Here is a 72,089-nt window from a genome sequence, read left to right on the forward strand (position 1 = left end):
AGCTCTTAATAGCACTACATAGATCACCTTTAACAATCTCCCAGTAATGTTGATAAAATTTTGCAATGAATCCATCATCTCCTGGGACTGAGAAAGGATTAATGGAGAATGTAGATTTCTTGATCTCTTCCTCCAAAACACTTCTAGTAAGTATTTGATTAGTATCATCATCAGTTTTTCTCTCCAAAGATTGCAGTTTTGCCGAGGCAGTACAATGGTTAGAGGAAGTGAACAACTCCTTAAAGTACTCAGTGGCAATTCGGGCAATGCTTCCAGGATCTGTGCTGAAATTACCTGAGCTGTCTTGCAGTCTAAAAATCTTGTTTTTTCGATTTCTACTTTGGAATTTAGCATGAAAGAATTTTATGTTTTGGTCACCCCATTTCAACCATTGAATTCTAGCTTTTTCCTTCCAATACCTCTCCTCCTGTAAGTAGGCTTCAGCTAATTCTTCCTCCAGCTGTAAAATAGTTGATCTTGTTGCCTCTGTTTCCCTTTAATTTATCCAGCTTCAATTGATTTTTCATATCAGAGATTAGCTTTTGCAAATTGCTAGAGCCGGACTTCTGCCATTCTACCAAAACATGCCTGCATTTTTTCAGTTTAGAGAACAACTTGAACATTGGAGAGACATTAAATTCAGTCATCCATGTTTCTTTCACCATATTAAGAACTTTCTCATTGTCACACCATCTTTTCTGAAATCGGAATCTTCTTTTTACCTTATGCTCCTCCCTGTCCACCAGTACCATCAAAGGGAAACGGTTAGAGCTTGTATAATCTAAATGTAGGATTGTTGCTTGTGGGTATTTTGCTCTGAAATGATGTGTAGAGAGGCATCTATCCAGTCGTTCCATAATTAGGTTGTCACCGTATTGTCTATTGCACCAAGTGAATTTTCTTCCTTTGAATCCCAAGTCTACCAGATCACCATCACTAATGAAGTTATTAAAAGCCTCTATTGATAAGGCCGACTTCATTCTTCCTCCCTCTTTCTCATGATAGGCGGAGATGGCATTAAAGTCGCCTATCACAAGAAAATAGGGGCTGGCTATCATTGAGCTCAATAATTCTTCGATATTGATTACACTGATTATTGTCATCAAAATGTAAATGAACAGCAACTAATTCCCATTTCCTTTGTTTGGTAGGATCTGTCCACTCAAAGAAAATAAAGAATTCATCGCTAGAAAAAATTGAGACAACTGCATTATCCTTCCATGCTAGCACTAACTCACCAGATTGACCCCTAAGATCCACACAATATACCTGTTAAAAACCTGCTTTGTTGCATTGAGTTGTAACATTCATGGTAATATTCTTAGTTTCACATAAAAACATTACATCGGGAGAATGAGATCTAGAGATCCCTTGTATGTTGTGAACTGTCAGGAGATTCTCCATACCCCGACAGTTCCACATCATCATCTTCATGGGTCACTGGGTGCCTATTGTAGGGTGGCACCCTCTCCCTCTTTCGCTTTCACCTTTTTCTCTGAGCATAATTTCTTCTTATTGAGTGGGATCCTTTCTCCTTATGAACTCCTCTTAACTCCTGACACTGTGATAGTTTTTCTCGCTAGTTGCTTTAAGTTTTGTCTCTTGTTGGTAGATTGTGTAAGTTGTTGCCCTTGTTCTCCAAACACAAAGCATGTTGTTACTTCAATCCCCTTCGAATATTCCTTTTCGTCTCTTTCTTCAGCATTGTTTCTTTCTATTTCAAAGCCGGTACTAATTTGTGGAAAATAGTTTGCTGCTTGTGGCTTCTTTTGAACAATAGCATTGCTCATAACTTCTTCTTCCTCACTACTCCCTCTCTTCCCCGAGACTGCATTGATAGATTGGTCAGTCCCTTAATTAAGTTGATTGGAGTTGGCTTTTTGACCATGTTGTGTGAGTTGTCTTTCCCTTTAGGCAGATTAGTATTAGGATTATCCTTCGTAGCACCCTCTCTTCTTCTCGTTTGGTCAACTTTCAACCAATCCCCCCACTTTTCTTCTTCCACCTTTCCCTTCAATGAATCTTCGATTTAAAAACTGCAAGCTCTTGTCTCATGTCCAAAGAATCCACAATAATTGCAAAAGGTGCCGATCCATTCATACTTAGTGTAACTTCAAGTTGTTTGTTTTTAGGACCAACAAGCTTGACGTATCTTCTGAGTGATTTTGTTACATCCAAGTTTACCTAGATTTTAACAATGCTATGCTCCTTGCCTCGAAAGTGAAAGATATCAACATCTAGCACCTTTCCAAATGAGCCTCCTATCTTCCTTCCTAATTCTTTAGTCTTGAATTGTTTTGGCAAATCCCAAATTTGTATCCATATTAGCACGTGGGCAAAATATATTTTTGCATTATTCTCATCCTCCTTTTATCTCCTAAGATTTAGGATGTAGTTTTTGAATAGTCAAGGAGCACCCCTCTCAATGCGAAGCATATCTTTCTCATCTCTAAAAAAGAATTGAAATATATTTCCTCCATGATCTACCACTTTAAAACCCTCCGGTTGCCTCCATATAGAATACATAGCAGCCTCCACAATACCACTTGAAAATGGTTTATCCATCAAAAGTCTCCCAACTAAACTTTTTGCACAACGTTCAGTCCCAACCTGCACGTCTTTCTCATCAAAACTGATTATTGTGTTTTCTTCCTCAGGTTGCAGTCTCGGATTGCTAGCAGTGGTAGCAGCGTGTGCTGCCATGGTGATCAAGTTGATACAATGACGCTAGATTACTCGAACAAATCGATTGATCACAGAAAAATTATATATAGTAGGTTTTCTCTACTAAACTCTAGCAGAGCACGTTAAATTTCAAGGGCACTTTCGATTTTAGAAGTTCTTCCCAACACATTAAAATTGCAAATAGAAAATATTCGTATGGTTACTTAGGAATAGCGTCTAATTAATTTTTAATTTTTTAAACTATGAATACAATAATACAAGTACATTTATTTGTATTAGATTGAATTACATCATTAATTTAAATTATATTCATCTAAATTTTGAATTAAAAATTTTGTAATTTTAAATTTTAAATTATTTGAATAAAATTAGATGAAATAGAAAAATAAAATCAAACCAACACAACACTATTCAAACTATTATATCGACATATCAAGTCATGAGTTAATTTTGTACATATCTTGAATGCATTTAAAATTTTAAATGGTTAATTTTTAATTTAAAAACTTTAAATCATTTTTTTAAATCTAATAGATAAACATAATTAACCATTAGAGTATGATAATATGAGTACTTTATTTGTGTTGAATTAAATTAAATTATATTCATCAAAATTTTAAACTAAAATGTTTATAATTTTAAAATTTTAAATTATTTGAATAAAATTAGATAAAATAAAAAAATAAAAATCAAATCAACATAACACTATCCAAATTATTATATGGACATATCAAGTTTTGAGTTGGTTTTGCACATATTTTATGCATTTGAAATTTTAAATTGTTAATTTTTTAATTAAAAAATTTTAAATTATTAAACTTTTTTTAAAATTGAATATATAAACATAATTAATTGTACGAGTATAATAATAGCAGTGACTTTATTTGTATTGAATTAAACTAAATTATTAATTTAAAATAAAAAAAAATAAAACCAAATAAGATCATAATATATCTCGGATACACTAGATATGTATATTTATACAGATGTAAGATATTACAGGTGTACAATACTCAAATTTTATGTTTAATTTTTTCTGTATATTTAAAATGTGTAATAACATTATAAAAATGTAAATACATTCAATAATATGCATATTAATAAATAAAATATTTGTTTTATTTATAAATAAAAAAATCTAATTTTAGTATTATAAAGTATTATTAAAATTAAAATAATATTTTTTATATTTTAGTTATATTTTTTTAGTAATAATTTTTAAAAAATATTATTAAATACTAAAAAAACATTACTTTAATTTTCACAATATTTTTTAAAATATCATAATTACTGATAATATAGACGAATTAGAATGACCGTAATTATATATCTTCCGCCATATACTTTTCCTCTTAATTTATACTTGTATAATGATCATCACTTCTATGTTTTACACTTGACAACAATTATGTAAGCATAATAAGCAATGACGCAATAGGAGTCTTGTCCAGAGAAACTCTAGGTACTCTTAAAGAATTTATTAATGTTAAAATATAATAATTTAAAAAACAACAACTTATAAAATGTAAACACGAGATTAGTTGTAATATGCAGAATGTAGGGTTGTCAAACGGATTAGCCCGTCCCATTAAATTCGTGTATTAAATGGGTTAGACTGTTTAATTTCATTTTATTTATGGGCCATAATTTTTCAGTTCGGATCATTTATGATCAGTCCGATGGATTAAACGGGTCCGTCCGTTTATTCTTTTATTTTATTTTTTAAAAAATATTTTGACAAAAAAGATCACTTTTAGGTCAAAAACTTTAAACAAACAATATTTTTTGTTGATGGATCAGATTTTCGGATCACATAGGAGAAATATCAGCTAAAAAGTGCAATTTTTTTTGAAAAAAATATAAAAAAATTAAACGGGCCACCAATTTAGCCCGCGGGCTAGCCCGTTTAACCCGTCATTTTTTTCGGATTAATCGGACTCAGCCCGAAAATTAAACGGGTTTAATTTTAGAGACAAAATCCGCCCATTTAAATGGGTAAACAGGCTGGTCCGATGGATTTGGCCCATTTTGACGGCCCTTGAATGCATGGAATTTATATCGAAAATGTTTAATAACAAAAAAATATTAGCCAAAAACAGCCATAACTTTTCTTATTTAGCATTCATTACTTATCGCGACAATTAATAAATACTAAATAAAGCAAGTTTCAGCTAATTTTTTTGTCTCTCTAACATTACCCTATGATATTTTTCTCTATCTATTACAAATTGACAATATATACCATAAATGATCTCTTTGTTCTACTATTCAAATTTCAGCTTAGATGTGAAACAAAAGCTAGGTTTAGATTTAACTGAAAAAACAAAGTTTGGTTTTGATGATGATGACTTCAATCCTCATGGCACCAAGGCATATAGAATAATGTTATACATCCAAATTTTTTTATAAATTAAATTCAATCAAGTTAAATAATAAAATTTAAAATAATATTAATTATAATTAATTTTTGTTATATTAGACTAATTTAATTGAACTTAATTAATAAAAAAAGTTTCAATATATAATATTATTCTGTAACAAGATCCTACTCTAACTGATGCTAATGACTTTCACTTATTCTAGCTATTTATTATTAGCCTTTAGCTAATGTGAAAAACGAAGAAAAAAAAAAAAAACTAAGAGATAATTTAGCTTTACGTCATTTATCATTGTCACACATAATAATATCTATTGTTGAGCCATGATAAAAAGCACTCGATTACTAAAAATTTTGAGAAAGAACGAATACAAAATAAGAAAATACTATATTTAAGTAAAAATCGTATAGTATTAAATTAATAAGCTTCATCTTATAAATTCCATTTTTTTTTAACTTTTTTTTTATACGACACTAATTTATTACGATCCTAATACTTACTACTTATTAACGTCGGATATGTCTAAAACGAGCACAACAATTATGTGTTTATTGGATGTACCACATTTATATAGATCATTAAATTTGATTAGATGAAAATTAAAAGCTAATATAAAAGAACGAAGAGCATTGATGGACTCTAATAAATATAGAATATCCTAATACATAAATAAATATTTTAAATGGTAATATTTTAATACACAATACTTTAAAGGGTAACAGAATCTTTTATTTTTAAATAATTAAATATAAAACATATAAATACAAAAATATGAGTATTCTTTATTCAATAAGATTAATTATTATGCAAAAAATTTTTGTGATATTAAAAAATTATATTAAAATAAAATTTTAAACTGTAACATAAAAATATAAAATAATTAAAATTTTATTTTATATTACTTGACAAATAATTAAATTATTATATTTAAAAATTATTAACTAACTAATTTTATTAAAAATATTATTATACAATATAATTTTTCATCAAAATATTTTAAAAATATAATTTATTTAAAATATTATATATAATACATAAAAATATTAATTTTTTTATTTTTCTCAATTTTTTTTAAAATAGAATAAATAATATAAATCTAAAAATATGTCTATCATATTACATATTTATTTATATTAATAAGACCTAAACTAATCAAACTTACGTAATTAAAAATATAAGTACATAATTGTTGTGCACACCATATTCACTTGTTTGCGCAAAAGGTCAAAGAAGTGATTATCTTATATTAACACGCATATATCTTGGCTGACTTTGAGTATTTTGCCTTTTTTGCTAATTGATTACAGGTATGTACAATTTTTTTAAAGGTGAAATTTTGTTGACTATGGATATTGTCCGGTAAGCAATGGTCATGATTTGTTAGAATTGGTTGACATAATTTGAAATTGGGGTATCTATTTGTTTTTATGGGGCAACAGTTTCAAACTTTTGTCACATTATTAACTGTAAGTTCAACTCTTGAAATATTATATATGAAATAATGACACAATTAATCAGTCAAACCTATAATTAAAATCTGGATAATAATATATATAGCTATAGCACCTATTAAATACGCTTAAAGATTACATAAATATTTTTCAAACTTTATATATATTATTATAAGAAGAAAAGTGATATGATAAATTAATTATTAATGTTTAATTCAAACATAAAATAACTCGTATTTAAATAATAAAACATGTGACAGAATTTATTTTATGTGTTAAATATATACAGAATTAAATTTGTTATATAGTAATGCAAGATAGATGATAATTTATATTTCATAATTTTTAGTTTTATAGAAAGTATGGAAGTAATTTAATTGGCTAAAATTTTTTATAATTTTAAGTGTATAAACCATTTTTTTATATATTTATATTTTATCCAACCAACAATGCTACCTAGACAGTAAATATTATCATTTTTAGTCTGTATTTGACAGCAATAATTTGCATCTGAATTTATAAAAATTTTGCACATAAGAAACATATAATTTGCACTTCTATTTATCAGAATTTTATACACATAAATTAAGAATAAAGTATTATTTTTGTCCCTAGCATTTGGAGTAAGTTTTAAAATTATCTCTAACGTTTAAATCGTCATATTTAAGTCCCTAATGTTTCAAAATTGTCTCAATGTTGTCCTGCCATTAGTGATCTGTTAACAGAATTAACAGTGGGACAAAATTGAGATGATTTTAAAACGTTAAAAACTTAAAGATGATGAAAACGTTTAGGATGAAAATGATACATTACTCTTAAAAGAATTACCAAATGAAGTAAAATTATAATAAATTTTAACAGAATGAATTACATTACGAATTCAAAATTTTTATTCATACTTGTAAAATGACTAATATATAAACTTTTAGAAAAAGAAAAAAAGAGCATGTACGTATATAATAATATATCTTTTTGTAATATACCGAACTTCTTTAATATTTAATTTAATTAAATTTTATTTTTAATTTTTTAATAAATTTTAATTTTTTTTCAATAATTTTAAATTTTTACAATAGCTAATTATTTAATTTTACTCCCAATTAAAAATAAAATTACTTAGGATAAAAGTAATATGATTAGGAGTAAAATTAAAAACAAACTTATTTAGAATGAAAATAATGTGATTAAGAGTAATTTACTTAGATGCAATTAAAAAAATAATTAAATAATTATTTACCGTAAAAATTACTATTTGAAGGATAAAATTAGAATTTATTTTAAAATTAAAAATAAAGTTTAACTAAATTAAATATTAAAGAATTTCGGTATATTAGAGGCAAAATGTATAATTTATACTTTATTATATATGTATCATATTCTTTTTTTTTTTCCCGAAAGTTTATCTACTAGTCATTCTAAAAATATTCTATAATGAGTAAAAATCTTAAATTCGTAATGCAATTCATTTTGTTAAAATTTACTTTCATTTTACTTAATTTGATAATTTTTCTAAGAGTAATATATCGTTTATATTCTCAACGTTTTCGTCCTATTTAAGTTCCTAATATTTTAAATTCGTCTTAATTTTATCTTCTGTCAATTCTATTAACAGATCCCTACTGGCAAGACAACATTGAGACTATTTTAAAATATTAACGATTTAAATATTAAGAGTAATTTTAAAACTTACTCTAAATATTAAAAATAAAAAATAATATTTTACTCCATAAATCAATACAATTTAAACTCATATTTTTAGAATTTATACACACCACTACAACAATATTTGTATAGATTGCACAGATATATTGTCTCTTCGTTTTCTGGTTTTATTGTTGTAGCAGGAAACCTTTTGTAGTGATCGGTTTTCATAAACTTAATCCCGATTAATTAATGGGACACTCTATTGTACAGATTGGAGTGGTATAGAGAGAATATAATTCTTTTTATAGTTTTTTTTATTATTTTATTATTATTTAAAATATGGATCCTACTTTTATTAATCTCTCTTTCATTCTATTAAAAGAAAAATCTGTAAACTTACATTTTTACCATATAATTCACCATAATTAATTCATGATATGCTTCATTCTAATAATTGATCTATTAATAATATGCACGCACAATCTGTTTAATCGGCAACTTAACTATAAATTAGTTAAACACGTCATAGCTACAAAAATCGAAGCACGCCACAGACCATAAACAACAAACGTTTCTGAAACGCATGGTTAATATTAAGTAATTCATACTCATGCAATTAGCTATATATGTAAGAAAAATAAAGTTCATAATACGAATAATTTCGCTCTGTAAAGTAAAAGGGAATATCCCAAAGGCAGAAAAAACACGAGAGAACAATTCTACAACATAAAACAAGGATTTAAATACTTGACTTGTGAATCAGCCATTCTTACTTTACAGAAATATAATAATTACTAATTAATTAATAAGCACCAAAACAAAAACAAATTGGCACAGATCCGTGACAAAGGCCCTATAGGCAGGGGCATGCCCTTAACAGTGACAAGAGCCAAACGACGATTTCTCTTACCGCAATTCATTGTATAATATCAAGTCCCATTCTTTGTGGATTCTCTGATCCTAAGCGAATTTAATCCGTCTGATATAATTAAATCGAATTTTGGAATTGCATTTGTTTATGCAATGATAACGACACTCACTAACCTGAAAATTTCTCAAAATTCAATCCCGCCTTAGGACCTGACAACATGTTTTATTCGCTAATTGCATTTCTATATTGATTCATAAGTACTGCACACACTTTTTAATTCATGTTGGTTTGTTTTCAAGAACTAGAAGATAGCCGACCTTGGCCCACTCTGTGTTGAGAGTCAAAGTTACCAAAGATAATGTATTTATATCTTTCAATAGTGTTTTGTGTACAATTTAGGTCTTTAATCATGTATACCATAAGAAAATCACTTTCATAAAGACACTAAAAATATTTTTTTTTTTAAAGACGTTTACATGTGTCATGATATTATTGGACATATTTATTAAATCGGTTAATAATTTATTTTTTAATAAACCAAAATAAAATCAGTTTATTATAGCAACATTATAAACCTAATTGTCCACACTATAATTATTAAACCCAATTTGATTTACATAATCTAAACCGAATTATATTTAAATTTTTTGATTAAAAAACAAATATATTCCTGATTTTTATTTAAAAAAAAAATCATAATCCAGTGGATTATGTTCATCAGTTCGACCGGATCTGATAACAATTGGGTTTATTGTTATTGTTATAAAAAAATTGATTTTATTCTAGTTTGTTAAGAAATTCAAAAATAATACATAAGTGTCTTTATAAAAAGACGTTTTAAGCATCTTTATAGGAGCATCCTCCATATCATAATACCCTAGCTATTTTTTTTTTTTAAAGGAGCATTGGGCCCAAATGGTGGGCTTGATAGATAAGTATTTTAATGTATTTAAAAGTTTAGATGGATTCATTCAGCTCACCTGTCACCGGTACCTAAAAAAAAGAAAATAATTGAGGAGAGGGAATGAATAATCTTGCGGCTAACCCAGAAGAAAAATCTTGACCAAAAAAACAAGAAAATTCCAAGAGAAAATGTTGAAATATATATATAAAAAAATGTCGACGTTAATAAATATATATGCTTTTTTTAAAAAAAAAGTGAAAACAACAATTCCTATTTTAAAAATATAAATAAAACAATTATTAAAAGGGACAAGATGACCTCTGCAGCGTGTGTGGTAGCTCCTCCGAGTTTGTGCTTCACGTTTTGCGAGACTAAAGAGTTGCACATCAAACATGGAAGAGCATAGATGTCAGTTTGGAATGAAGCAAACGGTTTTTTCACCAAGCCCTTCCTTCCCTTGCTCATGGAAAATTTGTCTTCCGATTCTCACCTTAAAGGTTTTTTTTTTTTTTTTCCTCCTCTTCTCCAATACAATGAGTACTCTATGATATCGTAGGAACAAGTTCATTTTTAAAAAGAACATAGCTGTTGATGAAGATAAAATGTATGAAGTAGTTCTCTTTTTAGTCAAGTATTACAAGAAAAATGTTGAGTATCATCGGATTTAGCTTCGCACATTATCGTTAATTTTACTGATAGATTTATGGATGATTTTTATGTGAAATTTGACCATTCAAATAGTTACCGACAGATTTTCAATTCCAACATTAAATTCATTAGGAATAGTTGGAGGAAAAACAGGAAAAAGCAGGCGGAAAATGTATCGTAAGATTTACCGGCGAAAAATCCGCCGATAAACCCATTTTAGTGGAACGCTGCGTTTTGGTGACCGCAATGCGTTATAGTAGGATTTATCCGCAGGTAAATCTGACAGTAACAAGCCCTAAAATTAAAAGTGCGAACCCTCTTCCCCTTCATTTCGAAATCTCCTCTCTCTCTCTCTCTCTCTCTCTCTCTAACCTCTCTTCTACCTCTCTCTCTAACCCTCTTCTCTCCCAGCCGCTCCGTCAGCCCCACCGCCACCTATTCCTCCTGTCACCGCCTCCTATCCCCCTCACTGAAACTAGACCGTTCCTTCCTCCTCTCCCCTTCATTAGTCGTTCTCTCTCTCTCTCTCTCTCTCTCTCTCTCTCTCTCTCTGTTTGTGTGCCGTCCAACACTGCCAGTGCATCTCCCTTTCCTGAGTTCTTTTTTCTCTGTTTGCTCCTCAGGTTCTATGGTTACTCTTTTTTTTTGTTTAAGTTAATTTAGAATTTAGTTATATGTTAATTTAGGATTTAGAATCTGATTATTATATGCTAATTTAGGATTTAGGGTTAAGTTAATGGTTAATTTAGGATTTAGAATTTGATTATTATATGATAATTTAGAATTTAAGGTTATGTTAATTGTTAATTTAGGATTTAGTTATGTGTTAATTTAGAATTTAGGATTGGATTATTATATGCTAATTTAAGATTTAGGGTTAAGTTAATTGTTAATTTAGGATTTAACTATATATTAATTTAGGATTTAGTTATCATATGCTACTTTAGCATTTAGGAGTAAGTTAAGTTTAATATCAATAATTAAGATGCACTTTCAAGTAAACTTACATGAGTATTAATCGAACTTCAAATTTAACACTATAGTTTCAAATAGAGATAGATATATGTATATGCTAAGTAAAAGTGCGTGCTATATTGTATACTCTTATTTATATGTAATAACTTCTATGAATTAATGAGAATGTTGCCTTTTCAATGTATAAACAAGTTATTATATTCTGGTAGATATGTTGTGAATTTAATTGAGTTTTGTTGAGTGATGTTGTCGATTGAGATTGGTTGGATTTGTGATAACCGTAAAGGTGAATACATATCCAATTTTAGGGGAGGTTATGTCAAATTTTTTTTTTGAAATAATGTAAATGTTGAAGGATTTGTGTAGTATATATATTGATTAGTGCTAATAATATATTTTTTTTTGCAGACATGACGACAGATAGCAGAAGTCGATCGAGTGTGTCTCGTGGTCATGGTAGAGGGAGAGTTTCTACCAAATTTCCAAGGATTGCTCAGTCACCGTCCTTTACTCCGACTACCCCGTCGACTCCTGTGACGTCACAAGCGGATCCAGCGGGCTAGTAGTTCATCATGGTCCTGAACCCGAACTACGTGCCTCCTTCTGCTACGCCCCTATAAATCCAGCGACAGATCCCGCAGTGGGTGATTCATTTAATACGTCCCAGCAGGATACCCCTCCACCACCGCTCGTCATACGGGTTCGGATTTGATCTGATGGCATGTAGATGTGAGTTATTAATATTTTAATGTCTTTTATACGGATAAGGTTTATGTGTTTTTATGTGTTTATTAATCTTAAGTTTTTCTTTGATAGGTTTGCATCAAACAACAATGCTTGTACACAGGAGATCTCTGAAGTGATTAAGTCAATGTACGACCACCTGTGGCCGACCTACACGAAGATCCCTGTTGACAATAGAGAGCGATGATTTTCAGAAGTGGGTGGTAAGAATCCAATGTCGTTGAATTAACTGTATTTGAACTGTATTTATTTCGACTAACTAACGTTGTTGAATCACTTTATGCAGTTGAAATTCATATGAGATACAAAACATAATCTCGTGATTTGGAAGATCTATGACCACCGGGCAACTAAACGACTTCAGCAAATGATGAGCGACATTCGTCAAGGGCGCGACCATCTAACGACCTGGATCTGTCCATCTATCAAGAAGGAACTAGAGACCCATTTTAGAACTGATGGGGGGTTCAAGCGTCGCCATCTGACGAACGTCGCTAACAGAGCTTCGTCAAGGTCGTCAAAGTATACAGGTAGGTCAGCGACTTTCATAAAGACAAAGAGCAGGTTGGTAAGTACTTCACATGTTTGTTAATTATTACTTGAATTAGTTGTTTCTTGACTTATTTACTTAGTTGATTTCGATATGTGCAGTTTAAGTCGTTCGATTATGAGGCGACACTGGCGGAACCTTCAAGTATACCCATACTTTGAAGGCCAACAAGAAGAAATTTGCTGATGAGCGGTCTGTGACTCATTATGTGAGTTTCAATTAATTCTAAATTTGAAATGTATTCAGTTTAAAGTCAATTAATTGTTATCCTAATCACAACGTGTGTTACACAGGAGGTCTACACATATAGATTGGAGGCCCCAACCCAGCAACATCAATCGCCTAGTGAAAACGACGACCCCGATATCTCAGTGGTAGATCCTGATAGGGTTTGGCGCGAGACCGCCTCTGAGCCCCACAAGAATTGCGTCTTCGAGTTGGGGTCGTTATTTGCTAATGGTCTCCGCACCTCTGCATTGGCGGCTTCATCTGCGTCTGCCTCTGCCACCAGCCCTGTCGATCCCGCGGAAGTTGTCGACTTGAGGGAGGAGGTGTAGAAGATCACACAGGAGGTTCACCAACAAGCTCAACAGTCTAAGCAGAGGTACAACGAGCTTCTTGCACGCATGGGAGACACTGCAGCCATCAACTCGCAGATGACGGCGAAGCTGGAGCGGCTAGAGCGTTTGCGGGAGTAGATTGAGGTGTACAACGAGCATATGCGCATTGGAGGTAGCGACGCTACTGGTAAGGCACCGACATCAGCACCTACTCCACCGCCTCAGTAGGGGAAAGACGACGATGACGATGGCGACAATTACCAGGATCAGTAGGATTTAGGGATTTAATTTATTTTATGCCTATTTCATTGTATTTTACTTCTATGACATTTTACTATATTCAGACAATTGATATTTAATAAAATTATTAGTTGATTTCTGATAATTTTGAATTTCTACCCTAATTATGTTAACAAGAATTTTAATTTAACTACTAATTGTGGAAAAAAATACTACTGTCAGATTTATCGGTTGACATAGTAATTAGATACCAAAAACATATAATATGGTGCCAAAATTACCGTCAGAATAATCCAACAATAATTAGCAACTTAGTCTTGACAAATTTATTATAAAACCGACGAAATAATCTACCAATAAATAATTTTTGGCACTGTTTATACCATCAAATTTAATTATACGATAAATTTGACAATATTTAATGTTTTTCTTGTAGCGAAGATCGTCACCTTATCCAAGTTGAATTCTTTCGAACTAGAAAGAAAATTAGTATCTTTGAGGAAAGATAGATCGGTTGGCATCTCCCGGTGCAAAATTTTGTCAAACTAAAATCGGATGGGAAAGCAACCTATGGTGGAATTATAAGGGAATGTGCAAGCAGATTTATTACTTGTTTCAGTGCCAAGTACCAAAATTGGTTTATGCACTATCACTCAAGTCGAGCATTAGGATATTCGTCTTACTTTAAATTTTGGCTTTGTAAATATTGAAATAGAGGCTGATTTTAAAATTGTGGTGGATCTCTACCTCCAAGTAAGAGGGATTTACACTCTTCTAGACCTTTGGTCTCTTGCCATCAAATTGTGGAGTGATCAATTTAGCAGTTGGTCTCTCCACCAATTTTCTTTTAGGGCGTCTTCCCTGTTGTTTATAAAAAAAAATATTTATTTACTTTTTATATTTTAAAATAACTGTCACTTTTTATTTTTTAAATTTATTAAAAAATTAATGTATCTAAATAATAGAATTATGTGTTAATATATTTTATATTTATTAAATTTTATTAATATTTTTTTAAACAATTTTTAATATTTACTTAATAAAATTCAATAATTCATAAAACTAACATATTTAATAATTATAAAATTATTTGTACTCATTTTAAACGCATTCAGATATAAATAGAAAAGTCTAGAGGGCCAGCAACTTTGTTAAATTCTGGCCAACATGTAACCATTAAAGAAAAGTGAGCCATTGGATGAAATTTCACACCAATTTCACACCATTAAAACCATCATTAATGGATATTTGACGCAGGGGCAGAGATAGGTACAAGAAAAGGGGGGCAATGATCCCCCTAATTTTAATTTTTTACATGTAAATTATATATAAATTTCAGTTTAGCCCCCTCTTAAAATTTTATTTTAGTCTTATTTTATTGTGTAAATATTTTTTGCCTCCCTCTAATATTTCATCTAGCTCCGCCCCTGATTTGATGACTACAAATCACAAAAATTACTAGCCCCTAGCATTCCTCGGTATAAATTGTTATAGCGGGATGTACGTTTACATTGCACAACGATAAAAATGCACATTTAACTACTTTCCATATCCAACTATTTTCTTCTTGGCTTGTACTCATTTTAATCTTTAACTATCTTCATCCACCATTAATCTCAGTATCTCACAAGTCATATCTACAACCCTAATTCTAATTAAGAACTCCGTCGCTTGCCGCCAAAGCAAGTACTAAACTAGATCACCAAGTGGCCATGCCATGTCTCTCTGTCTTTGGATATTAATATCAATGCCCTTGTTGTCTGAAGATAAAAGCATAAGAGAAAGCATAGGGAGCCAATGGCTTAAGCGTATAATGTGTACAATGGAGGTTTAGAAAGTATTAGAGATATGACCATTAGTGTTACATTGTCCTATCAAGTTATGTTTTTGGGATAAGTGGTTTCATGACATGGTATTAGAGTTCTAAATCCGAAAGGTCAAGAGTTTGATTCTTGGTGAACTCCAAAATCAACTTAAGCTTTTAGGATAAGTGATTTTATGACATGAGATGTTTATTATCTTGTATCCAGATGGTTATATATATATATATAGTCATGTTATTAATTAGTAATATATTAATACTGCTTGAGATTGAAAACAATAACTTAAAAGCTAAGGAAATAAGAATAATGTTTGGAGGTATAATTTGGAACTATAGGAAGTCATAACTTACTGTTTTTTTTTTTATTTTTTTAATGTATTAATTTTTGTTATTTTATATTTTCAAATTATTGTTAAAATAAATAACAAATTTCAAATGTAATTATAAGTGTTACATATATAAAATTATGAATGTTAAATTAAAGAAGATAATTTTGTATTATTGTCTCTCTAGCATTACGCGGAAATAAACCTGCATCCAGAGTTTCTGGAGCGGGCGAAACATGGTCTGAGGTCATCCCTCGATAGCTTCCGGCGGATCGTTCAGAACTAGAAGCAGATCGAGTGGGAAACTGGCAATAGAATGAATGCACTTGTTCATAGATCTCTTCCATCTTTCCTAAGTGCTGATCTCTACGGTCCATGTCAATAAGAACCTAAGACATACATAATAAAAACATGTTGTAACTAACACGTGCGCATGCATAATGCATTATGCCTGAGTGAGAGAAACAGAGGCTTTACCTGTGTTGCAAGGTTCTTGAATGCAGGATGAAATCTCTGATTACAATATATGTGAAATAGAATGGTACCGATCAAAAGTGGAATGATAAACCCAGATGAAACTGTTGATCGCTTTAGTCCAAACACACCGAGTGCAATAATTTGAGACACGATTAATGAAAATATCACTGAGTTGTGAGCAATGGGCCATAGCTTTCCCCCACCATCATATTTTGTAACATACACATTCAGAATCTAAAAATAAAAAACAAACAAGTTTAATTAGCTATCAAATAATTAAGAGAAGGGTAGGTTGAAGTTTGAAGCTAAGTAATTAACCTGGTTGCGGTAAACGAGGTATGCAAGGGAAAAGTAGAAGAGTAAGAAGGGCAATATTAATGGAGCAAGAATAGAGCAGGTGAAGCCAAGGAATCCGAAGAGTAAGACCCTTGGAACTTCGGTATGATATGGAAAAGTGAGAGTGCCTTCTTCTGAATCATCCTTACTCCTCAGAATGTATCTCCGGAACAGGTTGTAGAAAAGAGGACACACCTGCATGATTTCACATGCCAGACTTGCCCATCCAGATGATAATACATATGTTGTGAAGTAAGTAGCCTGCAACATGCATGCTGGTTAATTAAGGTGCCTATTTAACAAGACAAAGTCTTAAGAGCCAATTTTACACTACTAATATTGCAACCAATGTTTTTTTTTTTTGTTGTCTAAACATGCAAAGAAACAAAGCAAACACTATCTTATATTCCAGCGAATGATTTACTGGAGATCAACACAAGGCTCAGAGTTAGAGTTACTCTTGGCACCATATCTAGTCATCCACTTCGCAGCTCTATTTACTTTTCGAGACACCCACTCAACGTGAACAAGCCAAAGACGAGATAAAAGTTCGTGAATCTTGTAAACCAAATCTGTTACTTCAGATGAATATCCATTTGAAAGATTATGCACGACGGGCAAAATGTCAAAGCAATCCGTTTCACATATAATATCTCTTAAACCTAATCCCAAACTAAAATCAACCCCTTCAAATAGCAAATAATTCACATATGATGATAGACCAGGGGAATGCTTCCAGAACATCTCTAATAATACACCTAAACTCCGCTAAATTTGAATTCGAATACAAGCTTGCATTACAATTAACTTTAACAAACTCAATTAGAAAAAGTATCCGAAATCCAAACTCAACAAAAATTTATATTTAGTGGGCTTTGTATTGGACTTGTTTATAACGTTGGCTGAAATTAGCTGCTATAATGTTGGTTCCCTAGCATTACTAGTTTAATCATAGAACAGTTAGAAGCAAATTAAAGTAATCACCTGCACCGGGACTGCCTTGGCAAGTTGGGCAGGTAATTCTGATACACTGGCAAACACTGAGAGCTGGCTGATAACAGAGCCAGCAAAAACATTAACAAAAAACACATTCCAGATTGTAAAAAACAAAACTTTGAGGCATGCACTCTTCTTCCTTATACTGCGTGAAATATGCCCCTCCATTGTTGACAATAGCATCATCACCGGTGGAACAGCCAACAAAAACAAAACCAAAATAACACTTGGTAGGTAACCGGTCACCAGTTGATTCATAAATTTCCTAGGAAACAAAAGAAAAAGGGAGTGTTAGGTAAACAATAATTTTTTGAACAACATGAACAACCACCAATCAAATAAGAATACACTACACTCTAATTTAATGCTACTAATTAAATTTAAGATTAATTTACTCTTTTAACCCTATTAATTCACATTGTTCACACATTGTTCAAAAATATTGTTGGTTACCTATACTTTTCCAAAAGAAAAAAGAAGCATGAATAGTGGTCCAATTTATAGTGAACTTAACAAACTGTATTTTCATTTTTGTTAATATGCAACTACTCTGTCTATCTATATCTTACTGTGTTAGTACTCTTGTTAGAAAAGGGAACATTTTCTCAAGCTTGTCTAGTTGAGTCAAGCCTTGTGCGAAGGTGACAGGTATAATGAAGACAATCATGAAAGTGACAGCAGCACCGAATGTGGATATCCTACGGAGCCAGATTTGCCTATATGGTATGCAAAGGTTGGACCAATAAACATCGTTTGGTTCGGGGGCTAAGTCTGTCACCCATAACATAGGATGTGACGTTTGAAGATTTTGGGCAGCAATATAAGCAGCATACCGAGTCTTAAAATATACAAAAGCAGTCCCTGATTCCTGTATTAATTAGTTATCATATGTGGCATCAGAATGAATAAAACATTAAACAAGAGGCTAAGCTTAAATGCTTTCATAAGAACATTGAATTCATTTCAAAACCTTTCTTGAATCTGTTTCTATGTCATTGTAGCGCATCGCAAAATCAATAGAATTTTTAAATCCTCCACAGAAGCAGCAATGGCTGAACCCGTGCCCACAACGAGTCATCGAACGACTAAGCACCTTACACATATGTTTTGCGTTATCCTGGAGAAAGATGATGATTAAGAGAGAGAGAAGGGGAGAAAAAAAAATGTTTAAAAAGTAGTAGTTTATTATGTGGACAAATTAAAGAGAAAACAGAGTAAATATCCTCTCAATTTGCTATTTGTTCAAAAAACAAAGTGTTTTTTTACAATTCGAAAAATTTTAATTGGTTTTTATCCTTTTAAATAATTGGTCTAAGCGACTCCGTTTACGCGATTTCTGATATGTTAGGAATCGCTTAATTAGACCAATTATTTGAATGATTAGGAACTGGTTAAGAAATTTTTGAATTAAATAGCCTACAAAAGTGAAAAGCATGCAAGACCTTCAATTTCTGAACTACACCAGAGTTGTACACCATTTGATGAGACAAATATGTTGATTCATAATAATATGAAAAAAACTTTTTCACTGTGTCACAATATGTGCTTTCTTGAGACCAGGGTATTCCTCGAACCAGAATTGCAAATTGACTTGGATTTGGAGCTGACCCAATAATATGTATTAACCGCAAGTCAGTAAGGTGCCTATATTCCTGATGAACACAAATAAATCCTGATATCAACAAAATAGTTTCTCTTTATACTATTGCAGACAAGTAAATGATGCAGGTAATTAATTAAGTCCTTACAAAGTATAGAAGAGTACAGGCTGTTATAGTTATAATGTATAATGCGAGACAATGAGCCCAAAGCCTGAAATGAAATAAAAGAATAAGAAATGTTTTTCTCAGTGGCAGATTCAATTCTTTCTTTGGAAGTGAAAAAGGTGATACCATCTGGATCCTTGCTTGACATTCTCAATGGTAAATGCTTCCAATGACTCCAAAGGTATATTCTTATAGAGTCTCTCCCGACCGTGGTAGTTAACTGGTAGCACCAGAACAAAGCAGATGACAGTAGCAACAGAAAACATTCGAATACTGTAGAAGAAGATGAAAAATAACAGTTAATTAAGGGAGATTGTGAATATATAAGATTTTTGAATTTGGTTAAGGAAAAATATAGGGTATCAATATATTATCTGCTAACTTATTGTCAACAATAATTAATTATTATATTTTAAACACATGAATAAGGAGACACATTCAGAAAAATACATACATAAATATACTTCTATTAGACACAATTATAAAAAAGACATTCTTATTAGACACATCCATAAAGATACTTCCATTAAACACAGTCATAAATAAGAGTTGGCCGAAGTTGGCAGAAATGCTGTTATGGTAACGTAGCGGGATTGTTTGGTTAATTATTACCTAAAGACAAGCATCCTACTGAAAGCAACAGCATCCAAGCCACCAATAGTGAGAATATCATCTTGAGTTGTTTCCCATGCTTTCTTGACCCATGTTGGGGAAGGAACAAATCTCTCCAAGATATCAACGTGTCTTAAACGCCGAGATGCAAGCCTTCTTCCAAAGTACACATTAACGTTGCTTGGTTGTTTCCTTAACACTGAATATAGTGAAAACAGCCCCACGCATAGACCAATATTTATCCCAGTTGATGTTAGAAGACCATTGATGTCCATCTCTTGTCATACAACAAAACATTGCAATTAATTAATGTGTCTCAAAACAAAGATCTTGATGCTCTGCTTCACCTGTAAAGTCCTGTATATGCGGCATCCACTCATCTTGCACTCATCATCGAAAGTGCACGACAAACATTCCCATGAAGTTGGAACAACGTACTTCTGGGATTCTGGGACGCCTGATGAAAACTAAACAACGTTATTTAAAAGATGATTGTTTTCACGTACGCATGAAATAATTAACATTGGGAATAGAAGACAAGTACCTGCATATATAGGGATGAATAATCAATAACAATGTATGAAGAAAATTGAAACCCCTAATTTCATCAGTATTCGCGGGATTTAATTTAATCTGATTTAGTGTGAGAGGGGAAGAGGAGGAGGAGGGTGAGGGTGAGGGAATGAAATCGCATGAAATCGGCGTCGCATCTGCATGGAGCCATAGAGGATATGCAAATAGCGCTAGAAACGTATCCTGTTGCCCACGCGGCCATCACCCAATCAATCATGCATACGCCATGCTCATGCATAATTCTCACATTCAAATTATTATTATTATTATTAAGGTTACTGTATGCATAATTGTATTGTTCATTAAATTTATTATCTTTCTATACTTTTTCTTATTATTATATACAAGTATATTTGGCACACATCACATTGATGAAGTGTTTTAACTAGTTTTATATATAACAGCATACAATCATTCCAAAGTTAAAAAGTTAGTAGAAGAAATAAATAAATTTTTAAAGTTTGAAATCGAAATCAAATTTTTTTTTTTAATTTTAAAATTAAATTTTATTAAAATAATATTATTTTTGGACTATTTTATTTATTCTTTTATAAAATTTTATTTTTCTAGCCTCGAACCGCAATACACATTTTTATTTTTAAGATTGGATTAATAATGATATTTTTTTTAATTGTTCAACTCCCACCTTGTACTCTATTTACCAATGAGTTATAATTCAAATAATATAGTCTCTCCATACTCAATTAAGAGGTCGTGAGTTCGAGTCTCCTATCTTTGATAAAAAAAAGTTGTTGTGGTATTTTTTAAAATATAGAATGATTTAATTTAGGAGGTAGAAATCGGACTGTCCGTTGCAAGAGTTACAGAAATCGAACCCTCTGATTTTTGTACTCAAAACCTAAATTTGGAGTATACAAATAGAACAATTTTTTTATTTTTTAAATATAAATAGGAAGGTACCCCAAATTTGTTTTAAAAAAATACAAAAATTACAATATGTATATCACTCATACCACTCCCATAACCATATCTAAATTTTTTAGCCACTGGAAAAAGAAAAAAAAAACTAAGGAAAATAAGGAGAAGACTGCGGAAGTGGGAGAAGGAGGAGGAGAAGAAGACGACGATGCAACGAAGCAAGGAGTCATTGATGTTGTCGCCGTCAACGATGGAATACGAGAGAAAGCGGCGGAAATAGAGTATAGAGAGATGCATGTCAAAGAAGAAAGGGATCGGAGAGAGAACTCTCTGGGAGAGGAAGAAAAAGTTGAAGGAGATTATGGCGGTGGGGAGGTTTGATGTTGCTGTTGAGCTCTCTATCTCTGTCTTTGCTCGTCGGAGAAGCTACTGCCAGCACTACACCTCCTAATCTCGTCGACCATGGTGACACCGGACAGTAGATTCTTGGTAAGGCGTAGTTGTCGACACCGTGCTATTCTTCTTCTCCTTGTGCTGGAGTTCAAATTATATCAGATAATCCTATTTCCCTTCTTCTTGAGCCATGCCAAAATGAGAGCTTCGAACTGTTTTGCTGTCTTGGAACCGAACCAGATCGAAACAAGCGAAAGGGTGGTAAATGTCTCTATTAACACTTTTGTTCAGTTTTAGCTCAATCACAATTTGATTCACCAATTTTCTTTACGTACTTTAGCTCTGACATTTCAGTTTGCAAATAAAAAAAAGGTGTTATATTCTGTTATATGTGAATGATTGTTGTTGTTGATTATTGATTATTGATGACAGTGTTTTTCTTCTCTCTTTTTAATCTTTATTATTGTTCTGTTTGTTCTGTTTACGAGCAAGGATGATGTTTACGAGCAAGGATGAGAAGACAGAATTTTTTAATTTATTTTTTTAATTTTTATTTTTTTTAAATGAGTTGATATTAATAAAAAAAATTAATTTCTTAGCTATTTCAGGTATCATTAGTTATATATGATTATACCTGTGAATTTGTGTTTTTAAGATAAAAGTGTGATATAATATATAAATAAAAAACATATTTTATTAATGATAGCTGATTTTATAGGGAGAGTACATAGTACAATATATTTTTAGGAAAATCTTAAAATGATTTCTTTCTCATCATGATGATGGGAAGTCGAACAGAGAAGATTGAGTTTGTGAAGGCCTTCATCCTGTGCATGGCAAGGTGCAATGCATCTTCGGAGATGTTAGCAAAACAAATTCTAAACCACCCTGGCTGAGAGCAATGGCAAGAAGACCCTGGTGATATGTTCAAACCAACCTCACACACAATCCTCTTCCAAAGTTCCTTCTCCGCTTCAAACGAATCTGAACTCAACAAGTGCCTCATGTCCACCCAACAGAACAATCCAGCATTGCTCCTTAAACACGATATCCCTGCTTTCCTTAATCCACGCACAAGCATGTCCTTGCGCCTCTTCAACCTCCTCTGGTTCTCCACCATGTATTTCTTAATGAACTTAGCGTCGGAGAGTAAGTTTGAAAGCAAGAATTGAGTTTGTGACGAAACAAGTGCAAAGCTTGACATTTTTGTGGCTGCGGCGATAACCTTTTCATTGTTTGAGTAAATCATTCCTACTCTAAATCCAGGGAGACCTAGGTCCTTTGAGAGACTATACACCATGTGAACATGGTTCCTAATGTTATTATAATTATTGTTGTTTCTCTCGTTCAGCACTTCCATGATGCTTGTGAAACTGGTGGTGGAGGAGGAGTCGAAGACGGTGCCTGAATAGATTTCGTCGCTTACAATGTGAATGTTCTTGTCGATTGCGAAATCGAGCAAGTGGTTCAGTTCTGTTTTGGTCATTGTGGTGCCTAGTGGATTTGAGGGGTTAGTCACTAGCACTCCTTTGATCTTGAGGTTCAGTTCTTGGCCTAACTGATAGGCTTGTTCTAAGGCGCAACGAGTGATTCTAAAACCGTTTGAGCTTGAGCAATGCATTGGAATAATCTCAGCCCCCGTTTGCCATTTCAGATCTCTATCAAACCTGCATGCCAGCCACCCAATTACATCTTCAACATCTTATCTGCCTTTTATATAATTTGAACAAAAATGTTATTCGTACTCAAAAATCAACTACTAAAATTAGTCACCGGTATAATTGTGGTTTAATTTATTTTTAATGTATATTTATATTTTAAGATATATTTTATACTGATAATTGATTTTGATAACTAAGTTTAATATACACGTATCATGATCGTTATTTGAAACATAGATACAGTTTATAATTTGAAAGATGTCTTTTGTTTAAGAAAAAAAAAATTACTAAACAAAGAAGTCATTTTTATAATTAAGTTTAACCGATTTTAGAAAAAAAAAAGCATGAATACATATGTATTGTATAATATGTGCCAATAAATTTTTAGGCTAATTTAATTAAATTTAATTATTAAAATGATTTAATTATGTAATATTATTATTTATTTAATAAAAGTCATTGAAATAATTTTGTCAAATTAATTATATCTATATTCTTTTATATGTAATTATATATAATAAAAATATATAAAAGATTAGTGCACATCTTTATTTTTTAAAATGTTTTTTATTATATATAATTCATAACATATTTTCAATATACTTGAATTAAAAACTTATACATTACGAACAATTAGTTATTTTAACTAATTTATTTTTTTAATTTTATACATATTTAATAAATAAAATAGTGAATCAATATTTGTTATTTTAATTGATTCTATTTTTTTAATTTTATACATATTTAATAAATAAAATAGTGAATCAACATTTATCTTACTATTGATACACTAATATTATTAGCCAGAATTGTGATATTTACTTTGCTTTTTTTTTTTAAATAGTTTTGCTTCTTTTAATAGTTTACTCTATATATGTGATGCTTCAATTATTCATTTAAAATAGAAGGAAGCTATACCCAGGATAATAGGGTGTGGGGAGGATGAAGGCTTGGCCAGGGTCAGTGAGACAAAACATGAGAATTTCATTTGCTGCGGTTGCACCAGCTGTGAGGACAAGCTTGTCTGAACTATATTTGATTTTGTTTCCTCTCATGCTTGTCATAAAGTTCACTAACGCCTACAACAAAATTTTACCAAGAGTAATTAATAACGGTACGTTGATTTTTTTACCAATTAATACGTGAGAGTGAGTATTTAAATTAATTAAATAATAATAAATTTTTAAAAAGATTGAAAATTAAAGGACAATTCGTATTTTTCTAATTAATAATAATATGTTGTTATATAAATAAATCTTTTTAAAAAGGCTTCTTACACTCAAAAAATTTTTTATGACTAAGAAAGATACCGTATAGAATTATTTTTATAAAATTAAAAAAAGAAATACTATTCTTAGTTGATTTTATATGCATACATACACTAGTAGCATAGTCTCTCCATACTCAATTAAGAGATTACGGGTTCAAGTCTCTTATTTTTTATAAAAAAAAAAAATACATATACTGGTAGCATGAACAGTCGTTATGGACGGTTTTAATGATTAAAGTCATGTAGTCTTATGTAATTTTTCCTTAAATCATAAATAGATAGAGCATTAAGCTTTTCATTTGAAAACTTTGTCTTCTTTTGGATAAATATCTCTATATATTGCAAACAAAATATATAAATGAAACAACAAGAGTTTCTCTTCTTTTTTTTTATAAATTAGCCTGAAAAATCATATCTTACTTCTTTGAAAGCTGGCAAACCATGGTAATCCTGAAACAAAGCAAGATCTTTAAATGCAGAAACCCCATCTTTCTTCAACGCCATTGTATTAGAATTTCTTCGTAGCCAAGATTCAAGAAGGTCAAATGAAAGCTACAAAAGTTGTCAATCAGTTAGACATGTATAGCTTGATGTTAAAACAATATATTTATTATTGTGAAAATTAAAAAAAAATTGCCCAAACATAAATATCCATATAACAAATAAAAAACTAACCTGATTTTCTGCAAGTCCCATCTGAATGATTCCCATTGGATTTTGAATGGGATGATAAGGGTTTTTCTCATACTCTTGCCATCCTTGAAAATAAGAAGAGTCTTGGCCATGAGAGTCCTTACTAGCCTTTCTAGACAACATTATTTTAATATTTTTCCTCCTTTCTTGGTTAGTAGATACTATCTAGTGTCTTTATATTAAATTAACTCTCCTAAACAAAAATTGAGAACCAAAAGGAATGATCTAAAGTGATTCAATATATTTTTTTTAGAATTCTAGAATGCAAGAGTTTTGAAATGGAAAGGGTTACGATATTTGAGTAGCTAAAAATTAGGCAGCAAGAGGTTCAATATTTATAAGGGGTACAAGAATGACAAGTAGTGAATAACATAGAATACCTTGTGAGCTGTAAATAACATACATACGATATTAATTGGTAATTAAACTAATTAGCTTATTTACAGCCTATAACTAAGTTAGAAAGGTAAGTTAAATTATAGTTATTAGAAATTAGTGAAAGCTTCATGAGTTACAAAAATTGTTATTAATAGAACAAGTACACGTGACTAAGTATTGTTTCCTAAGAATATATCTCCAATGATCCTACATGTACACAAGTATTTTTTTTTTAATATGTCCAACAAAAGTCATTTGTATAATATGCCTATATACTTTTTTTTCTTCTTTGTATTTTTTTAATTAATATAGCACAAAAATTTTGGTTAAAAGCATAGAAAAGTATAGATACAATATAGAAATTTTTGTGAGTCAATGTTTTGAATGTGTAATCATTCAAAACTTTTTACCCTGTGTACCAAAATTTATATGCTCGGTAATTTTGTTACACATATATAAAAGAAGAAAAAGAAGAGTTTATATTACGAGTATATTGTGCTTTAAAAATTTATGTGCTATGTACTAAAATTTTGTATTATATACCAAAATTTATGTACTCAGTCATTTTGCTTTGCTGTATATCGGAAAAGATTATGAAAAAGAAAATGATAATAAAAGAAGAGAAAAAAAAATCAAATAAAAAACCAAAAAAGAAGAAGAAAGGAATAAGAAGAAATAATGACGATGATAACAACTAAGGAGGAGAAGAATAAAAGAAAAAGGAAAAAAATTAGATAAAGGAGAAGAGACGATTTAGTTGGACTTTTCAAAATTTATTTAGCCTCCTGGTATGTCTAATATAGATATCCATAGCATTATTCTAATTTAAAGACTTTAATTTCTAATAGTGAGAAGTGGTTGATCATAACCTTAATTTATTATTTCTCATCTTAATATGTGATTTTTTAATGTTTTCCACTAAAATTGGCTGAATTTGATTGAATAATAACTCTTTAATAGATAAAAATTATAAAATTATTTTACATATTAAAATTAAATTCTGAAACTTTGTTTATATTTAATGGCTATTATTTTATTATATCCTAACTGAAATAATATTTTATTTATTTTTATTAAGATCTATAAGTAATCTTGATTTTTATTTTTTATTTATAAAATAATAGTAGTGAGACTATATATATATATATATATATATATATATATATATATATATATATATAAATAAAATATTAAATAGATACTATGATTATACTTATTTACTTTTATATATATAATAATAAAATAAATTTTTTCAAGAATATATATTCTTTCACAATAATTATTCAAAAGAACACGAGCTATATTTGCATCCATGTTAAATCTCCTTGATCAAATTTTGCTTTCTGACAATGATCATGCATCCCCTTCAACTAGATGTTCTTATTTAGTTCTACATTAAACTAGCCCTTAGATAGGATTTGTGAGGGTTAAAATTTTGGAATATTTTATATAATTCATTTTATGTGTATTAAAATTTAGAAAAATAACAAAAATTTTATTTTTAAGCAGTTGATAGTAGTTAAATTTTTATTTTTAAAAAATTTAAATTTATAACTGAAAATTTAAAATTAAAAAATTTATTAATATTAATAAAAAAATTAATTTCTAATTGAATTTTAAAATTTATTTTCTATTTAATATTTTCGAGATGGAAACTTTATTAATGAATTTACAATATACATGAGATAAAATTTTAACTTCTAATATTTATTTAAACAAACAAAAAAACTAATCACTAGATATTAATCTAGCCAAGTTGGGTATTGATCTATTTATATTATCTTACTTTATATATAGAAATATCTATATATTCAATCCTATATATGATGACAAATGCAGATAAATGAGAATAGCAAATACTTTGCTGATGAAATTCACATGTGTATGTTGGATCTTGCTGCGTGCTACTATTTGTCACTTGATAGGACCCCATTACTCTAGTCATCATGTTCCCCAACCTCAATCCTTGTCGGCCATTCGTGCCCATGGATTCTGTCTCTTGTTCGTAGTAGATCATGTTTATGCACCAACTGTGATTAAAAAACAACTAGCTTGCTTATTTGGAGTTTTTTAGCTTTGCTTTTGCCTTACTGCATTCTCCAACCTCTCCCCATCATGCAAGAAGAATAATGTCCAATAATTCATACATATCTACTTGGAATGAAGAAATTACGTACAGAGTACATGCCTACATACATAAATGCTTACCATAATGTTATCTAATAGGAAAGAAATCAGATAATGTGTCATTGGAAGTAAAAGCATGATTTTTTAAAACAAAATTTTTTTTATATTTTTACTTTTTTAGAATTTTATTATGGATAAAATTTTCTACATTAGGGAACTTTATAATGGATTCTGATCTGTCCTCTGGCTCAAGCATGAACTGCACAGGCACAAAGTTAAAGACTGTGGAATAATTTATAGCACGAGCTATAGAGAGCTCATAATATAGTGGTGGGATAATAGTCTTTAATATGTCTCCTAAAGATTAAAAATGATGTCTACACTCCACTTGAATAAAAACATTTGAAATATACAGCTACATTCAAAAGATAAGTAAAAACAAAGAATATTTGTGAATCTTGTGGCTTCGTGAATAGAATAGTTAGATATAATAAGCATTTAATAATATCAGTTTAAATAGCATTATTATTATTGGTGTCTCTTAAGTGCACAATTTTAGAAGAAGCAGTAAAGTGACCTGGAACCAAAATGCATAGTGGTTGGGTTGCATACATCGCAACTTTAATCTTTCTGGAATCACTAATATGTAGTGATATTTTGTTACTCAGGGTGTTCCCCTAAGTTTCTTGTTTGTTCATAAGTAGAAGTCCTATCTCTTCTAGGAGTACATGAAAATAAACGTATTCTATGGGTATGACATGTCATAACATAGGCTTAAATTCAGGTTATCTTAAGAGTGTTTATTTCAAATATATATATATATATATATATAGTTTAATGACAATTGTCATATGGATTATATAATTCACATTAACAAATATTTTTATTTTTTAAAATATATTATATATTTGTTAATATTAAAATAAATTTTAAATTAATTTTAACTAACTAAAATATCTTTTTGATTAATTTTTTAAAAGAGTTTAAAAAACTTTTAAATATTCTTTAAAAAAATATTAAAAGATTAATATTAAGAAGGCTAAAATGTCTTTTCTATATTTAAAGTTGTTCAATTATATTACAAATCGAAATTTATATTTTTTTTAAATAACTAAAATATCCTAAGTTCATTTAAAAAAACTAATTTTTTTAGCTTTAATTTTAAAAGACTAAAGTATCCTTTAAAAATAATTTTAAATTACTAAAAACTCCTTAATAGAATTAACTAAATTTGTTTAACTGTGTTAAACTAAAGTATCCTTTAAAAATAATTTTAACTTACAATTTTTTTTGTTAGAAAGAAAAAAAAAAATAGCAAAATGGAAGAGAATAATTAGGATTACGTCAGCTTGAAAACTGCAATACCTTTCATTGTGCTTCTGAAAAATAAGTAATGATGATTGTAGTGGGTAAACCTTACATGGACTTTCTAACACCATACTTTGTCCTAGACTTCATGCTTCTCTGGCCCCTCCTATGCCGTTCACTTCTTATGCCATTTGTATTCCAATTGCAAATATAATTAACTCTTGATAATTCTCTTTTAGTTTCTATTCAACAATATTTGAGTAATTTCCATTCATTAACATCTGAGTAATTTTCATTCTATCAGTAATATGACGCGTTGCAATTCATAATTAGTTATTCTTATGCTTGATAATAATTGTATTGTCAATTCATAAAATAATTTTTTTATATTTTTTTTACAAAATATATATATATATATATATATATATATATATTGTTTCTGTTGACTTTTTTTTTTTATTATTGTCTAAGATAAAACTTTTTAAACTTCTCTTACAAGTGTGTCTATGACTAAGCTACTTAATTATTAATTTTTAGTTTAAGTTTATTTGTTATTTAAAATACTCAAACTTTAAGGTTTAAGTTGATTGTTTAAGATACTCTAATTTATCTATAATAAATTTATCAAACTTTTATTATTATAATACTCATCGAATACATTTTACCCACTTTAATAAATTTATTATTTTATATGTTATTATCTTTAACCCACATTCTATCTTAAATTTAAATTGATACAATATAAATTATATAATTTATTATAATAAATTAATATAATATAAATTGTAAATAAAATTTTTTATTTAATAAAAATTCCTCATTTTTATACCATAAAAATAATATATTCTTAATTTATTTTTAGTTATATATTTTTTTAGTAAAATTTCGATGATTAGTGATTGACTGTAATTCTTTGTTTGATTAATTGAAAATAATATAATTTTTATAAAACATTCAGGAGGTTTAATAAAATATAATTTTGTTAAGATTTTATGGTTAAAATTTTGTGAGGATATTATTGTTGTTGGTCATGTCTAAAGTTCTACTCCTAAATTATAATTGTTCTTATTAGTAAATGATAATTCATAGATTATTTTTTTCATAAATAGTTTTAACTGTTTGTTGATTTACTTTTTTACACATAAATCGTGATAGGTATCTGTGTTTTATCTATTTTCACATCGTCTTATCCAAGTGTGTTTTTAGAAAAAAAAAATGTTACTCTCTTAACCTTGGAATTTATGTTGATCTCTGAACACTTACTGCTCTAAGATGATTTATATTTATTTTGTAAAATAATTTTTCAGTATAAATTGCCATATGGTGTAATATTTTACTAACTAACCTCAAAACACGATTTATATAACAGTTTCTATAGAGAATCAACTAAGAATAAAACCAAGTAGTCAACTCCAGTTAATTAATTGTAAAATAAATCGTTATAAAAAAACAAGTTTTCACTAATTTTTCGAATTTTAAAATTAGAAATAAAAATGAGTTGATTTAGTTAGTTTATATTGTAGCTGGTCTTTTAGACTTTTTTGTTATATAAATATAAAAACTAGAAATTTATGTATTAAAATTTTATTTAAGAAATTCATGTAATTTATTTTATTTTACTTTATTGAAGTTAAAAAACTCTTTTGCAATAAGCCGTGTGTAAAGGAAAATAGATGGCTCAGGAGTATGGAACAATGCTTTTTTCAATTTAAATGTAAATAATTAAGATTTGACCAAAGCGGGATTTGAACCCCGACACTTACTTAAGCAGACGAGTGAGCTGACCACTCGACCAACTCAAGTTGGTTCACTTAGTAGAAATTTTATTCTTTTAACATCTCAACACAAATAAGTAAGCCAAGCGTTTTATTTTGACTACCAATATTAAGCCCAAGGATTTGTAACTTGTAAATTTCTGCATTTCGCTTGTAATGGGTCCTTCTTATTTTTTAGTTTCCAAAGCAAATAAGTGATGTATAGGCCTCTCTCTCTCTCAAGAGTTATGATGGATTGTATGAAAAGACTCCATAATCATCAAGATACATGGTGTTCTACATCATGGACATATCGGGCCATTGCCACGTAGCTTTTAGTTTTGACGGATCGTATGAAAAGACTCCATAATCATCAAGTTACATGATGCTCTATATATCAGAGACATCTAGCTTTTGTGTCTAAGAAAGTCCATAATCAGTGGCAACCTAATACATATATGCATAATTGAAAAATAAATATGTCCTTCTAACATTTAATTTCGACAATAATTTATCAAGAATAAACACCTGAATTTGGATATTTATTCTATAAGTTATTCTTTTGAGATTATTTACTCTAGAATTTTGTCCCACTAAATAGAATCAACTAGATGTGAATCAAATCACATCATTATATTCTATGATGTATCAATGATCTATCATGTTAGTCCCTAGTCCCCTACTCAATGCTCATTTCTCCTTCCTTCGCTAAACTTGCAATCCATGTACGTCGCATGCAAAAACCGCTTGGCCCACAATGCACTAACCCTCAGCTTAAGTTAAGAAAGGCCCTATTGGATGATTGGGTCCAGCTCACACTGATGTTAACATCCTCTCTTTACTTTTTGGAGTTAAACCCTAAAATAGTCTCTATGATTGGTGTCGTACATTAAAATTGTCTCTAAAATTTTAATTGCACTAATTATGTCTATGAGATGGACAAAAATACATCACGTTAGTCCCTGACCCATTTTTTATTAACGAAGTGATACCATGGCTTGATGACGTGGGTTATTAGTGACACGTGTCACTCCATGATTTGGCGACGTATAATGATATGATGATGTATTAACCACTGACATGTGGCATACTGATGTGGATGGTTGTGCCACGTGTCATAGTGTTATTTGGCCATGTGTCTATTGTACCATGTGTCGCAATAATATTCGTCCACGTGTCATCCATTATGTCATCATTGTGGATGCACTAAATTAGTCTCTCATTTTGCATTAAGTGACTCATTTTAGTCCATGAAATTGAATGTCGTACACCAAACTAGTCCCTTCACTAATTTTTTCTCCTTTTTTTTCTATAAATTCAAAATTCTCAATATCTTTGAATCCATTCATTTCAATTCTATTTTTTCGCATGTTATTTAAATATAAGTGTTTTTATAAAATATTTTTTCTCTTGCGGGTACCCCTAACTGCCGTCTTGGAATTGACGTGAAAATATTTCAAGCACCTCCACTACCATTTCCGACCTCTTTCGTCTAGATTGAAGAGGTTGGAGATGCTAATGAAAGTGCTTGAAGTGTCTTTAGTCTAGCCTATTTAGACACAACAGAAACGTGTATTTCATAAAAATTGGAAAAAATTATATTTTAATTCTTAATTTTTTGTTAAAAACACATATTTTTTATAAAAAAATGTGTCTAATCAATCATATAAATTTTTTTTATAATAACATATTTATATATTACAAAATTTACTAATGTTAAATTATTATAGAAAAAAATTATATAATTAAAATTAAAATATTAAATTTTTTTATAAAAACACTTATTTAAACGATATGTGAAAAAATAGAATTGAAATTAGTGCATCTAAGATATTGAAAATTTTAAATTTTTAAAAAAATGAGAAAAAACTGGTGAATTGACTAATTTGGTGTATGACATTTAATTTCAGTGATTAAAATTAGTCATTTAATGTAAAGTAATGAACTAATTTGGTGCATCTATAATGATGACATAATGGATGACATGTGGACAAATATTGTTGCGACACGTGGCCAAATAGCATTGTGACACGTGACACAATCATCTACATCAGCATGCCACGTGTCACTAGTCAACACATCATTATACCATTACACGTGGTCAAACTATAGAGTAACACATGTTACTAATAGCCACGTCCCATATCACAAGTTAATAAAAAATGAATTAGAGACTAACATGATGTACTTTTATCAATTTCAGAAACGTAATTAGTGCAATTAGAATTTTAGAAATAATTTTAGTGTAGGACTCTAATCTCAAAGACTATTTTAATGTTTAACTCTGTCTTTCTCATGTATGTTTCCATTTCTTTTGACATCCTCTCCTTATAAGACTTCTAAACTTTGCTTTCTAATATATATGGGTCGAGTGGGACTTCCATATGTTCAAGTATGGAAATTGGAAAAAATTCAAAACGATAGAAGCGTGGTTCAAACTAAGAGACGTCCACTTTGGAGAGCTTTGGGTTTCTCAGCAAACTAAACCATTTCTTTTATATATATATATATATATATATATATATATATATATACACATTTAGGGGTGTATATGGACTGGATCACATTGGGTTTGGCTTAACCCAGATCTGACCCGAAATATAGACCGGGCCTAATTTTTAAATCCTAATTCGATTCTAAACCCGATGAAACCTATGCACCTTCGGGCCGGGTGAAAACCGAATAAAAACCAGGTCTTTAGCATATAAAAATCACATAATCTTCAACCATTATTTTACAATTTACATAGTAAAATTCACTTAAAAAAATATAACAAGAACTAACCCTTCTCTAAAATTAAAGCATAACCATAATCAATACTAATATTGTCTAATAACACCAAATATTTAAATCAATACAAATAACACAATATTATGCATTAGTCTAAAGTCTTATGCATTTTAAACATAAAACATTAACTTATAATCTTATAATGACTAATAACACAAAATATTAAGGTTTACAATATTTAAATTTCACATAAGAATAACCATCATCCATAACTAATAACACAAAATATTAATTGTGTATGATGACCAGACCACAGGGTCGAGTTCGAGTGACCCGAGCTATGGTTCGGACTCGACCCGAAATAATGACCGGGTCTATTTTTGAGACCCTTACCCGGCCCTAAACCCAATGAAATCGCACTAAATTAGCCCCTAAAATATTCGGAGCCGGACCAAATATTCGAACCGGGTCGAGCCATATACACCCCTATACACACTAGTGAAGTCCCCGTGCCTTGCACGGACATGACATGCCAATAAGTTGAGAAAACTGGCACTTTTTAATTTATTAAATAATTAACGGATGAGTATTTTTAACATATACATAACTTTTTAGCTAACATACCGAAAGACTTTCTTATATACGATATTTATCCTCGCGCGAGAAAGCTTTCACGGATTATTTTGAATTAAAATTCTTAGGTTTTTTTTTTTTTTCTTCGTTTTGACTCTTGACAATACCATGTACAATTGTCTATATATAGATGAAAACTAGTTTTGGTAGATACAATTTCACGGTGCTTAATGATTACTCCTAAGACTTATTAATAATTATTGCAAAAGAAATAATTATGAGAAATTGTCTCTGCTAAAACTTAAACGGTAGAGCTTCATTGCTAAAAATCATGTTCATGCATAGGATCAACATCACACGTTCTTCCTTATCTTCAGTCAATGTCATACACTCAATAACGTGATTACCCAGGCTTCTTATTTATAACCTTGTTTCGTTACATAGGCCACTCGTTTGATCAATGTTACGAGCAAAAGCATTCAAAGTGAGTTGGTGTCGAGGAAGTCCGGAACAATTAATTGTATTTAGGGCATCAATAATTATTATTTCTAACTAAGATTCTATATTTCCTTCTTCAATAGATAACATGTCAGAGCTAAGATATGTCCTTTTCTCCCTCTTTAGTTGTTGCATTATGTATGTATTGACCTCGTTCACAACTTTTAACGTAGGTGCAAGAATTGACCTTTTTTTAAAGTATACCACATCATTAATCTTGGTCAATAAATTTGGGTACACAAATGTCACTAATGCATGAAATGCATTTGTATTATCGTCGATTAATACATCTTCGGGACTCTCCACTTCAATCTCGCCATCAGTTGAGTCCCTTGCCATTAGGGGTGGCAATATGTACCCTATTCGCGGGTACTCAATTTGATCCTACTTGGTTGGGTAGGGTTACCAACCCGATCCGCAGCGGGTAGGGTTCTTGTGCGGGTAAGGTAGGGTGCAGGTTGAGTCTCAATTCTATCCAACCAACCCGCACTCTATATATGTATATATTATATATTTATATAAAAATATGTTTTAAGTGGATGTTGAATTAAAGACCTCTCACTAAATACAAAAGATCTTTAGCCACTAAAAGAAATCATTAATTACTAATTTAATTTTTTTTATATAAAAGTCAGTTCTATTTTAAATTATTATCAAGTTATATAATAATAGTGTATCTTTTCTATAACCCGCGGATAGAGTTAGGGTTGGATCCAAACCCTACCCTACCATACCCATTGCCACTCCTACTTGCCATACCATCACCAATGTGCAGTAGCCATTCTGCAAAAGCCTTAATATTGTGTTTTTCTAATACATCAGTTCCAATTGTTAGTCGCATGTTTTCAGTAAGAATAAGAACTTGGCAGTACTGGGACAAATAGGAAGAGTTGATTGAAGCATGCATAATGTCTTATCGTGATCCCATGGGAATTACAAGTAGCATCTATCTAAAGCCTCCCCCTAACACAATCACTTTTCTTGTGAACGGTAACTCTGGGTTGTAGTAAAGCTCGAACCTAAGTATGTCGCACAAGCATTTGTCAAGTGATTCGTAACAGAGTTTGTTTAGTATCGGTGCCTCATCCTATATGATCAGTTTGTTTAGCATATGGAGTCCTCGTTTATATCTAGACGTATTTTAAACCTTGAATGGGCTAGACAAAAAAAAAAAAAAAAAACCTTGAATGGGTGGTGCACCGTTGGGAATGAGAAGAGATGCAACACCACTTGATACAACATTCAGCACGATCTGACCTTTGCTCTGGACACTACAAGAAAGTCGTCGTATACCGCCGGATTTATTGGCGGATTTACTAAAAAAATTCTGGCGGATTTACTAAAAAAATTTGTCAGTAACCTGCTTACCATTAGATTTAGCGCTGAAAATCTGACGGTATAAACCTCGCCGGTAATTATATAACGACTGATTTTTTCGTCCGCCGCTAATTACCAACAAATTTAGCGGCAGATATAAACTTTTAATTCGCAAAATTCTGAAGCTTGTTACCGTCGGATTTTTCTCTCGGTCAATCCGACGGTAAATTTTAATTTTAACTTTTTCTTAAAAAAATTGTTTGAAAATTTAATATATAATTTTAAATATTTAAATTTAATAATTTTTAAACTAACAAAATTCAAAGTTTTACAATTTTTTATAATAATTTGTCTATAACTCAAACAAATTCAAAAAGAATATTATTCGTTCAAAAAGAAATAATAATCAAGAATGCAACACAACACTTAAATTCTTGAAAGACTGAAACTAGCACACCGAGACTAAAAAAACCAGAAGATCACAATATTTATTAAATCTATGATTGCCATTTATCATCAAACAATGCTTAATTTAATGCAACAATAAATGCATATATATATTTGCTCATTCCTCCATTTATGTTTATTTTGATAAAACTTGTTGAATTGGGGGATTCATGTCTATAAATCAAAAAGCCGAGTTATAACTCATCAATAAAAGCCCAACCTATTTCATCAAAATATCACTAAGTCAAGCTTGGGGGCTATGATGTGACTGTTATAACTCGGTTACACGTTATAATTCGGCTATACACGCTATATATTGATTATCATCAATAACAGACATCAAAACAAATATCGAAACACTCCAATATATCATTATTCTCCATTAAGACAAATTACTCAGAAGTATAACATTTGATACTTCATCTCAAATATAAAAGGGAGGTAAGACATATATTTAAAACACAATAGCAATACAGATCTTATGATACATTCACTAATTTGAGCATCAGAGTGCCTTTTGTAGGTATCTACTCCTTTATTCTCCTGCTGCTGAAGTATGACTCATCTCGACAGAAGGCTCTTAGTTATTCACCAGCAGACGAGCTATACAGCGATCCACTTTCATGAGAACACCCATCATATCTTGTTCTTCATCTATTACTTTTTTACCTTTCATCTGTCCCTATTTGATTCTAAGATTTTTTTTTTTTGACAACAACTCCTCACTTTTAGCTAGACACAAATTTATAATAAACACCCTATGTTGGGTGGTCAAATTCTCTCTAAAGTAATTTTACAATTAGTACATTTTTGTGCAAATTTTCTTAAAAAAAAAAGAAATTAAATTAAGAATTTGTCACTTTACTCTTGTAAGTTATAAAATGTTCATCTTACTTCTTAAAAAAAGTATTCACTATAACAAACTTAAAAGTTGAACAGAAGTCTAAAATAGTTTTATTACAATATGCTTTCATTATTTCAAAGCTATGACCTTTATTTGTATCTGTCTTCATCCTTTTTCCACATATTCGTTTAAGTCTCCTCTCAATATATTTTATTTCGAAAAGGTATACCTTCAAATAAACTTGCTGGATCTTTTCAAAACCATGTTTTATGGTGTTTTTCTAAATCAACTTGTGCATAATTGCTAACCACATAAAAGACATCATATGGTGTTCTTCCAAACCAACTTGTGCATAATTACTAACCACATAAAAGACATCACCTTCCATTACCAATGTTAATGTGATGATCTAATGACCCATATGTTTAACATCTACCTAGTCCTTCTCCATTGCCTATTAACAATAATATCTAACCCATTTTTATTCTTTACTTTTCCTTGGCTTTCTCTCTAGCTAGATGCTTAAAACTTGAGCTACCCAACCCCGTAGGCTGACGAAGGAAAATTGTCGGTAAAGAATTTCACAAAAATATCGCGTTGCAAGTATAGTTCTAAACCAATAAATTATCCTCGGTTAACGTTTAAATTGTTTTTCAATTAAGCAAACTCAATAAAATTAATCGAAGTATTTAAACCCCGGGTCGTCTCTCAAAGGAATTGCATGAAAGTGTAGTTTATTATTGGCTATGGAAAGTATATTTTTGGGTTTTGTAATAAGAAATAAGAAAGTAAAATGGTAAGAAAATAAACTAATAACTAAGAAAACTCTTAGCAAGGAAAGAGAATTAAAAATCATATCCTCATTATCATCGTCAATTGTGATTGTAAATATAAATTGCCTTCATTTAGTTAACCTCTAACAAATGAAGGAAAGTCAAGTGCATACAATCAACTTGAGTTCACAAGTCCTAGTCAACTCATAAGGAGAGACTAGATTTAGTGAAGTTCAAGCTAACCGGCAATCTTCAATTACCAATCAACAAGAGAATTTTGATAACTCAAGAGTCTCTAATTAATCAATCCAAGTCAAGAACATAAAAATTTAAATTAAAATCCACCCAAATATTTTATCAAACACTTGGAAGGTATAAAATAAAAACATAGAAGATTGACAAGACATAGGAAATTCTAAGACTAACCAAAGCAAAGAAATAACAATAACAAAGCAATTGAACAATAAGAAATATGAAATATAAATTGTATTGATGAAAATTGAGAGTAGCACATGAACTCATAAACTAAATTAGCAAAATAAAGGAATCAATAAGAGAAGTAGATAACTAAAGTGTTAGAACAAATAAAAGTAAGAGAAAACTAAATTAAAATAAGACTGAAACCTAAACCTAAGGAGAAATTGGAAAAAGAAACTCTAAACCTATCTCTCTCTCTAGAATTCTACATCTAAAACCTAAAATTGTGAATGAATGAATAGTGAATTTCATGATTCTTCCAGCTTCACTTTGCAGCCTCTTGTCCTCATTTTCGGGCCTGAAACTGGGTCAAAAGCAACCCAGAAATCGTCCCCGGCGTTTTCTCGTAATTGAGGCACGTGACGCTTGTCACGCGTATGCGTCAGCCACACGTACGCGTCGATGGATATTGAACTGGCCACGCGTACGCGTCATCCACGCATGCGCGTCATTTGTCTGCTGCACCAGTCACGCGTACGCGTCGTCCATGCGTGCATGTCGGCTCCAGCTTCTCAAATCCTCAATTTCTTGTGTTTCTTCCACTTTGGCATGCTTCTTTTCCATCCTCTAAGCCATTCTTGTCCTATAAAACCTGAAAACACTTACATACATATCACGGCATCGAATGGTAATAAGAGAAGATTATAAATTAGCAATTTTAAGGTCAAAGAAGCATGTTTTCAATCATAGCATAAAATTAGGAAGGAAACTTAAAAACATGCAATTTACATGAATAAGTGGGAGAATAATTGACAGAATCCACTCAATTCAATACAAAATAAACCATAAAATAGTGGTTTATCAATCTCTCCACACTTAAACATTAGCATGTCCTCATGCTAAGTTCAAGAAAGACAAAAAGGATAATCAATTTATTCAAATGCAACCTATCTAAATGCAAGCTACCTACATGCGTCTAGCTATTCTAATTACTCTCTGTGTGCGTGCGTGCGTGTGTGTGAAAATTTTCAAAAGATCATATATGCACAATCAAGGGCTAAATCAATCATATCAAAGCACATTCACAACTGAATTGAGTTATTCAAAAGAGTTCACAAACTTGCAAGATAAGCAATGATTAAAGATGGACATATGGAATTGAGCAATTGAACCCTCACCGGATGTGTATATGCACTTTATCTTATTCGAGTTGACACTGTATTCGAGTCTAACAGCATGTTACTTCCTAACAACGACCTAAACTTAGCACAATATTTTATCTGATTCATGTTATAAAGATTTAATAAAATCGTATTATTAATAACGTAATGGTCTAGCAGAATTTTTGTCTTTTGTGCGGACTTAAAACCATTTAGGTAACGAAAATGTTTGGTAAAAAAAAGTCAAAATTAACCAAAACTTATCTTATTTAGCATTCATTAATTGTTGTTAGAATTAATGTATGTTAAATAAAACAAGTTTGAATTTTTTTTCCCCTAGCATTATGCTATATAACGTAATCAACCTGATATAGCCGCTATAACTCGTCCTTAATGCTATAATTCGGCAGTATACGTTATAGATCAGTTATGTGATATGGCTATTATAACTCATCCTTAATGCTATAACTCGGTAATATAGTTATAGACTTATAGATCAGTTATCAATAACGGGTACCAAAAGAAATATTGTAACATCCTGATATGCTAATTACTCTCCATTAATGCGAATTATTGAGAGTATAACTGCTGATGCTTCATCCCAAAATATAAAAGGGAGGTAAAACGTTTATTTGACACATTGCATTATGCAAAGTTCATTACTCACTTACTGACTTTAGCGTCGGAGTGCCTTTTGCAGGTACCCACCCCTTTGTTCTCTCATTGCCGACGTATAACTCATCTTGACGGAAAACTTACAAATATTCACTGGCGGACGAGCTATACACCGGCCAACCTCTACAAGAACACAATCTTAAATATATAAACTTTAACTTTAATTTCAAAAAAAAAGAGTATTAATATGTTCTGATTACAAAACACAAAAAAAAAAAAGAATATGGATGGAAATTTATTAACATTATTAGGATAATAATTTATAAACTTTGAACTTTTCTGTTAAGAGTGTTAAAAGCTAAAATGATTCGTTGATTATTACTTTTCAACACCTAATATTAAGAACGTGGGGGTAGGGGTGGCAAGCGGGGAAATTCGTCCCGCCCCACCTAATGAGACGGTCCTAGAATCCCACCCCATCCCGCGCTAACTGCGGGCTGGCGGGGTAAGCCCGCCAAAGTTCCTATTTTTTTATTTTTTAACTATTAACTATTAAATAATATATATAATTTCACAACCATATTAATAAATTTATAATTTCTAAAGGTATAAAAATTATATTTTTTATATTCACAAACATTAAAGTCTTTGTAATTATAAATATCTAATAAACATAATTATAAACTAAATTTTCATCCAAAACATAATTATAAATATTCTCTCCAAAACAAAATAAACATAATCCAAAACATAATTATAAATATTGTCTCCAAAACAACATAAATATAATCCAAAACACTCAACTTTCATCTTCATACTTTTGTAAGTTGGGTTGGAAAAAGTTGGATTTTGGCAAAAAAATTACAAAAATACCCCCTTATAAAAAAAATTAAGACCGGATTTTTTTTGAAATTTGGGGTATTTTTGTTAACAACTAATAATACTTTTTGTAATTTATATTTTTTTTTTATATGTTTTTATATAGTATATTTTTAGTATTTTTAGTACTTTTTTTAGTACGTTACAATTATTATTATTATTATTATTATTATTATTATTATTATTATTATTATTATTATTTTATTTAATTTATTTTATCTAATGGGATTAATAAATTATATTATAAAAAGATAATAATAAATATAATTTACAAAAATTACAATTATAAAAATATATAATGTGAAACAAAAAATTAATAAAAAATATAAATAATAAATAATAAAAAAAAGTTCATATAAAGAGAAATAATAAGAATTTTATAAATAATACAATAATATGTATAAAAGATAAAGTTAGTAAAAAAAAATAAATGTTGAATGTCAATGGCAAAAGCTCCTTAGTAAAACGTAGAAGCTGAAATTGTAAACGTGGTTTTGTGAACAAAATTACTTCTACGTTTATAGAGAAGAAAATTAACCAAACCAAAAAGGAAAAGTATAGGGTACCAACATATTATCTGTCAACTTCTGCCAACTCTTATTTATAATTGTGTTTCATGGAAGTGTGTTCGTAGATGTGTCTAATAATTAATATATTTTAAATACATATATAAAGAGACACATCCAGAAAATATATCTATAAAGACACTTCTATTAAACACAGCTATAAAAAAGATATTTTTATTAGACACATCCACGAACACACTTCTATGAAACACAATTATAAATAAGAGTTGGCAGAAGTTGGCAGATATGCTATTGGTAACGTAGCGGAACCAAACCAAAAATTGAAACATTCAAGTTGTAAAGTGTTTTTTCTCTTTGCCAAACACACCCCTAATAATTCAACCGATAAATTAACTGTTTCATCCTTTACCACAAGGTGCGGTATTTCAAACAATAGAAACCTATTACATTCAACAACAAAAAGCTACAACATCTATGACCAATAAATAACAAAGAATTGAATTGCTTTCAAAGAAGAAAGACTATTAGATATAAAACGGTGGAAGAAGCATCCATCGGGAGCCTCAATTCTACAAATGAACCATGTTGTAATTAAGTTAACTGAGAGACTTGAGGTGGAATATCTGACATCTTGGAACGTAAGAACCCTGTTTTGAAGCCTGTTCAAACTTCTTGGTAGCAGCTTCATTTTCCTCTAAGTTAATTTGTTGGAAAAACTTAACCCACCAGGATGAACTCCTCATCTTAGCCTGAACCAAATGCAAATCCGTTAGTATTTGTTATCCATAATTTACAGCATTAAAATGTTTTACACAAACATTCAATCAGATCTATAAGTGATAATGATGCAGCAAGAAAACCGCAAATAACAATAAAATGTACTTACTGCTCTTCCAAATTTAGAAACATCTGCAACCTTAGCCTTTTGGTTGCCTGGAAGACCTATATTTACAAATATTATCATTTATCAGATATAGATGCCAACATGCTAATAAAAGGTCCATAATATTATTTTCTTCTAAGCTAAAAAATTCAAATACACAAACAATTCCACCAAGAAAGACTAAAATGTATGATTTTTCATATATGCTAAATATTATACAGGACACTATCTTCAACATATAAACAACTCTGAAGATAACATATTCTACTTTTAGAGCTAAGTTACTTAATTCTGTTTTAACAGAAAAGGAATTTTGACAAATACAAACTAGTTAAGTGCACTTACCAGTAAATATAGCAATGCCATCTCCTGATACCCTTGCTAAATCTGGAAGAGTCTTGTTAAGGTATCTAGGAGACAAGAAATCAAGGGCATCTGAAACAATTACAAGAGAGAAAGATTTTGGCCTGTATGGAAGAGGGAACTTGATATCGGCCACGCGAACAATGCCTCTGCGGATTAGTCCTTTGCAATTACTATCAGCATCCTCTATGTCATATGGTTCTACACCCCAGGCTTCAGTTTCTTCCTCTTTCAGCAATTTAGATACCACATAGCAAGTATCAGGTCCAACATGTAATACTTTATGTAGGTTGTCCCCATATGCTTTCTGCAAAATCGGAATTGCTCGTTGGACCTCATCAGTACATAAATACTCACCTGCATTTGGAAAAAAAATATGTGTCATTTCAAAATAGAAGTGAAAAAAAATTAGAGTAGCAAAGATTACTGAGTTCATCCACATGATTCTTCCTTAGGGTATAATAACAATGCTATTATCATAAAACAGGACTACTACAAAAACAAAATGCAGATCACTGAAGCAACCCAATGCATAGCACATTAGGAGAAACACTTGGTTACATGAAATCCAGATAAGGCCATCAACTTAGGTAACATCTTTATACTGTTCATATTAAGTATGAAATAATCAACTATAATTAATCTCTTATGCACTAAACCAGAAACAATTGTCTTAGTTGAAACTAACAAAAGGAAACTGCTATCCTAAAACAATTGCTAACTAGAGTGATGCACTTCTTAAAGCATAATGAGTTTGTAAAAAAGTTAATGAAATGATATTGAGTTAAGAGACATTCATCAATGGGCAGGACGTAACCTTAAGTGGTCCTTAACTATGAAAATGTTTAGTTTTCCGCAAAGGTCACACAACCAATAATAAAAGGAAAAAGAAAAATCATATGCGACACATTTAATGGCTATGTACATACTAAAATCAGCTATCAAAATCAGCCACATACAAATACACATTGAAAATAAATTAAACTACACATGTAAGAGGAATGCTAGGGGGCCAGCAACTTTTGTGATTTGTAGCCATCAAATAGCCATCAATAATGGTTTTAATGGTGTGAGATTGGTGTGAGATTTCATCCAATGGCTTACTTTTCTTTGCTGGTTACATGCTGGTTAGAATTTAACAAAGTTGCTGGCCCTCTAGACTTTTCCCTTATACACAAATACATTGGTGACTGATTTTGGTGTATGAATAGCATTTTTGTATGTTCAATGGCTTAGAAGAAAAAGGAGAAAAAGAAACAACAGTTATTACCTTCGACTCTGTTAACAGACTCTAAACGGCTACCAGATCCACCTATAGAAGGAGAAAGAAATGTAGCTTATAGTAACTGCCATATGCGCATAAAATAGGAAAGCAATATCTGTATTGAAGTGAGAAACAAACCTGAGCCCTTGTGTAAATAGAAAACGAGAAAAAGACCTCCCTACACAAGTTACAAAAACAATAGCTATTAAAAGAAAAAGAAAAGAAACAAATTATATATATATATACATATAACCTCCATCACTACGCTAATGTAATTACCACTTACCAGGACTATGAGGCCAACCGACAAAACTGGCGAAGACTTTGATTTGGAAGATGAAAACAATCCACTTCCGCGAGATGGATTCACCGGTCTCCGCGACATCTCTTTCTGAAGATAATATCAACTCAGAGTTCTGAATGTTTAATCGGTAATCTGCAAAAGACGCAGATCAGGTGCGTATAGAAATAGAAGCGTGCGTGGCAACTACGTCAAAAAGAATGAAAATAAATAAGTGATTGAAGGTTGCATTACACAGCTCCATAGGAAGCTGGTTCATTATTATTATGGATCCGTACAAGGGTGTCATCTTACCAGCTAACCCTGTTGCGGGACGTGCATTATTATGCCAAACGCTTTCAGTCTCAGAAGCAGAGCCTTGGAAGTTAGATCTCAATTTAGCGCGTTTTGTCTGTCCTCTCCAAACACACTCGCAATTTAGAGAATGCTATATGACATTGAGAATTAGTGAATGAGTTGGTATTCACTTCAATATAATTTTTTTATTATTTTATATTGATATTTTTAATATGAAAATAAATTTATACAGTACAAGAATATCCTTTTTATCAATTATTTAATTTAGTTTTTATACATTATAAACATAAAATAATTTTATGCAGATAATTAATTATATTTTTATGTTAATAAAATAATTCATTTTTAATTAATTAATTAAAATTTTATCTAAATACATAAATTTAATTGAATGAATGTGTAAAATTTTAAAATTAAACTATTATTTTTAATATAAAAATAAAATATTTACAACACAAAAGTTGTACAGAAAAATAATGTATGTAATTTTTTTTTATTGTTCTGCTATGCTTTACCAAAGGAGCGCACATTACATTATACACTTTATTTTTTTTTTTTTTTTATTATTATTATTATTATTATTATAGTTCGAACGCACTTAAAAATAGGTGATACACTGATACTTCAATTGTCGCTTGTCGGTTGTTAGGTGCTTTGTACTCTTTTTTTTTTGTCAGGAGGTGCTTTGTACTTATAAGTTGTAACAAGTAAGTATCTACTAGCCAACAATGCCCAACCATTGGATTTATATATGGGCTTTATGTGGGCCTCCCTTGATTCGTTAAGCTATTCATCTCGGCCCAATAGTTGTGGCCCCAAAAACAACAATGAAGAGAGGTAATAGAAGGTAGGGTTGAAAGTGAGTCAAGCCAACTCATGAGCTAGCTTGAACTCGACTCATTAATAGTTCAATAAGTTAAACTCGTGAACTGGTAAGTCGAGCTTGAACTTGAAATTGAGCTCATAAATTAAATGAGCCGAGTTTGAGCTTGGATAAGCTTAACTCATTAACTCGTGAGTTGGCTCGATTATATATATAATATTAAAAGTATAGATTAAATGCATATAGAATATGCGTATTAATAATTTAATATATATATAATTTTAATAGTAATTTTTTATAGTCATTTTTTATATATAATTTTAATGTAGGACATAAATAAATTTATAATGGATAGATAGACCATATATAAAATTTATCTTTTTTTAATATTTTTTAATATATATATATATATATATATATAAGTTATAATTTATTGATATAGAATTTTAGATTATATTCCTATTATTTGAGCCTACTCGTGAGCTCGAGCCAGCTCGTGAGCTTTCGTTGAGCTGAGCTTGAGCTTGCAAAATAGGCTTGATTGTTAATGAGTCAAGTCGTGAGCCAAGCTTAATTTTCGTGAGCCGAATTTGAGCTTAGTTTAGCTCGGCTCAGCTCGGCTCACTTTCAGCCCTACTAGAAGGTGAAAATTTATTGATCGCGATGCGAAGTAACTTCATGTAGGGTATTCGCAGTGCGGTTTAAATTCGTTTTGAGTTAAAAATTCATCCGATCTAAACACTAATTTTATTTGTGGTGCTGGATTGGATGATTCAATTTCAAGCGGTTTGAATTAGATTAAATTTGCGGTTTTATAAATTAAAAAATTAAATATATATAATAAAATTATAAATTAATTAAAAAATCAACCATAATATAACATAACAATAAAAATAAAATTATAAATTAGTTAAAATAAATAAATAAAAAATATTTTAAATATAAAATATTTATTAAATAATAATAATATATAAATAATATAAAAATATATAATAAATTGAACATATTATAAATATAATTGTAAATATAATAATAAAATAAAAATATTATAACATATTGTACAATTTAAATTGAATTGGATTAATTATAAAAAATAAATCTAAAATTTAATTCAATTACAAAATAAAATCCAATCAAATTTAAATTAGTGCCGTTTTAATTGATTTTCTATCTGAATTAAATTGAACCACCGATTTAATTTAAATCTGGTTGGAGTTGAAATTGAACACCCCTATCTTCTTGGGCTCATCCGTTAAAAGAGTAGGTGAAACTAAAAGAGGTTTTGCAAGTTTGAACTGCAATTTTACAAGTCGGTGAAAGAAAGAGAGAAGAATAAAAGCGAGCGAAGATAGCAGAGAAGGATATGTGGAAGAAGAAGAATCGTTGATCGGAAGGAAGAGAGATGAAGGAGGAAGCAGGGAAAGACAAAGACAAAGGCGAAGAAGGTCCCAAGCTTTGGGGAATTTTCCTATTCGCCCTAATTGGCGCCACCGCCACTACTTTTGCCGTGAGTTTTCCGCATTCCTCTCTCCCTCTTCCAATTTCAACTGTGCCCCTATGTTTTCCTTTTTCGCAATCGATCTTAGGTTTAGATTCAGTTGAGTGTGTTCCTTTACTTGTTCCTCGTGATGCTTGTGGCCTTAGAGATGTGGATTTGGATAATTCTGTTTTGCGAAACGTTTCGATGTTTGGTGTTATCGTTTTGCATGATGGTTGAAGAGTTATTTTGCAGGTTGGTCAGCTGCGGAGGACTGTTGATTGGTTCTATTTGCAGGTATTTAGCTCGTTTGTATTTCGTTACTTTGTAGAGATAAACTTGTTGCTGCATCAGTTTACTAGAGTGAAGATAAATGCATTTTGATGTTTGATTGTACATTATAATGATTGGATGAGTTATTGCCTTATTGGCGAATCAATTCGTTTTTCCTACTGCAAAAAAGCTTGTTCATCTGTGTTGTATCCCTCCATATAAAAATAAATGATTCTTTGACTAAATTAATACATTTGAAAATTAACATATAAGGATGCAATTTTCAAATACTCTTCTCAGTTTATTCAAAGAAAAAGTTATTTCGAAACAGAGGAAGCATTAAATTGTGCATTTGTCTTTGTATTTTAGATTATTTGGTTGTACTTGTACTAGGACCTTAGGATTTTATTTTATTCCACACTGAAACTGATCTTGTATGCTTTTGATCCCTTTGTTGTAGTGGTCCAGGTCACAATCGTCAGGGAAAGGAAGGAGTGGCGGTTCTTTCCGAACAGCGTTTCAGGAAGAAGCATGGAGGAGACACAATAAACGGATGCAAGAAGAGTATGAGGAGGAGATGGAAAGAGTGGTGAGTTGTTTTTCTTTCATACTCAAGTTCTCCTTCTGTATAAACTGCGCTTTGTCTTGTTCAAATTTGAGATATTAAGATATTTATTTTATAAAAAATGTTTAGTCTGAGTCACAATAATTTGTGAAGAAACAAGTTTTATTGCTTGGTAATAAACCGGAAATAGATGCAAATTTTAACTTGCTTAAGTATCAGTTGGCTGGTTGTCCTATACATTGCAGCTTGAGCCAGTAGTTAATATTTTTAATCTGGTTTTATTTGTAACTGTAGGAACGAATAAGGCGTATGCAAAATGTGTTTAACAGAGAAAGAAATAAATACAGAAGAAGCTATGAAAGCTGGAAGGACGGTGGACCTGGTGCGTATCATCAGAATTTCCAGAGAGAAGATTGGTATTGGAAGACTGATACATCCTTCAAAGATCATAATTGGAGGACAAATTATCGAGAAGCTCCTCGAGAGAGTGGAAGCTATGCGTTATCGCATCACTACTCAGTTTTGGGTCTTGACAGGTACTCACAGAAGTCTTAGATACTGGCCCATGTAAGATGTAGTTTCAGGGGGACGCGGTTTTTTCCTTATAATAGTTATTTACTTATATTGCTGAAGGAACTACAAGGTAGTAGTTCTTGTTATAGTTTAGAAAAATTATGAGAGTTTTGGTGGGAGGAAGAAAATTTTTTATGGTTACACTGATAACAAAATGGTTATATGGGTTAGTACATCTTTATAAGTACTATGAACCAGGAAAAGTCAGTGAGGACCAATCTCAGTTTAATTGCTGTGTGTTCACAGACCAAGTCTTAAACAACTGTTATATTTTGATATCTGCTAATAGTTGAGATTTTCAAGATCAGTATCTGTGAGTCGTTATTCTTCTGTATTACTACCATTGACCATTAAAATTTAACTTTCCCTTTTATGGATCAGGTTTAGAAGAACTCCATACTCAGATGATGAGATTAAGGTGACTTTTTCTTTTGGCATGAGCTTATATTGCTAATGCTAGGATATTAATGTTAGTGGTGTGCTTGATTTTATCAGCTACTTACTATATCCATCACGCTCGTCTTCATGGAATGGATGTTTCATCATATTTTATTTTTAGATTCTTTACATTTATCAACTGCTGTCTTCTCTACATAGAGAGCTTGTAATTTTTATTCATGCTAGGTGTTTGCATGACTTCAATTCTAATGTCAATCTTAGAAACTCACTGTACTCTGTACTCTGTAAATATGTTACCTTAAATGTCTCAATTCATTTCTAAAACTTCCCTATTCATTTGCAGACAGCATTTAGGACAAAGGCAAAAGAGCATCATCCTGATCAGAACCAGGATAATAGAGGTAGGTGACCAACTTATCTGTGTAGGATCAATCTAAGACCATGGCTCTAATCACAGGTATGTGAATGTGAAAATCTTGCAGAAGCTGCTGAGGCTAAATTCAAAGAAGTGATGACTTCATACGAGGCCATAAAACATGAACGTAAGAATGGGAGTATGTAATTGTCCTGGGACTTGAAAGGATGCAAGGTATTTTTAATAACATCAAGCTAAAATACTGTGCACTAAATTTTCAGCTGCAATTTCAGAATAGGGTTTTTTTTTTTGGCTCTTGTAATTCATAGAAGAGGTGTGTATTTAATTGATTGGAATTCCAATCGGACATGCAGTGCCCACGTAACATGGTTTAGATTCTGAGGAGGAGGTTGTGTGCGTAAAAATAATTTTACTTCCTTTGTAAGTAGGCATATATTATTACATAATCAGAGAGCATTTCTGTTGGGCAAATGACGTGAACAAATGAGATTCAATTTTACATGAATGTCCTGAATGCAAATGTGGTTCATGGATGTCTTATTTGCATATTTATATAAATTGAATTCAATTGATTCGATTTACTATGAGTAGCCCATAGGTAAACCGAATTGAATGGATTCGATTTACTACATATACATGTAAATCGAATTGATTGGAAAGTCATTCTGTTTCTTCCCCTTGAGTAAGTAGAATCTGACAAATCTTTAAGAAAATAGATCTGCGTTGGAAGTTTAGATTGTACGAAGAAATTCTGGAATTGTAGGCAGCACGATTCCATTGGGTTGGCAATCAAATTGCCATGCTCCTAACGCCAGGCAACATATAAGAGCCTTACTGCCTTTGGAGGGACGGGTTGTTGGACCCAAATGCCTTCCAATGGTGGACAATTGACATTTAGTCTACAGCCCACGTATAAGTACACGCCTATGACTATTTTTAATAGTTTTTTTCAAATCAATTATTTATAATCATGTTATTATAATCTATTCTTACTTTTAAATGATTTTAAGTAGTTTATCTTCGTTTAGCACTCAACATAAAAATATGCCTCAGCTTTGTTCTTGTGTGGTCTGAATTTTGATCGCAGAAGACAACTGTAAATTTTGCTGTCTCACTCTTTTCCATATTTCTATTAAATACATATTGCATCCAGCTTAGAAATAATAGATTTTAGTCGTCTGAAGTGAGGAGTCAATGATATAATTTAAGGGTTTAATAGGGCAAATGATAAACTTACCATTAGTGAAAGGTTTTAAATATTTTTATCTAATGATTGCAAAACAAATGTATTGAAAATTTAAATTTTTTATATTTTGAATCAACTTTTTTTTAATTTGTAAATTTAACATTTGTACTCTATTTAGGGAACAAGATAGATAAATTCATAATTTAAATAGGATTTAGCTAATTAGTATCTTAAGAATACTAGTTAAGGTATTAGTATAATTGATAACTAAAAATTTTAAGTTTGTAATGTATTTATTTAATAAGAAATGTATAGAAGTTAGAAAAATTATCAAAGTAACCTTAATTAGTATTTTTAAGACATTTATTAACAAAATTCATTTAAATAGTGGGATAAACTTTTGTCATCAACATTTATGCGGATTTCTTGTTTTGGTTTAAAATTCCAGATTATATTTTTTCCAGATTTGTGAACTCCAAAGTACGGGTTCAAAACCCTCTTTTCTTTTGGGTCAGGAACCAGGCCAGCAACCTGGCCCAGAACCAAAGAAAAGCGACCTTCAACCCAGTACCCCTCTTAAGCGTTTTTTTTTTTTTCTGGATTGAAATCCCAAATTTATGTTTCCTATCCCAGAAAGGAGAATATCTCAAATTTATGTACTTCCTGAGGTTTGAAATTCTATATAATCTACAGCAGGGTTCTTACTTTGGGTCGAATTGGAGTTTAAAATTTAGAATGATTTCTTAGGGCTCAAAATCCTAAATAATTATATATTAAGTTGGTTCAAATTTTCAAAAAGAGTTTTTTGTGATGCAAATTCTAAATTTATATCTTTAGGGCTTTGAAACGTTAAGTAATTATATATTGGTGAAATCAAAACCCCCAGATTGGTTTTTTCAGATTCTAATTATGTGGTCCAAAATCCTCATAGAATTAGTATACTTTATGGTTTAACATCTGAAGTTAATATATAGAATTAGTATACTTTTATTCTAACGTTTACGTTTTATTTCCCTAATATTTTATTTGCTGTCAATGATATATGTATGTTACCTTAACATACTTCAAAAAAAAAATATTAAAATTTATTATTTTTAGTCAATCGACAATGTTTAAAAATATAGATTAAAAATATGTTATTGAATTACTAGATTAAGGACTAGTTTGATTGGTTTTTGAAAATTATTTATTTATTATTTTTAAAAAGATATTTTTTTTAATAAACAAAAATTATTTCATACTTAAACTTTTTTAAAAAATTTCAAATATTAAAAACTGTTTTTTTAATAAGGTATTGTTAGTTTTTAGAAAAAAATAAATAATTTATTTTTTTTAATAAAAAAATCAAAACTAACACAGAATTGGACGACTAAAAGTCTAAAAGTGTTGACAAAACTCAAATAAATCTGCTCGTTATTAAGCTTTTCTCTACTCCAGATCATACTAGTGTGATGTGTTGCTCACAACATAAATTGGATAGAATTAAATACACCTAAACAAACAAACAAAAAATTGAATAAGAATCTCATCTCTGTTGTAAAATAAATAAATAAGGAAGAGAAATAAATATAAAATAGAGAAGTATAAATTTTATGTCACTGTAATAGAAGTAATTTATATGTTTACTATTATAAATATTATAACTTAAAATCAAAGGGAGAGAGTTTATATGTATTGAGAGAGAGAAATATTTGTGATTGTTATTGATGTGTATATTGCTTCAGAGCAAACTCCTATTTATATACATATAAGGGATCACCTTTTTCAAACTTCATTAATTGTAACCTCTCTTGATATCCTGAGTAAAATTGAGAAATGGGCATCCACCTCATATCCTACTCATACTTATCACAACACTTTCTCTTGGATGACTATTTAGGATTATACTTCATTAAAACCTTAATAAAGAAAAACCCAATAGGAAAAAACTTTAGTGAAGGAAAAAGAGTACAAAATCCTTTGTGATGGAAACTATCTCATTAAAAACCTTGTCAAGAAAAACCCAATGGGAAAAAACCTGAACAAGGAAAAAAGAGTACAGTCTCCCCCTCTTGTCGACATCATTTAACATCTCAAAATCGACGCATCCCAATGTGATGTACCAATTTTTCAAAGGAGGATTTTGGGTGTGACTTTGTAAATAAATCTGTCAGATTATCACTTGATCGGAACTGTTGGACATCAATTGTCCCTTGATTTTGAAGATCGTGAGTGAAAAAGAATTTTAGAGAAATATGCTTTGTTCTATCTCCTTTGATGTATCCACCCTTAAGTTGAGCAATGCATGCTGTATTATTTTCAAACAGGACAGTTGGAGCTATCTTATGATCAATCAGTCCACATAATGACATAATATATTGGATCAAACCCATATAGCCATGTACTACACTATTATAAGAATCGGAGCACATGGCTCATCAAGTAGCAAACATCACTCCATTTCTGAAACATCTTCTAAAAGAGATTGCCAAATGCCAATTCAAGTAGTTATCAAGGAGGCAAAAGGAAGAAAATAAGGAAACATAAACGAAACTGAGAAAATGAAATATTTGTTTCGAATGCAGTGGATAGAAAACAATCTGTAGATTTATGAATGGATGGAAGAAAGGAAAGATGTGTAAAAAATCAGTTCGAGTTATAAGCAACAAGGGATGAACGCTGAACATTCAAGAACAAGAGAAGAGAGCTTTTGAACTCTGATTTCTTGATATGAATTGCAGAGACTGAAAACTTGATTAGTGAATTTCGAATTGTTGATGTTACAAGTTTAGCTATATATAGTGTGAAAATCACTAACTAACTATCCTACTTAGTATAAATACAATGAGCAGTTGCTAAGAGAAAAAATAATTGTCTAATTAATTCTATACATGTTAGCAAGTTAGTTATGTAGAGGAGTATGAAGTATGAGTAGAAGAAGGTGAAATCTGAAGGCATAAAGCTGGTTCACAACCCCCCTCCTCCCCCCCCCTTCAAGGTTGGGCTTATGAAGGTCATATAAGGCAAGCTTGGAGTGACAAGAAGAGAAGGGTGCATAGAAGAGGACTTTGGTGAAGATATCGGAAGTTTGGTGCAATGTGGAGATGGAAAGGAGCTTGATAGCTTGTGCTTGAGCCTTGTTGCGCACTATATGGCAGTCAGCTTCTATATGTTTGGTACGTTTGTGGAACACCGGATTGGCCGCAATATGCAATACGGATTGACTATCACAATAGATAGCGGCTGGTCTGAGGATTGAAATTTTGAGATCTTGAAGAATGAAGATGATCCATTGAGCTTCACACGTCGAGGCAGCCAAGGCTCTATACTCGGCTTCAGTGGAAAAGCGAGCAACGATAACCTGTTTCTTACTGTTCCAAGTGATTAGTGTAGTACCCAAGAAAAAACAATAACCGGATATGGATCTCCTTGTGTCAGGACAGGTGGCTCAGTCACTATCTGAGAAGTCAATGAGTTGTAAATCTGATTCGGTCTTGAATAAAAGACCCTGGGCAGGAGCTGATTTCAGATATTTTAGGACTCTTAGAGCGGCTTAAAAGTGTTTACTAGTGGAACAATAAAAAAATTGACTTAGCTTTCCAATGACAAAGCTAATTTCGGGTCTTATATTGGTTAGGTATAAGAGTCTTCCTAGTAGTCTTCTATATTCACCAGCATTTGGCATTGGGTCTCCAAATTCTTTAGAGAGATGAGAAGTGTAATTCATAGGAGTTGAGCAACTCTTGGATCCAAGCATGCCATATTCTTCCAGTATGTTTAGACAATATTTTCTTCGATACATTGCTATTCCTAGGGGTGCCAAGCGGGTTGGCGGGCTAAGCCCGGTAAATCTCCTCTTTTTTTTTTCACTATTAACTATTAAATAATATATATAATTTTACAATCATTTTAATAAATTTATAATTTTTAAAAGTATAAAAAAAATTATAATTTTTATATTCACAAACATTAAAATCTTTATAATTATAAATATCTAATAAACATAATTATAAACCAAGTTTTCATCCAAAACATAATTATAAATGTTGTCTCCAAAATAAAATAAACGTAATCCAAAACATAATTATAAATATTGTCTCCAAAGAAAAATAAAGGGTTAAGTTCGATTTTGGTCCCCAACGTAGAGGTCGAAAATCGGAATCGTCCCCAACTTTTTTTTTGCTACAAAATGGTCCCCAAGGTTTCAATTTGTTTTAAAATCGTCCCTCGGACGAAAATACCCTTCTTCGATCACCCAAAATCAACCACCACCACCACCACCCCTACCACCACCAGAATAGAAGCCTACGCCCAACCTGAACTACCGCCACCACCACCATTATCATCATCAGAACAACAAAATCAAACAGGAACCCAAGTTAAACCAGAACCCACGACCACGACCACCACCACCACCACCACCATCATCATCATCATCATCATCATCATCATCATCATCATCATCATCATCATCAGAACCATCAACAAAATTAAAAATCAGAAGAACCATCAACCAAAAATAGAACATCAAGCAGAAGCGGAAGAACAGCAGAAGCAATTTTCAGCAATTCAATAACAGAAGGTCAACAACAACAACAATAATTCAGCAGCAATTTTCAACAATTCAATATCCTAAAATCAACTAACAGAAAATTAAAATCTAGCTAAACTAATCCAGAATCAAATCAAGCATCTAACACTAACCAAAAACAGAAATTGAAAGCAAAATGATAACTGGATTATGAAAATAGAAAATAGAAAAGAGGGAACAGGGAAGGCAGTGGTTGAGCGCGGTGGTCTGGGCATGACAGGAAGGGGCTGGAGGGAGGGTAACGGGCGGTGGTGAGCTCTAATTCCTTCTGTGACAGGGATTGAGGGAGGGGAAGCGGGGAGGCTCGTTGGCGGTGGTGAAGCAGGGGAGGCTCCACGTTGCTGCGCGATGGTGAAGCAGAGGAGGCTCGCCAGCAGTGAGCTCTGGGGAGAAGAAGAAGAAGAAGAAGAAGAAGAAGAAGAAGAAGAAGAAGAAGAAGAAGAAGAAGAAGAAGAAGAAGAAGAAGAAGAAGAAGAAGAAGAAGAAGAGGCGGCAGTGGCAGCGGCAGGCGGGCAGTGGCCCTTCTCGCGCCCAACCCCCCCCTTTCTTTCTCTCCCCACCCCTGCTTCTCTGTACCCTTTCTTTCCTTTTTTTATTTATTTTATATATATTTTATTTTATAATTTTTTTAATGAAGGGTAATTTGGTAATAAAAAAATAAAATTGGTAAAAAGGACGATTTTAAAACAAAATGAAACATTGGGGGACCATTTTGTAGCAAAAAAAAAGTTGGGGACGATTCCGATTTTTGACCTCTACGTTGGGGACCAAAATCGAACTTAACCCCAAAATAAACATAATCCAAAACATTCAATTTTTATCTTCATTCTCTTGTAAGTTGGGTTAGAGAAAGTTAGGTTTTGGCAAAAAAATTGCAAAATACCCCCTTGCCAAAAAAATACTAAGCCCGGCCCACCCCGCCCCGCCAAAATCTGTGGTTTAAGCAGTGCGGGTTAGGTGGACTTTTGCTATTTAGCGGTCCCAATTTTCCAATCCGGTCCACTTTTTGGCGGGTTACGCAGGCCGGCCCGACGGGTTTAGACCCGTTTGGCACCCCTAGCTATTCCTCTCTTGCTTCGAGCAAACTCAAAGCCAAGAAAGAACTTTAATTCTCCAATGTCTTTAATTTTGAAGAGGTCAAGAAGATGTTGCTTCAAAGCTGTGATTTTTCTGATGCAGTTTTCAGCAAGTACTAAGTCATCGACATAGACTATCACAACTGTGAATCTGAAACCAACAACCTTTGTGAACAGACTATAATCATGTTTTGACTGAGTGTAGCCAAAGTTGACCAAAGTGTAAGCTAATTTTGAATTTCACTGTCTACTGGCTTGCTTTAAGCCATAGAATGACTTCTCTAATTTGCATACCATCTTCGGATTAGACACGTTCAAGCCAAGGATGGTTTTATGTAGACTTTCTCTTCAAGATCTCCATGTAAAAATGTTATGTTCACATCCAACTGGTGGACGAACCAGTCTTTGGCAGCTACAATGGCTAGAAGAATCCTCAATGTGTTCATTTTTACTACGGGACTAATGGTGTCAAAATAGTTCTGGCCTAGAACTTGGGTGAATCCTTTTGCTACCAGTCGGGCTTTGCATCTTTCAACACTTCCATCAGCCTTAAGCTTAGTCTTAAAAACCCATTTGCAGTCGATTGCATGCTTGCCAGCTAGTAAAGTAGTGAGTGACTAGGTTCAGTTTTCATCAAGGGCAGCAAGTTCTGATTTGATAGCCTCTTGCCAACAGAGATACATCACAGCCTCTTTATAAGTTTTGGGGTCTGTTTTGGTGATCAAGGCAATGGAGAATTTTCTTTTATTTTTTGATAGACTATGATAGGACAGAACATGAGAAAGAGGGTACCTACATGAAACTGGTAATGTAGTTGAGCTAGTAGTTAGAAAACAATGATAATCCTTTAGGTAGGAGGGGCATTTTCTTTCTCTAAGAGGTCTTTCAATGATCGGGCCAGCATTTTGAGGTGCAACAGCATTTTATTGATTGTATGGTATGTTTGATGCACTAATTTGTGGTGAATTGGCCATTTGGCCTTGTGGTGCTACATCCAAATTTGTGGTGTTGTGATAATGAGATGCATTGAAAGGAATGGTTTATTCGAGTTATTTGTATTTTGTGTGTATGTGGTATCAAATAGGAAAGTGTCTGAGAATTGTGCAGGTAATGCATGCCATTTTTGGAAGAATTCTAAATTCTGTGTGTTGCACAAAGGTAGAGTGTTCTCATAGAAAATCACATCTCTTGAAAGAAAGATTTCTTTAAAAGTTAGATCATATAAAATGTAATCTCTTACTCCTTGTTTGTAGCCTAAGAAAATGCATTTTCTAGCTCTCGAATCGAGCTTCTTTCTATTAGCATGAATGGTTGCAGCATATGCTAAACATTCAAAAACCTTGAAATTGTGTATGTTAGGTAGTTTTTTATAAATAATTTCATAAGGGGACTTATTTTTCAAAACACTACTGGAAAGTCTATTGATGATATATATGGCATGAGCAGTTGCATAATGCCATAGTTTCTTTGGTAAGTTTACATAAAACATAATAGTTCTAGTTACTGCTAAAATGTGTTAGTATTTTTTCTCAACTATGCCATTTTGTTGAGGATTTCAACACATATATTTTGGTGTATAATACCTTTTGATGCATAAAATTTAATTAGTTTGAACTCAGCTCCATTGTCCGATCTAACTTGTTTAATAGATTTGTTAAATTGGGTTTGAACTGATTGAACAAAATTTTTTAGCAGTGTGGCAGTTTCAAATTTATGTTTCATAAAAAATAACCAACAAAACCTGCTTTTGTCTTCCACTATTGTAAGAAAATATTTGTGTCCAGCAGTAGAGTAAACATTAATTGGTCCCCATATGTCTATATGTATTAGATCAAATATTTCTTCTAATATAGACATGCTTATTGGAAATGGAAAACACTTTTGCTTAGTATAATGACAAGACTCACAAGGAATGGTACAAAGGTCAGATTTATTGATGAAATTGTAGTTTTGTTGCAATACAAGAATTCTGTCATTTGGTAAGTGCCCTAGTCTAAGATACCACCAGTTTGATGCACTTTTATTCTTATTGCCATGCAGCTTATTACTATTGCTAAGATGTTGTGTTTGTGGTATGAAAGATGCTGCTGCAATTGCTGGTTTTAGTTGAAAGTTTCTTACAGGTTTTAGGTTTTCAAATGCATAAAGCCCCCTTCTTTGCTCAGCTACACCAATCATCCTCGATGAAAGGTAGTCCTGGATCTTGTAACATTTTTCATCAAAGACAAATTCACATTTGAACAAGTTAGTCATTTTGGAAACTGATATGAGATTAAACTTGAAATTTGAAATGTATAAGACCTTTGTGAGAAAAAAGGTTTTAGAGAAAATTATAGTCCCAACTATTGAAGTAATAGTGTTGGTTCCATCTGGCTTCCTAACAAGTATGGGTTCTATTTTATGTAATGAGTAAAAAGACTCTAAACAATATGCTACATGATCGGTTGCTCCTGCATCAATGACCCAGGAGCTAGGTTTAAAAATTGAAACAGACATGGCATAAGCAATACCTTGATGAGAGGGAAATGTGACAATTTGGTTTATGGCATTTTGAGGCTTGTGTGTATCCAGAGATAGCTGCTTCAAGAGAGCTAGCAAAGTATGCTTCTGTTCCCTTGTGAATTCCAGTCCTGCACTACTATCCTCTACTAGCTAGTCATCACTTATTCTTACAAAATTCTCATCATCAATGATAGCATCATTGGTTGCACTGCTTTCTTGCTTGAGATGAGGAAGTAAATTGTGCTTTTTATAACGTGTCGATTAGATGGCCAGTTTTGCCACAGTAGGTACAAACTTTTATTCGTCCTCTTTCTCTACCAGCGGTTCTTCCTCCCCTGCCTCGGCTCCTTCCTCCTTGTGTTGAGAATTTATATGGAGCAGTACTACTTATCAAGATCTTGTTGTTAGTGAGGGGTTCACTACACTGGAACTGACTTTCTTGTTGCAAAAGCAATGAAAAAGCTTGTTCAATGCTTGGTAAAGGCTCCATCAGCATTATTTGTGACCTTACTATCGTATATTATTCGTTTAAGCCTCTGAGAAAACGAACTATATAGGTCTCATCTTTGTATCCTCTCATAATAGTTCCACAAGTGCAGTTCCCATTCTTGCAATATATGCAATCAAGTAGAGGCCTAAAGTTCTCCAGCTCTTCCCAAATGCTTTTCAGCCTTGTGAAGTAATCAGTCATGTTTAGATCACCTTGCCTAAGAGTAAATATCTCTTCTTCCAATCCTGCTATCTTAAATACATCACCCTGAAAATACTTGTGTTTCAGATCTTTCCACAGATCCGAAGCGACATTGTGCCATATCACGCTTTGCGCTATATCCGAACTAAATGAGAGAGTGACCCAGAAGATTACGTAATCGTTGCATCGTTCTCACACATCAAACAAAGGATTTGTTGATTCTGGTTTGCTGATGCTTCCATTCATGAACTTGATATTGTTCTTTGAGCTTAGTGCACGCAGCATGGCTCTCTCCCAACTATGATAGTTGTTTGAGCTTAAAACCATGGAAATTAGCGGTGAACAAGGACTCTCACCAGGATGTGGATAATAAGGACTCGTTGGATCTACGATCGAAGAGGCATGAGTTCTTGGAGATTGAGTCTGATTTATTTGATTGACCAGACTAGTTAGGGTGTGAAGATTGATTCCAGAAATTGTTGCTTCGGGAATCGGATTTGAAGGACGATTAGCCATTGATCAAGACTTCTTCGAGGCACTTCTTCGATGTAAAGAAATCGAAGGTTGAGACTTCTTCGAGGCACTTCTTTGATGTAAAGAAATCTAATGAGAAAAGAGTTCTTGATCAAGATTTCTCGAGTGCAAGAAATTGAACGGATGATCAAATCGAATCAAGAAAAGCGAAATTCGTTGTGATTGAAAAAGGAAAGAGACATCGATTAGATATCGACAAAGGATGGATTCACTAACTCTTCACCAACAGTCCAAGTTCTTCAACCTTGGTCTACGCTCACCGCACCATGTGAAAAATCGGTTCGGGCTATGAGCAACAAGGGATGAACGCTGAACATTCAAGAACAAGAGAAAAGAGTTTTGAAATTCTGAATTCTTGATGTGAATTGTAGAGACTAAAAACTTGATTAGTGAATTTCGAATTGTTGATATTTCAAGTTTAGCTATATATTGTATGAAAATCACTAACTAATTATCTTAGTTGGCATAAATACAAACAGATGAGTGCTAGGGGCCAACAACTTTTGTGATTTGTAGCCAACAAATAGCCATCAATGATGACTTTAATGGTGTGAAATTGGTGTGAGATTTCATCTAATGACACATTTTTCTTTGCTGGTTACATGCTGGTCAGAATTTGAAAAAGTTGTTGGCCTCCTAAACTTTTCCATACAGATATATAATGAGCAGTTGCTAAGAAAAAAATTAATCGTCTAATTAATTGTATACATGTCAGTAAATTAATTATATAAAGAAGTGTAAAACACTACAAGAAACATCGTTAAAATCGACGGCCAAATCGACGGCTAGGCCGTCGATAATATTAAAAATCGACGGCAGCCTTGGTCGCTATTAAGCTTGTCGATTTTATAAAATTCTAATAAAATCGACGGCTTATCTAGCCGTCGATAATAATTTAATAAAATCGACAACATTTCCGTCTATAATATGAGTCTGAGAATTTTACCTTTTTACTAAAATCGACAACATTGCCATCGATATTATTATATAAAATCGACAATGATTTCGTCTATAATATGAGTTTGTGAATTTTTCCTTCTTAATAAAATTGACAACATTGCCGTCGATATTATTATATAAAATCGACAGCGTCTTCCTCAATATTTGATTCAATAAAAGCGACACAATAGCCGTCGATTTAATTGTTTATTTTAAATTTAAAAAGCGACACAAGATAAATAAACTTTTAAATATAAAAATAAAATTTATACTAAATATTAGATAATAAATTTACAAAGTTATCAAAATAATAAATAATCCTCTGGCATAAAAAAACTTGTTCAATATTATATAATAAACGGACATTAAATTAAAATTTGTTCAATGAAACTTTAGTGTCGTACCATTATCTAAAGTAGTGTATGTATTGAATAATAATTGAACAACTAAGAAAATAAATATTTGACAGGAAAGCATGTAAAAAATCTAGTCCTATACTAGCTAGGAATTAAGCTAAGAGGATATGTAAAGAGTGGAGCGAAGAAGAATCAGCATTAGACTTGAGGAGGTGCCTGCAATGGAGAAAGAAAGAAGAAGTAATTAATTAACATGAAGAGTAGAATGGAGAAATGGAACAACATATAGAAATTATATTGGTGGACATAAATGGGACCTCTTATATACTTTCTTCCCCTCATTTTATATGTGTTGGTGCTGCAATACATGTCCTCTTATATACTTCATGCCCTGCATAGTTCCGGAATCTCGCTATATATTATTCAATCCATTAAGGCCTTAGTGTGAAACTTCACTGTATTCCACTTAATGGCTTCGCTCAAATTATAAAAAACTACTGTATTATATGTTGTAATTAGTCAAAACACATTTAGTAGTTGCATATCAAACAAGAACAAAGAACCCAGCTAGAGAACTAGGATTAACTGTGACATGGTCTGTTTAAGGTTCAATTAACCATCATTTTAATTTAAGATTTATTTATTTTTTCTTTCAATTAAACATCTACCGTTAATTGGTACGGAGGTGGTAAAGTTATTCAAAGAGAAAGGGCCACTGCCCACTCCTCTACCCTAGTTGTCATATAATGCTACTTTTTTAAAAATTTATTCTTATGTAAAAGAATTTTGAAATTTTGCTACATTTTTTCCCAACAGAAAAACTTCATTTCGAGAATGAAACAAGAGTAATGCAAGAAAAAAACCTGTTAACAACAAAAGAAGAACATCGCAACTACAAAGCACCGGAGAGATCACTTCTTGCTTGGGGCGAAAAATCCACTCAGTTCCTATGGCCAAGGTAGCATAACCTGCCTAAAATGTAAAGAAACAACAAGCCAACTCACTCAGTAATTTGAACAAACACAAGATATGCATAACAACTCAAACAACTTTTTCAATTCAACCAGAACATCAATGCCTACCAAATCAATCAGCCAACAACCGATTAATTAAAACAATGAACATATTTAAACTTGCCAGTAACATGCAATAGAAAACACTTCCAAAAACCCTTGCAGGCTTGCGGTGAGCGAATATATCATTTATCATTGCCTAAAAATAACTGCACAATTTAGTCAAATCATTTAACTGCACGAGTTTTCACTTAGCACAAGACTATGCTAGTTTTCAATGTTATAATCACTTATTTGGACAATTACATACCCACATGATAAAAAATTTTTGTGAGATATCCAAAGCTTGTCTTCCAGTGATTAGCTCCAATAATAACACACCATAAGCATATACATCAGTTTTCTCATCTACTATTCCATGCATGAAGAATTTAGGGGAAAGGTACCTGTTAGTGACAACAAATCAGAATCAAAGGGTTAAGAACACTACTATCTACAAAGAATATACTAAGAAACTTGTTATAAATGTATAGACCTGAATGTGCCTTCTACTTTGGAAACAGTATGGTGAGTCCATTGGTCAGGTAACCACTTTGCTAGGCCAAAATCAGATGTCTGAAGATTGAATCAGAGGAAGAAAATTAAGATTATATAACTAATGTGATCTAGAAGCATAAGAAATTCTGAAGTTAAAGACACACATATATTTATACACAAATACATAGTGATGATTTTTGATGTTCGACCTGAGGCTCAAAAGTCTCAAAGAGAAGAATATTAGAAACCTTGATATCCTTGTGAATGATCCTTCTTTGACATCCCTCATGAAGATAGCAAAGTCACTCGGCAGTTCCCAAAATAATCTTAAATCTGAGACTCCAATCGAGCTTCTCTCTAGGCCCTGACGATGAACAAAGTAGTAAGAAACCAAAAATGTCATTACAAGCTTCATATTTTAAGACTTAATCATAGGGTCACCATTCATGTCACCAAATTTCAATAATGAGCATCAACCAAAATTAAGTAAATTTTCATAAACTAGAGCATCTCCATAATGCATAAATCATAATTTCAATTCTATAAACAGTAATCAAATTACAGTTGGAAAAAAAATATTAGCAGTAACAACAAGAGGAAAAGCAAAAGAACAAGGAATTGACGATACAGAATTTCATCAAGGCTGATTTCACTGAGAACTTTCTCTTCATTGATATGCTTTGGAAATGGAAGTTAAACCAATATACCTGATTGCATACATTTTTTGCCTCAAACATGAGCTAAAAATAAAAGCTTGGAATGGTAACAAGTAACATAAATCTAATACCATGAACATCAGGGTTAACATTGAGCTGGTGAACTTGCTTAATCAAATTGGATTCGGAAACTTGTTCGGGAAGGTCAATGTCGAAGGACTTAATCCCTAATTCAGCACATGTCTTTCTCTTCATTCCCACATAACTCTATGAGTCCTTCTTGTTCCCTACTATCACCACCGCCAACCTCAGAACCTGCAACAACACCATCACATTACATTATTCTAAATTTCTAATTCCCAATTTTGAGTAGGTTAGATTGGGATTGGGATCGGAATTGAGTACCTTGCCGTACTTTTGAGAGAGGAAGCATACTTCCTCCGCGATCTCATATCTAACAGTTAGCGGCACCGCCTTGCCGTTTATTACGGAGCGACAGCGGCGCGAGTGTGTCGAAGCGACGACAGACACAGGAGTAGCAGAGCAATGGCGACGCGGAGGTAGTGGAGCCACGACGGCACAGTGGCAGCGGAGAGGGAAGGTTGGTGAAATGGAGAAGGCCAAATTGGGGTTAGTTAATTTTTTCTGGTAAAATGTAAGCGGGAATTGAGCGAAATGAGAGACGCGAAAAGTTTATTTTGGGTAATTTTTTGTTTATAAATATCGACAATAACTTCGTCGATTTAATTAAAATAAAAAATTAACACTGTAACTGTCTATTTTATTTAATAAAGAGTAGTGCTAGGGAGCCAATGACCTAAGTGTATACAATGGGCTAAATCTTTGATCCATGAATAAAATGAACATCACTCGTACTATCCAGAATAACCATCCGAATACTAGGGATAATAAACATCTCATGTCATAAAACTACTCATCCCAAAAGTTTAAGTTGATTTTGGGGTTCACCAAGAATTGAACTCTTGACTTTTCGGATCTAGAACTCTAATATCATATCATGAAACCACTCATCCCAAAAGCATAACTTGACAGGATAATATAACACTAATGGTCATATCTCTAATACTTCCTAAACCTCCATTGTACACATTGTACGCTTAGGTCATTGGCTCCCTATACTTTCTCTTTAATAAATCTATATCCTTCATTTAATTTTGAAAAGAGATATCGATCGTTTAAAATTATCAACGACAAAAGATGTCTATATTATAATTATTAAAATAGACGACTTGTGTGTCGATTTTAAAGGAAAAAAAAGTGAAGCGAGGAACGCGGGAAGTAAGGGAGGGGTAATTTTTTGTTGATAAAAATCGACGGTAACTGCGTCGATTTTAATTAAAATAAAAATCAACAACGTTGCCGTCTATTTTATTTATTAAATCTATACCCGTCATTTAATTTCGAAAAGAGATCTCGATCGTTTAAAATTATCGACGACCAAAGTTGTCTATATTATAATTATTAAAATAGACGACTTGTGTGTCGATTTTAAAGTAAAAAAGTAAAACGAGAAACGCGGGAAGTAAATGGTGGGGTAATTTTTTGTTGATAAAAATCGACGGCAAATTCGTCGATTTTAATTAAAATAAAAATCAACCGCGCAGCCATCTATTTTATTTAATAAATCTATACCATTCATTTAATTTGAAAAGAGATCTCGATCATTTAAAATTATTGACGACAAAAGCTATCTATATTATAATTATTAAAATAGACGACCTGTGTGTCAATTTTAAAGAAAAAAAATTTCAATCTACCCCGCCGTCTGCAATGTGACGATAAGAGGAAGAGCCTTAAAAAGTTATCAAAATAATAGACGACAAGGTCGTCGATTTTAATATTTTATTTTTAATTATTTTTTTTTTCATTTTATTGACAACAAACTGTCAAAAAAAGTTGACAAAAATTCTGGCCGTCAATTTTTGTCGTCGATAATTACACTATTTATTGTAGTGAAATGTGCAAGTTAATTATGTAGAGAAATGTGAAGCTTAAGTAAAAGTGGATGAAATCTCAAGGTATGAAGCTGGTTCACAAGATGCACGTTCATGTTATTGTGACCTGGTTTGTTAGAGTAATTTAGAAAAGGATTTGATAGCTAGATAAGAAAAATTATATATTTATGCTTTAAATAATATTTAAAATCTACTTATCCTTGTTAAAACATTTAATATAACTTTATATATTAATATATATTTATATTTATAAACATCGTTTTAAATATTAAAAATATAAAATAAAAACAAAATATAATTTTTATAGTTTATACTTTTTGAAAGTTATTGTTATTTTTATTTATCAAATAAGTTATAACTTTTAAAAATTTATTTTAAAAAGTCAAAATTTTACCAATCGGATCTATAATTTAGGTGTCGTTTTTAATAAAATTTTTAATATGTGTTAAATAATTAAGTCTCAAATAAATATTATTATAATATAATTAGATAAAAAATATTATAAAATAAATTAATTTATTTGAAAAGATCGAAAAAATCTATTTATCTATAAAAATAATTTTAAATAATAAAAACTTATTAGAAAACAAAATGTGCAAGCCGAAATTCTCTGCGGACTATTTGGATGTTTAATCGGTAATCACCTCTGAAAATTGAAATCAACGTTTGATTGATCCACACAAATCTAAACTCACATGCATAGTTGTCAGAACCGAACCGGTGATCGAACCGGTCAGGTTATTGGGTCACTGAGTTACTGGTTCAACTGGTGGGTCACTGGTTGAACCGGTTAATCCGGTCCTATGTAAATAAAAAACAAAATATAGTACAAAAATTAGAATTAAAAATTTAAAATACATATTTTTACTAATATTTTAAAAATATCTAGCTATTCTAAACAATATGGAACAGAAACAATAAGTATTTTGTTAATTTTACTCTATCATAAATATTTTTATTTTATTTTTATATTAAAATAAGTATTATTTTCGAATTTTAATAATTTATTAATTAGTTTATATCTATTATACTATTATATACTATAAGTATTTATTAAAAAATAATATTAATAGATATTATATAATTATGAAAAAAATAATAAGTGAGTTTATAATTACTGTTAAATAAAAATATAATTAATTTAAAAATGAGTGAGCTTATAATTAAAATTAAAATAAATTAAATAAAAGTAAATTATTTACCGAAAGGTATTAATATATATTTTAATTTGTATCCATATTAGTAAAAGACACGGTAGCCTGGTGGACATAGGTACCTTTTATTTCCTGGAAGGATGGGGTTCGAACCTCAATTGCTTCATTTTGAGGAAATTTTAAACTGTTCCGGTTCGGTCGGACCGGTTGCTACCGAATTTGACCGGTTTTTACCGATTCTTTGCGGGTTTGACCGGTTCGCACCGGTTCTTAATTTTATACGGTCCAATTATCGGACCGGACCGGTATAGAATCCGATTTACCGATTTTTCGGTCGAACCGGCCGGTCCGGTCCGGTTCTGCTAACATTGCTCACATGGCATGGATAATAAAACACAAGAGTACCAAATTAAAGCAGATACTATCGGTATTGGATATAAGTTGTTTTTTTTTTTTTTTTAATTGAATATGGAGAGACTATGCCGTTATTACTCGTTGGCTTGGATATAAGTTTACTATCAATAAAATATTAGATAAGACTGATTGGTTAACAATAGAGGAAGATTTAAAATCAGGTATATTAGATTTTATTCACATCTTCGAGATCAGTTCCTGAAAACTGGGTTATTTTCATTATGTTAAAATTCAGTAATTTTTGTAATAGTTTGCTTGATCAATTAGATTTTGATTTAGGATTTTTTGGTTAACAATAGATATAAAAAATAAAAAATAATATTACACATCTAAATTTTTTTGTTAATTAAATCTAGTTAAATTAATTTAATATAATAAAAATTAGTTATAATTAATATTATTTTAAATTTTATTGTTTAATTTAATTAGATTTAGTTTATAAAAAAATTTAGATACATAATATTATTTAAAAAAAATTAATAAATTCAGGATTTATTGTGGATATTATATAATCTAACATTTTTATTTGTAGGATATTAGTATCTTAGTAATAGTTATTATGGAGAAAGCTTATGACAGAGTTGACTGGAGGTTTTTAGTTCATACCCTTAAAAGCTTTGGTTTTTCTATTCCTACACTTAATTTGATTATGAATTGTGTCACTACTTTTTTCTTATCTATTCTTTGGAATGGGAGTCGTCTGAATGGCTTTACTCCTAGCCGAGGTCTTAGACAAGGAGACCCTATGTCACCCTATCTTTTTGTGTTGTGTATAGAGCGATTGGCATGCTTTATTAGTCATCAGGTTGATTTGGACTTGTGGGAGGCAGTTGCTATTTCTAGAGGGGGACCAAGAATATCCCACTTAATGTTTGCGGATGACTTGCTTCTGTTCTGTAAAGCTACAAAGAGACAAGTGCAAAATGTGATGTTAGTTTTAGAGACTTTTTGCAAAGCATCTGGGATGAAGATTAATGTCGAGAAGTCTAAAGCACTTTGCTCCAAGAATGTCTCTGCAACAAGGAAAGAGGTTTTTACTGGGGTATCCTCTATCAGATTTGTCCAGGACTTGGGCAAGTATCTTGGAGTTACCCTTAGCCATTCTAGGATGACTCGTTCAGCTTTCAATGGTGTCCTGGATAAGATTCGGAGTAGGCTAGCAAGCTGGAAAGAAAGTTTACTCAATCGGGCTGGTAGGCTCTGCTTGGTTAATTCTGTTGCTGCTGCTATTCCCACGTACCAGATGCAGGTCTCTATTTTTCCCAAAGGAATCATTAGTAAATTGGAGTCTATGATGAGGAATTTTCTTTGGAAAGGACAAGTTGATGGAAGAGGATTGAATCTTGTTAGTTGGAAGGTACTGGTTACTCCAAAAAAATATGGAGATTTGGGGATTAGAGATCCTTATTGTGTAAATATTGCTCTTCTTGGGAAGCTAGTTTGGACTTTTTTCCAGCAGCCAAACAAGCTATGGGTCCAATTGTTGGATGCCAAATACCGATCATCTCTATATGACTGTTTTAGTTATCCTAAGAACAAGGACTCTCCCATTTGGAGGTGTCTTTGAAAGGCTTGGGAAGTGTTGAAGGATGGGTTTGCTTGGTGTATTTGGAGATTTGAACCAGAATTTTTGGTTTTCTAGCTGGAGGAGAGAAGGACGGTTATCTAATGAGATGGATTATGTTCACATTTCTGATTCGAATCTCCGGATACAGGATATTTGGTCGGTTGGTAGGTGGCATTTGGATACTCTTTATTCTCCTTTATCTCAAAATTTGAAAGATAATATTCTCTCTTACAATCCAGATGAACAAGCAGGTCCGAAAGTGGGTTGGTATTGGAGTGGGTCTGCTGCCAAAGTCTATGACTCACGCAATGGTTACTTGTGGTTGTGTAAGCAGCTGTTTGGTTGGGAGGAGCGGGAGAATTGGCTTTGGCTTTGGCGTCAGCTTGTTCCGGAAAAGCATAAGTTTTTGGCTTGGTTGTGTCTTAAGGAGGCTCTTCCTACTGCAAGTTTTCGCTTTAGATGAGGGATGTCATCATCGGATAGGTGTCCAAGATGTCTTTCTAGCCAGGAATCGGTTTTACATTGTATTCGGGATTGCCCAAAAGCTCAGCTTGTCTGGCATAGGTTGGATATTTCTTGTCATCCTTTGGATTTGAAGAACTGGTTCTTGTATCATAGCAGAGAGCATCCGTTCAAGTTCTTTTCGGGACTTTGGTGGATATGGCGAGCAAGGAATAATGACATCTTTAATCCCATGAACCTTGGCCTCCGGAAAAAGTGATTTGTCTGGCATTAACTTCAGAAAAGGAGCTTAGGAATATTTTTGAATTACAACGTATGTCCCTTCCCTCTACTCTAAATGGTTTTTGGAATCCCCCATTTATTGGGACTTTTAAGATTAATTGTGATGCTAGTTATTTTGGTTCGGGTGATAGTGTTGGTTTTGCTTGTGTTATTAGAGATTGTAATGGGAGCTGACAAAGGGGGTGTTTGGGAATGATTGAGAGTAATAATATTCTTCAAGGGGAATTGTTTGCTATTTGGAGAGGATATCTGTTAGCTTGGGATGTGGGTCAACGAGATGTTATTTGTGAGACGGATTGTGTGGAAGCATTTAATCTTGTTACTCAAGATGATTTTGGGTTTATTGATCCACTGGTGCTCAAAATAAGAGATATCATGCATTGGAATTGGCGAGTTGACTTTCGTTTGATTATGAGAGATGCAAAGACACTCTGAATTGGCACAAAGGGTAGCTGATTCGGGTTAATTTTTTTTGTGTTTGTTTCGGTATTGTGATAAATTCATACGTATCGATAGTTTAAAATATGGACAACTAATAACAAGTTATATGGAATTTATTTTTCACATTAGTATTTAATTTTTTTTAAATATATATCATATCACCACTTTTACTAAAATTCCTTTTAAATATATATTATATCACCACTTTTACTAAAACACTCTTTTAATTAAATAAAAATAAAAAAATATTTTTAATTTAATTTTATAAAAAATCTTAAACATCCTTATTTTATTCGATTAGACAAAAATATCCCTTTAAATTAATCAAATTTTAGAATTCAATTAATCATAATTTTATAATTTCAAATAATTTAAACAACAAAACAAAAACATATAAAAAAAACAAAAAATTAAAATTATTCTTTCATCGTTCTTCATCTTCTCACGTTGCTCTCAATTTCATTCAATCTCCGCTGCTGAATCCATTTCTGTCACCACAACGACACTGTTCTTGCTTCGGGTATGAGAAGCACATTTCATTACTTGGCTTTGCTGTAAAAGTCTCACTTCCCCTAATCATTAGTGCCCCCTCTGAAGCAAAGTAGTGAAAGTCCCAAACCAAAATCGGCAAAATCCTAGCCCTAAGTTCTTTGCTGCCGCCGTCCCAGGTTCTTAGCGCTTCCGCTTCTTCCTCTTCCCCCTGTCCGGAACCCAGGTAGCTCGGCACGTCATCCCCATCCTCGCTGGCTTCTCTTTTAATGGCAAGCTAGGCAGAAAGAAGACACTTTTAATGATTGATGTCGTGTTCTTTCTCGGTGCAATAGTTATGGCTGCAGCTCCAGCTCCATGGGTTATCTTAATTGGGAGAATTTTGGTTGGTTTGGGAGTTGGCATGGCATCCATGACAGCTCCTCTGTACATATATGAGGTCTCCCCTGCTAAGATCAGAGGAGCATTAGTCAGCATCAATTCTTTCTTAGTCACTGGTGGACAATTCTTCTCTTACCTTATCAACTTGGCATTTACCAGGGTATGCAACAAACATCAGTTTTTTAAATAAAAAACTGACAGTGATAGATAAAAAGGAACAGATTGCGTAGTTTGATTGATTTATGTTTTTTAATCGATCTTTCAATTTGATTTGTTTAAGGCTACTGGAACATGGCGTTGGATGCTCGGTGTAGCAGGCGTTCTTGCTTTGGTTCAGTTCATATTGATGTTTATCCCTCCCTGAGTCACCTAGATGGTTGTATAGGCAGGTAAATACTATGTAATTGCCAAGCAAAAAAGTTTCCATGATGGTGAAGATTGAAATTTCCATGCATTAGTCTTGAATGATTCTTAATCTACTGAAGTTTATGCTGTCTCTGACAAAATACTCACATATAGGTTTGTTCTTTCTTATGTTGAATAGCAAGGATAGGGCTAAGGTTTGATATTTGAATATCTGATACATAATTATGATGAAACTCATGTTTGTTAACTTCTTCCTATGTATCTTATAGGCCATGAGTAGTCTCCTGAAAACCAATGCTGTGAAGGGTTTGCTAACAAATGCCCTTATTTTTTTTAAATTTCCAATGCATATTTTCTCACGTTAGAAAGCTTACCAAATCCTATGACTTAAACTAAAATTCCATAATTTTTAATATCTAGCTACTCTATTGATGTCATGTGAGCTTATATAAGCATATAAAGTTGAAAAATTAATCCCAAATAATTTATTAATAATACATGAGAATGATCAATCACGTGGAGCAAGAATTCTGATTTCATACATCTGCTAACCCCAAAAAAGTTTACATTGGTGCCAATTTCATGTATACTAATTTAGTTCTTTTTGGCAAAGTAAGGAAGACGAGGCAAAGCAAATTCTGTCGAAGATTTATCCCCCCAACGAAGTTGAAGAGGAGATCAAGTTGATGCGTGAATCCATCGAAACAGAGAAGGCAGAGGAAGGCTCGATTGGGCAAAACCTAGGACAGAAACTCAAGGGTGCATTAGCTAATGAAGTTATACGAAGAGCACTCTACGCAGGCATCATAGTGCAAGTTACTCAGCAGTTTGTTGGCATTAACACTATCATGTATTACAGCCCTACCATTGTTCAATTCGCTGGAATAGCCTTGAATTCCACGGCTCTTGCGGTTTCTCTGGTTACTTCTGGTCTGAATGCCTTCCACGGCTCTTTTTTGTTTTTCTGATAATAACAAACACAACTATGGTAATTCGAGGACAGAGTATGTTGTGATGAAGGCAGAAGCAGAGGTGGTAGAGGAGATGATAAAGAAAAGGACAGTGTGCTTGATGGATGAACTCTTCTTAGAGTGTAAAATGA

At 31.7% G+C, this 72,089-nt stretch overlaps 4 protein-coding genes, 2 long non-coding RNA genes and 1 pseudogene across 13 annotated transcripts in view; 3 read left to right on the forward strand and 4 right to left on the reverse strand.

Annotated features, from left to right (window-relative positions):
* Window positions 1-10,248: 10,248 nt before the first annotated feature.
* LOC140180891 (uncharacterized) lies at window positions 10,249-13,795 on the forward strand. Of its 3 annotated transcripts, none has more exons than XR_011874984.1 (6): window positions 10,249-10,430; window positions 11,965-12,285; window positions 12,373-12,503; window positions 12,587-12,864; window positions 12,952-13,058; window positions 13,144-13,795. It is a non-coding gene; the product is annotated as an uncharacterized lncRNA (long non-coding RNA). The 3 variants fall into 3 exon arrangements; XR_011874982.1 differs by having other exon boundaries at window positions 10,252-10,430; window positions 12,587-12,868; XR_011874983.1 differs by having other exon boundaries at window positions 10,252-10,430; window positions 12,587-12,830.
* A 2,089-nt stretch (window positions 13,796-15,884) lies between these two features.
* Window positions 15,885-20,693, reverse strand: LOC112764003 (CSC1-like protein RXW8; annotated as a pseudogene).
* A 1,850-nt stretch (window positions 20,694-22,543) lies between these two features.
* Window positions 22,544-25,577, reverse strand: LOC112764004 (1-aminocyclopropane-1-carboxylate synthase-like). Its single transcript, XM_025809525.2, has 4 exons — window positions 25,437-25,577; window positions 25,182-25,313; window positions 24,410-24,570; window positions 22,544-23,497 (listed from the first exon to the last, which is right to left on the reverse strand). The coding sequence occupies exons 1-4, from the start codon at window positions 25,575-25,577 to the stop codon at window positions 22,585-22,587; spliced, it is 1,347 nt and encodes a 448-aa protein (XP_025665310.1). The 3' UTR covers window positions 22,544-22,584.
* Window positions 25,578-42,121: 16,544 nt separating this feature from the next.
* Window positions 42,122-45,077, reverse strand: LOC112764763 (probable pectin methylesterase CGR3). Of its 2 annotated transcripts, none has more exons than XM_025810532.3 (7): window positions 44,907-45,077; window positions 44,598-44,747; window positions 44,450-44,489; window positions 44,318-44,359; window positions 43,030-43,404; window positions 42,688-42,743; window positions 42,122-42,550 (listed from the first exon to the last, which is right to left on the reverse strand). In XM_025810532.3, exons 2-7 carry the CDS (start codon window positions 44,694-44,696, stop codon window positions 42,398-42,400), a joined length of 765 nt encoding a protein of 254 aa, XP_025666317.1. In that variant the 5' UTR covers window positions 44,697-44,747; window positions 44,907-45,077; the 3' UTR covers window positions 42,122-42,397. The 2 variants fall into 2 exon arrangements, with proteins under 2 accessions (XP_025666317.1, XP_025666318.1); XM_025810533.3 differs by having other exon boundaries at window positions 44,598-44,798.
* A 1,843-nt stretch (window positions 45,078-46,920) lies between these two features.
* On the forward strand, window positions 46,921-49,928 carry LOC112764764 (uncharacterized). Its single transcript, XM_025810534.2, has 7 exons — window positions 46,921-47,239; window positions 47,465-47,506; window positions 47,943-48,071; window positions 48,342-48,583; window positions 49,002-49,038; window positions 49,363-49,420; window positions 49,502-49,928. The coding sequence occupies exons 1-7, from the start codon at window positions 47,135-47,137 to the stop codon at window positions 49,579-49,581; spliced, it is 693 nt and encodes a 230-aa protein (XP_025666319.1). The 5' UTR covers window positions 46,921-47,134; the 3' UTR covers window positions 49,582-49,928.
* An 11,293-nt stretch (window positions 49,929-61,221) lies between these two features.
* LOC112766622 (uncharacterized) lies at window positions 61,222-64,146 on the reverse strand. Of its 4 annotated transcripts, none has more exons than XR_003184447.3 (8): window positions 63,861-64,146; window positions 63,587-63,770; window positions 63,048-63,163; window positions 62,798-62,877; window positions 62,573-62,708; window positions 62,113-62,221; window positions 61,567-61,640; window positions 61,222-61,465 (listed from the first exon to the last, which is right to left on the reverse strand). It is a non-coding gene; the product is annotated as an uncharacterized lncRNA (long non-coding RNA). The 4 variants fall into 4 exon arrangements; XR_003184449.3 differs by having other exon boundaries at window positions 62,577-62,708; window positions 63,861-64,141; XR_011875724.1 differs by having other exon boundaries at window positions 63,009-63,163; window positions 63,861-64,141.
* Window positions 64,147-70,142: 5,996 nt separating this feature from the next.
* The window catches only part of LOC112766638 (inositol transporter 4), a 2,298-nt gene continuing 351 nt past the window's right edge, over window positions 70,143-72,089 (forward strand). Inside the window, exons 1-3 of one of the 2 annotated variants that reach the window (XM_025812535.3) lie at window positions 70,143-70,781; window positions 70,902-71,010; window positions 71,601-72,089. The exon at window positions 71,601-72,089 is cut by the window's right edge and continues 351 nt beyond it. In XM_025812535.3, the coding sequence (XP_025668320.1) occupies window positions 70,913-71,010; window positions 71,601-71,955 (453 nt within the window). In that variant the 5' untranslated portion in view covers window positions 70,143-70,781; window positions 70,902-70,912 and the 3' untranslated portion in view covers window positions 71,956-72,089. The remainder of the gene's footprint in view (window positions 70,782-70,901; window positions 71,011-71,600) is intronic. The other variant, XR_003184464.3, reaches the window with a different exon arrangement.

Source organism: Arachis hypogaea, chromosome 17 (genome assembly GCF_003086295.3).
Source record: "Arachis hypogaea cultivar Tifrunner chromosome 17, arahy.Tifrunner.gnm2.J5K5, whole genome shotgun sequence".
NCBI classification, from domain to species: Eukaryota; Viridiplantae; Streptophyta; class Magnoliopsida; order Fabales; family Fabaceae; genus Arachis; species Arachis hypogaea.

Bases quoted from the DNA above. Each gene is read 5' to 3' on its own strand.
- LOC112764004 (XM_025809525.2), bottom strand. From the start codon at position 25,577: ATGTTGTCTAGAAAGGCTAGTAAGGACTCTCATGGCCAAGACTCTTCT. The intron at 25,314-25,436 runs GTTAGTTTTTTA...CAACTTTTGTAG, and splicing joins TGGGACTTGCAGAAAATCAG to CTTTCATTTGACCTTCTTGA. The intron at 24,571-25,181 runs GTAAGATATGAT...ATTTTGTTGTAG, and splicing joins GTTTGCCAGCTTTCAAAGAA to GCGTTAGTGAACTTTATGAC.
- LOC112764763 (XM_025810532.3), bottom strand. From the start codon at position 44,696: ATGTCGCGGAGACCGGTGAATCCATCTCGCGGAAGTGGATTGTTTTCA. The intron at 43,405-44,317 runs GTAATAACTGTT...TTCCAAATGCAG, and splicing joins GTCTGTTAACAGAGTCGAAG to GTGAGTATTTATGTACTGAT. The intron at 42,551-42,687 runs GTAAGTACATTT...CATTTGGTTCAG, and splicing joins TTTCTAAATTTGGAAGAGCA to GCTAAGATGAGGAGTTCATC.
- LOC112764764 (XM_025810534.2), top strand. From the start codon at position 47,135: ATGAAGGAGGAAGCAGGGAAAGACAAAGACAAAGGCGAAGAAGGTCCC. The intron at 48,072-48,341 runs GTGAGTTGTTTT...TTGTAACTGTAG, and splicing joins AGGAGGAGATGGAAAGAGTG to GAACGAATAAGGCGTATGCA. The intron at 49,421-49,501 runs GTAGGTGACCAA...AAAATCTTGCAG, and splicing joins TCAGAACCAGGATAATAGAG to AAGCTGCTGAGGCTAAATTC.